Below are 72,089 nucleotides of genomic sequence, written 5' to 3'. Positions count from 1 at the left end.
TAACGGAAATTATGTCGGACTGGAGCTCAGGAGCAGGCACTTGAATATTGACCTCAAATTCATCCATCATTTTGCGAATGCCACTTCCTTTCTGCCCAGTGACGTAGCGATGAAGCTCAAAAGGCACTTCTCCTTCAATGCTCACATGTACCAGAACCTTCAGGGCTTCCACTGCAGCCTCACGTCTCCATGTAATATTTCTTGGCCAACTACCACAAACTTGGAACAGAGTACCCCTTCTGGGAAACTGCCGTTCCCGAGTTTGGACACACGAGGGCAGTCAAGCTCCATCCAGCACAACGCCGCCTGAAACAGAAGGTAGATTTGGGCTATTTTACACTGACGCAGCTCATCAGCGTTATTACTGTGCATTGTCTAGTTTTCACATATCAAGGACAATACACGGAGCTTCTGAACTGTTTAACAGCATCATCATTATGATTTAATTTTTAAAGAACGCACCCTCTTCTCTAGACATGGAAATGTTGGGGTTTTTTAAGTTTACATTGTCACACAGCAGCTGTACACATATCTGGATATATTATTTCAATGTCCATTCTTAAACACAGATGAACAAACAAAGAAACTAACCACATGAAAAGGTTAGATAGACCAATGATTAAATACTACTCCGTTCAAATGAATACAGACGCCTGCTCAGATACCACAAAGTTTAAAAACCTCGACATTCGCGGCGTCATAAAGGGAACAACCGTCAAGCATACCATCAGGAAACTTATAGAACTCTGAACGTGACGTCATAACAGATCTTATGGCTCGCTGCTCCGATTTGACTATACATGTCTGTGCACGCGCGCCGGGGAGACTGACCTAGACACGGTATAAGGACAGCACACAAACACATTTAAAACATATTAACACATTAACATTATATCATGTACATAGCAGTATAGTTATCGTAATAAAGTACACAAATTTACTGCTAATATTAACATTATTAATGTCTTTCTAATCTTATTAGTCATTTCATTCTCATCACTGCTCCTACATAACTTCATGTGTTCCCTAGGTGGCCTCGTCTATTTCACTCGAGAATATCCACAAATAGGGAAGAACATTACAGAGATAAAGGCTTAAAATTGCTTGGATGATAAAAAGTCAATAAATACGAAATCACTAAATAACTTTAAAGGGTTTATTTTCTACAGAACATGAATACAATCCTTTCACTCAAAATAGGACTCCCCGCTGCAGACGTTTTCAAAAAAGCTCCTAGCGTCATATCTAGCGACTTTTTAGCCAAACCTTAGCTACTTTCTGTAGAAGAGAATGGCCAGTACTGCCCGGTGAGTGTGAGGTCCTGCTTTCCCCCTGAGACACGCCTCTCTCTGCGGCTACTCTGTTCAGTGAGGGGTAGAGAGGAGCAGCACATTCATTCACTTCTAACTTTCTCTCTGAGAGATTATTTTCCATGGAAATATAGCACGAAATCACAGTGCACTCGTTGTCTTTAACTTATGTGTGTGGTGGTTTAGTCAGATGACATCACGGTTATAAAATCAGGATTTTAACAATGTAGATCAGCAGCTTGGAAAAGGTTTGAAAGTGACTGCTGGTGAACATGTAGTCTCTGATTGGGCCGTGGTTCAGTCACTATTTCATACTCGTCCTGTTGTCTGACAACAGAAACAGAAAAAATACGTAAATGAAAACAGCTTTATTGGGAATTTGGCTGTAAAGGGCTGACTTTAGGCAGAATGAAAATACGATGTAATGATGTAATGAATATGCTAATTAGTGCATGACATCATCTAGAAACGTGTAGACACAGTGCTCCTGTCACTCACTTGGAGTATTTTAACATTATAGTGAAGATGATTCAGTGCCTGGGAAATACAAATTTAGTCCATCACGGCTGGGAAAAGGAGCTTTATTAAAATTGGCTGTGTTTTTATTATTATTATTATTATTATTAATAATATTTTTTGGAATTTAAAAAGAAGAAATAAAGAATACGTTTGAATGACATCTCTTGTATAGTCCGTGAAAACAAAAGCATACACAGTATTTGAAAAGTGCTTGAAAGTCCTGGAATTTCATTATGAAGCATCTGTACAGACCCTGTTATATGTACTATGTGATTGATGTATTAAAGATGCCTCTTGATTTCTGGGTTTAGCATAGGTATACCTCTGTTTGAGTTTACAACAATAGCTAGATTTACTGGTAGAATAATGCTAGTTAAGTTTCTCTCACAAATATTATTGAGTAGATAAAGTATATTCAGTAGCTTTTCTGGGATAGTGAGAATTTAGGTTAATATAGTAGAAAACAAAACACTCAGATTATCCTGGTTGTAAGAACTGCTCATTCATCTGTACACCTTTACAGTTTTCACTGCAGATATATCATCAGCTTTATTGAACAATACTCAGAATCCTTGTCACCTCCCAGCCAATCAGTCATCAGTCATGATGAATTTTTGTAAGGTTGGAAGCATGTTTAAAACACAGAAAGTGCTGAGATCATGTAAGAATGAGGTTTTACTCACTGGCATATATGTGTTCACTTTAAACTTTGTTCCTTCCCTTAGACACTTACCTGCTTGAGAATTTCCAATGTTTGTAGAATGATGATTCTCAGTACAGCACATTACCAAATATTAATGGGCTTTTAATTAATTAATTTGTTTGTTTGTTTACTTTTGTGAAACAATTATGGGATTTTCTATTTAATACATGTTCTTTTTTTATGATTTTACATAATTTTTATCTTATTTGGCTCATCCTTGTTCATTCCCTTAAATCAACATTTCCCATTGTTAGTATCAGAATCTTATTTAAAATGCAACATATTCAATAATCTGTAACTAAGACTCAGTAAAGAAATTCTCATTACACAGAGTGTTCAGAATGTCTCTGAAACACTTCAGCCTATGATTAGCCATGGATTCCTTGGAGGACACTGTAGCAGTCTCTTAGGATTTCTTCTCATCACTCCACTGTAAAACCCAAACCACTAAATACTGGCTTCTTCTTCTTCTTCTTCTTCTTCTTCTTCTTCTTCTTCTTCTTCTTCTTCTTCTTTTAATTTGATTGTCAGTGCTCAACTCAAACCAACAGCAGTATTATTAATAATATCAGGAATGATCGTGTCTAAAATCAACCACTGATTATATCCCACTTGTTTGTTTCTAGATTGTATGATTTATTTAGCCAAATCTAAACTCACCTCTCCATCTGTGTAACTGGATACTCAGGATAATGAAATTTCACTCTGGTTTCTTTAATTATAAATAAAACTATCAAATAAAAATGTGACACACTTTTAGCACAATGCACTCTAAGATCAATAGTGGCTGACTGTATTCCCTTTCAAAGGGAACTTCATGTTGCATTAGCTTAACACTATGGGTAGCGCCCTTGTTCTGAAGCTTATATTTTTTTAAATTAGCATATGTCTACCAATATGTAAGCCAATCCAAATGTTTTACACTACAAATACAAAATGTCATGCACTATGAAATAATAATAATAACAATAACAACAACAACAACAACAACAACAATAATAATAATAATAATAATAATAATAATAATAATTATTATTATTATTATTATTATTATTATTATTATTATTATTATTATTATATGATATTATTATTATTATTGTCAAATAATCATTAGCATTGGTCAATCACTTCACTGGACAGAAATGTGATGTAAAAACATACTTAAATATAATTTAATCATTTAATACAGATCTACTGTAGTCTATTATACAAGTAGCGTTCACGTGTGTTTTCTTTTTCACGTTCTTTTCAGGGAAAAACATATTGGAGGTTATTTTGTTGATCTGGCACAAAAAATAAAAAATTTAATTACATTAAAAATAGGAAACCTTTTGGTACCAATGTTATAAGCACCAAGGGAACGTTTAGTGTGTGTGTGTGTGTGTGTGTGTGTGTGTGTGTGTGTGTGTGAGAGAGAGAGAGAGAGAGAGAGAGAGAGAGAGAGAGAGAGAAAGAGAGAGAAAAGGAAAATTGGTACGTGGTTAAAGAGTGTGTCATGTTTATACACTCTAGAGGGGAAATGTTGAATAGTTGGAGTGATCAGCAGCTGTAGTTGCACCTCTGTAGCCCAGCGGTTCTACAGTAAGTGCTGATGGTCAGACCTGAATATCAGGTTGCCAGATCGAGTAATTTCAACTGTAAATTACAGGAGGGAGCTGGGGGTACGGTTAACATTCGGGAAATACGTCTAGGTCAGTAGTTACTATAAGCTGTATTTAATAAAAATAGAACCAGTATGTTTATTAGAAACTACTGTCTACAATATATAAGTATATCATATCAAAGTCCATATAACATGGTTATCATACTTAAAGCGACATATTAACCCTAGAATGCATGAACCAAAAAACCTACACAAATGCATAAAGTGGGTCAAAATGAACCATAAGGGATTGGATGGTTTTCTTAATTAAATTGGTGTCCTATTTAAAATAATTATTTGATATAATGTATGATACACAAATGCCTGCAGTCCGGACCTTTCACCAATTGAAAACATTTGGTCTTTCATGAAATGAAAAATACGACAAAGAAGACAGAGGACTGTTGAGCAGCTAGGATTCTGTATCAGACACAAATGAGACAACCTTCCTCTCCCAAAACTCCAGCAACTGGTCTGCTCAGTTCCCAGACTTATACAGACTGTTGTTAAAAGAAGAGGGGATACCACAGTGGTAAACATGGTCCTGTCCCAACTTTTTTTTTAAACGTGTTGCTGCCATTATATTCAAAATTACCTTATTTTTCCCTTAAAATGGTACATTTCCTCAGTTTAAACATTTGATGTATTCTATGTTCTTTTGTGAATAAAATATGGATTTATGAGATTTGCAAATCATTGCATCATGTTTTTATTTACATTTTACACAGCGTCCAAATTTTTTTAGAATTAGGGTTGTAGAAAACAAGGCTTGGATGCTAGAAATGCACTATAAGATTTTACAAAGAAACAAAGAAACAGAGGGGTATACATAGACTAACTAAACAAGAGCTAAAGAGTGATAATCATATGACTTGCTCAGTATCTCTCTGTGTTGTTCTTTCCAGCTGTAGTGCTTTTGAATGCTGTTATGGTGGAAAGTATAAGGAAGGGATTTGATTATCCAGTGTGGCTTGGAGAGATTGACACTTGTATACAATCTTTTTAGAATCTGTCTCAGTCTGGCTCACATACAGAAAAAAATAAAATATTTGGTGATTTGATTCAAACAGAAGCAGATGTTTGTCTACTATAAGGAACTGAACTTTCAAAACAAAATGATAGGAAGCTTAACAACCCAAAGTTTAATCATTTATACTCTGCAACCTACAATTCCAAGCAAAGAATTTCATCGTACTGGATGTGTTATGCTATGTGTTTACAGTACTTTTCTGGAAGCCCAGGTCTAGAATGTGAAACATATTATCTGAAATATATCACATATTTTATAAAACATAATGTGTTACTTAACTCATTAAAATGTGGCAACCCCAAAAAATGGTGGGTGGTGATGAAGCCAAAAGGAATATTCTAAAATGTTTTTAGAGATCAGGTATGCAGATTTTGAGGAATGCAGAAAGTTTTTTAATGTGCAAGAATGTAAAGTGTAGAATTTTCACTGATTAAATTCTCAGAATTTGTTAGTGCTTCACTGACTAATGGACTCTTACCCAGTCACTGACTTCTGATGGTAGGCGTACTCTAGGTAGAATGCTTGTGCCATATTCTTTCTATTTTTGTCCTACTACAAACATTTTTAGGAAAAACACTTGTGGCAAGGTGGGTGTAGTCGGTGAAGGAGGGAAACAAACAAACAGCACATACACACACTCACTCTCACACACACACACACACACACACACAGAGGGTTCTATAGTTCCACAGGACATCATACCACCAGCAGCAGTCTGGACTGTTGACACAAGGCAGGTTCATGCTGCTGATGCCAATGTCTGACCCTATCATCTACATGTCACAACAGAAATCAAGATTCATCAAATCAGGCAATGTTTTTCCATTCTTCAACTGTCCCGTTCCAGTGAGTCCACGCCCACCCACGAACCAGTCTGTCCATTCTCCTCTGTCCTCTCTCATCAACAAGGTGTTTGTTTTTCTCCACCATTCTGTGTAAACTCAAGAGATTGAGACTGTGAAAATCCCAGATCAGCCTCTAAAATTCTCAAACCAGCTCGTCTGGCACCAACATTCATACCATGTGGCCTTAGGAGGAATAGCAATACAATCTTCTTTACACTAACAATTATCCTGCTTACTTTGCTATCGATGACAACAGAGCATCTAACATGAATTTCGACTCATGTACTGCTATAAATCCTCAGTATAACCCATGGTGGAGGGTGGATTGTTGGCGGCGTATGATATTAGCAGTGCAATCGTCACTAACAGAGGCGACTGCTGTTCAGAACAGATAAATGGTGCTGAGATTCACATTGGCAACTCCTTGGTTAACAACAACCCCAGGTGAAATATAAAACAAATAATTTATATAAAAATATTGGCCTAAATGAGTAAGAGTTTATTTATAGAATTTTATTGACATTTTAAAAAGCTTGCTGAATATAAGGCTTTGCAATTTGGTAACATATATTTGTATATATTTACAACTCTAATAAGGCATTACAACATTCCAGTAAAATTGTTCATTATGTAATATACATAATTATAAAGCACTTTAAGACTTAATAAATATATTGTGAAATATTTTAAATGGCATTAATTAATGCTTAAATAGTCACTCATGAGTTTACTGTAGTATTGCTCATTTAGTACTGTACACTTTATTTTACTGAAGTATAACTCAGCAACATTTAAACAAACTTATTACAGAAAATCTACGTAAAATATATTACTGCAGATCTTTATCTGATTGGCAAGGAGATTTTTAATTGTATAAATTGTGTAATTCTGACATGTAAATTGACAAGGAATGAATTACTACTTACTGAAAGTGTTACAGTGAGAGCAATCATTTAAACCTGCAATTTGGCATGTAGCCAGAACTTCATTCCTTGTCCTTCATTCTGTATATATTTCTCTATATGTATTTAACATTCTATGAGAAAATATCAGTTGTATAAAAAAAATGGAAAAGAAATTATATATATATTTTTAATCTATATATTGTGTTAAAAATGAATTCTGCCACTTTAAAAAAAATGATTTTTCATGAATCTCATGAAAATGAATCACATGAAAATATATCACTTGAATATGAATCTCATGAAAATGAATCATACGTAAATGAATCACATGTAAATGAACCATATGAAAATGAATAAATAAATTAAAGACTTTTTAAAAAATCTGCCCAAATGTAAGACGTTTTAGGTGAGGTTAACTATTGGGGGTTGGAGGATCAGTTTAGAGAACATATTATTTGTTTCTGATGGTTAAGTTCAGGGTTAGGGTTGGCCCCTAAGTTTCAACATTGGAAAAAGGAGTTTTTATTGGTTAAAAATTAGGTGATTAGAGTTTATAGATTTCAAGATAAAAAATGGTTGGAATAGAAGTTCTAATTGGGTTTAAGGGTACTGGATCTATGTTCCCCTATTGTCCAACTTGTACAGATGAAATTGAATCTGGCCCAAATTTAGGGCCGAACCAGGAAAAAGTTCCATTAATTTTGTCCATGTTCCCTCTCAGATCCTTCTTCCTATTGATTACTCCCCTCTCCCCTGAGAAGAAATGCCTTTCTCTCTATTAATATATACCCCCACACACATTTATATATAATATTATATTATATTTATATTTTTGTGTCACGATATGGAGATTGAGATGGATACAAGTGCAGATTTTTCAAGTTTAATAAAGAACTAAACAAAATACAAAAGACACTGACATTGGGGCAAATCACTGTGGCAAAGACTAAACATAAACCAAAGAGAAAAACACAGCACCAGGGACAAAGGTAAAGACAAACGTGAGACAAAGAGTGCAGTGAAAACTGTGGCTAAATACACAAGTGCTTACCAGGAATGTGATCCAGGTGCAGGTGGTCATGTGATTGTGATGCAGTGGCTGCTGGGAACTGTAGTTCAGATTTCCTTCTCTGATTACATGACATAATGGTGTATGGTGTAATATGTGGTAATGTACGGGTATTACTCTGTGCGTGTGTGTGTGTTTATACAGAGGCTGAATGTGTTGGCCACTCTGCTTCAGGGTAACTTACCCAAAATACATCAGAGCATCATCACAGCTCTCATTACTGTAGATGGCCAGCCAGAGACATCGTCACCGAGCTCATCAATGAAAGGGTACAGATGGCTACACACCTTCTCTTCAGAGCGAAGGGAATCATGGGTGTGGTCAGATCTGATTGGTCAGAAGCTGTTAATAAATCTTTTAAAAATAACTGCAGCTCTGACAGCAGTGCATATGCAAATCAGTTCCCAGGTTTATACAGTATGAACACACTCATTATAAACTATCCACGCTATATCGTCAGCGAGAATGCCCAATTCGTATACAATGAGATCGTATATACATCACGTCTTTGTGTATGTGTTCACGTAGGTGGACTCGAGCAGTAACTTTGAGTGGCAGAAGCAGCTGTGCTAATACTGGGACGTGGATCTGGATAAGTGTGTGGCCAGAATGGCTCTGTATCAGTACATCTACGGATATGAGTACCCGGGAGCCTGCCTGCGTCTGGTCATCATCCCGCTCACAGTAAAGACGTGTTAACAATACGTTAAGAATTCATAATGCATAATGTAGTGTAGTGCATGTTATTATAATAATATTTATTTAAATACTATGCGTAATGCATTAAGGAGGCTTTATAACATGCTTCGAATGCGTTTATCGCTCATTATAGGCGTGTGAAAGAGTGAAGTCTTAAAGATACGTTCGTGTGTGACCTTTCCATCAGGAACATGTTTAATGTAAAAAAAATCTTCTTGGAAATTACATGCTTGTGCTTGTTTGTGATGGTTTTTAGGACCGGTGCTATCTGTGTCTGATGGGTAACACCTCGAATAACATGTGTGTAGAAGGTGTGAGCTTGATCCTTTCACCGTTAGCCAGACAGAGTGTCTTATTGTTGTCCAACACGGCTGTAATTTTCTCAATCCACAGGCACGTCCACAGGTACGTCACTCACCACCCACTTGTGCGTGTTGGCGGTGTCACTGCCGAGGGACGTTTGATGGCACTCCGCTCCAGTGTGAGAGGGTCACCTTCACCATACAGCTCGTCCATGCTCACTGACTGCGGGTTGAGCACGTCGGTCTCAATGGGCTTGTAGAAGGGATTCACCTCGCAGCCCTCTGTCTCGTGGAGGGTGCGCAGTGCGTCAGCGAGGGCACGGTACGCCGTGGTCTAACCGCCTCTTATAGGGCCCACCAGCAAGACGCCCTGGTGCACCAGCATGGTCTCGTACAGCTGGATCACCTTGGCGGTCATGCTGGAGACGGGCTGCAGGGAGCGGGTGCATAGAGCTGCCTCGATGTTCGACTGAAGCGTGCCGTAGTCATGCTCGGGGACGCCCACACCAGGAAAGAGGTCCGACAGAATACCGTTAAACGCACACAAGAAAGATTGGATTGACTCGATTGACACTAGGTTCAAGATTTTCAGATTATGGATGTTCAGATGTTCCAGGATTCTTTACTTTTCATCTAGTATAACATTACAAGGTGCTAATGTTATATACTTTAAATGTTTTAAAAAAAAAGTTATATAGTATATGATTACAGCTTTTTAGTTGCAAAGAATTTGCAAATGTCAGTTAATTCTATTTCCTAATTTGTCCTGGAATTTCCTCCTAGTGCCTGATTCCAGGGATCCTGTGATAATGACCTTTGATAGTAAAGAAATATTTGGAGTAAATGTAAACTTTGGTGTTCTTTACTATTTATCAGTTTATTTTATTTTAAGTTCTGCGTCATCCTTGAGTAACTTGGATTAACCCCTGAATGTGCCTGTGCCACCTCCCACACCAAGTGGGAGGTGTTGGGTTGGGTTGAGTGTTGGGTTGAGTCATCCCCTAACCTAACCCTGCCTGAGCCTTTTTATTAAAGGTGTTTAATTTAGTTTGATGTGGTTTAGTTTGTTAGAATGTGAATTTATCCGTTATATGTAGGCTAGCTAACTGCGTAGTTAACTAACGTTAGTCAGCTGAGAAGAAATATATCAGACTTTTTCCTCATCCCCTGCCTGTCCAAACCCTGCCCCCTCTACATCAGATACCGACGATGTTGAGACCAATTCGACCAGTGAAAGTTCCCAAGTGACATTTGAGTCATCCCAGCCCGTTTCAATCGGTGTGCAATCTTTTATAGATGATGACAGCCAAGCGCAGCGAGTTGAGTCTTTTCCCGTCCCTGCGGCTCTCATCCCGACAAGACAGTTTAAATCAGCTTGGCTACAAGACTTCGCCTGGTTACGTTATGACAAAGGGAAAATGTACTGCACCTTTTGTGCTAAAGCAGGACAAGATATTGCTGGTAAAACAGAGTTCATTACCAGTTCGAGTCATTTTAAAAAAGAAACCGTAAAGAAGCATGGAGAGAGTACAAAACATGAGAACGCCAGGGATTGTGTCATTGCTAGGTCTGCCCCTCGTGCCACCCCAATCGTGAAAGCAGTGCAACGTGCTAGTGATAAAGTCACTGAAAAAGAGATGAGGGAATTGAAAATAAAATTCAATGCAGCCTACATGACTCTGAGCCTGAATAAGTAGGAATTGAATAAAAAAGTGGAAAAAAAGAAACAAATGACTGCACATTTAAGTATTTACGATAATATGATTCAAGATGGGGGCAGCACTGCTACTGTTGGGCCCTTGAGCAAGGCCCTTAACCCTCTCTACTCCAGGGGCGCTGTATCATGGCTGACCCTGTGCTCTGACCCCAACTTCCTAACAACCTGGGATATGCAAAGAAAAGAATTTAATTGTGCTGTAATGTATATGTGATCAATAAAGACTCATTATTATTATTATTATTATTATTATTATTATTATTATATTATTATGACGTACTGAACATTGCACATATTGCACACTGTGTCTACTACTTTTATCTACTGTCCACAGTCCAAAGGCTGTGGAGCTAGAAGGCTACGTGTGGGAATGACAAAAGATTTTTAAAAATAAAATAAAAAATGTATCAATACATGAAATTAGATTACACAATGTAGTTGAGGTTTACATGAATAAGCAGAAATGTAATCATGCTTATCTTTCCTATAGCACAAATGAAAAGCCCTCTCTAGAAGAGCAGATTTGTCAAATGAAACTTTTTCCTTCTTATCCACTGCTACGGTAAACTAAAGAGTAGATATTCAAATTACACTGCTAAATATGACTAGCGGTAGCTACGTGTAGTAGCGCAAAATAGTCCATCAAATGTATTAGCAGGTGTAGCCTATACACGAGTCCACTATCGGTCATATCACTATTGAGAACATGCCCCAAATTCATTGCTTTAGTAGAATTTAATGGTAAGTGAAATGATAATCACATTGTAATGTCCTTAGTATTTGTTCAGTCTACAGGTCCTCTAACACTGTTAAATGAATAAATGTAAATGTACTATGACGTAAATTTTGTTTTAAATCAATTAATTCAGAAATTACACACAATATTAAGTTGATGTAATTATCAACATTATTATGTCAACACCACTCATCAAAATAATGTGTACAACTTTAAATATTTAATGAATTCAATAAATTAGAATTTTTATCTTGCAACCACACATTAAATTTAGATTGTGGGGGTTTGTTTTGTATAGCTCCGCTTTTAGAAAATACACGATGGTTGAATGTGAACATAAATGAGCAGAATGTAAGCTTGTGAAATAAATTAAACTTTATTGATTGCACTTTTGAGAAATTGGCATGACTTTGAATAAAAATTTACTGAAATAAATACTCTAAAACATTGATATACCCGAAGAAATGTTAAAAAAAAAAAAAAAAGTTTTTACATACCTTCTAAATAGGTCCCTTTAGGAGGTAAATGTTTTAAAGACGGTGTTTTATAAGAAATGCGCGTATTACATGCCTTCTAAACCTAACCCTTTAGGATGTAAAATAAAAATTTCTACAGTCCTTCAAGGCTGTATGATGTCGTTGTTCTCTTTTACTGAAAGAAAGGTCAAAACCTTCAGTGTTATTTGTTGTGAAGACTGAAGTGACAATATGCCTGAAGAAAATGAAAATATGTATTACATATCCTACCTGCTAACCAGGTTATTTTAAGGGTGAAAAAACCTTTTTTAAAGACGGTGTTTTAAAAGAGTCGTGCATTTTGTTTAAACTATAAACAAGATTTCAGAAAATGGTTCACCAACGAGGATACTTACACAGAACTGTCGCTAAATACATAAGCTTTTGTCTATGCTTTGACATCCCATGTCCCAGCAGTACATTTATGACCTCTGATGACCATGTGGGTGTGCGGGGGTGGGTGTGTGAGAGAGAGACACACAGGTGTTCTTTTGGGGGTTTTGCTGACCAGAATTCTTACAAATGTGTTTGTTAACGAATTAAAGGGAGTCATTTGTCTCAGTGTTAAAATAATGGTTAAGACGTTGTGGTTAAAACACAGAAGAAACTCTGCAACTATCTGTTACTATGTCTGCTCCGAGAAATCCTAATACCCTTAGAAGATTGCTGTGTATTCACCAACAAGAGGACCTGTTGAAATGAGAGAGGACCTGACTTTTGCTCCAAAAAAAAAAAAAAAAAAAAACCCAAGAGGATAGATTGACAAATTATTAATGAAGGTAATGTAAAGACGTTGTTGTTTAACCCTGAGCAGGGCGTCAACAGCTCCAAAGATCATGTCTTAAGTCCGAGGGTTTAGTTAGGAGGTAGAAAAACATTTAAAGATGGTGTTTTAAAAGAAACAAGTGTTTCATCCTTAATGGTAAAAAAGAAAAATGGTTGTACTCCAATATGAAATAAAACGGTGGAGACACACTGAGTACACTTCTGTTCCACAGTCTATAAGGATCCCCAAACTTCATGTAGTGTGGAAAAATATATACACCCTCCGTGACTCTGTTACTTAAGGTTTAAACATTATTATTTTGTGATGGCAGCAAGACAAAATGGTTGTGCATTTTGTATGTGGTGATTTTAGAATTAGGCCCCAAATGTCAATTATGATTTGTGTATGGCTTCGTCAGGCAAAGATCACGACGGTATGGAAAGAGTATACAAGAGTAATTGGGGTGATCTAATGCTTAGGACTTGTACAGTACTTCAGCTCGGGAACGTCCCACCATGGCGTTCAGAGAGGCGTTATCTAAGGTACACGTGTATATAATATAGATCAGATCTATATTAGAAGGCGGTGTGGTATAACGTGAATCAGCAATAAAGTTCTCAGCTTGAGTTGTTTTGTTTGCGTGTAAAGTATACAGACAGAGTAGATATTTCACTGATTATGTTAATGAAAAGGCTGTGCCTATTGTACAGGATTGTTGTGATTGTCGTGCAGCTCTTGTAAGATGTGGTAAGGAAATTTGTGAAATACAAACACAAAGAAGTGGTGGTTGCTTCGGATTAAGAAGAAAAAAACCTGCCAAATTGATACGAGTGTAATATAAACAAATGTTTGTGATGCCTGTGAAAGTCTTTCAAAAGTGAATCTGTAGGTAGTTTCCCTTCTGAAGACTGGAGCGAGTAAACACTCCTCAGGCACTGCAGAGTTTTTGTGGAGTGTGTGTACATTTTTGGACCAAGTGTGGTCCTCTCTCAGATTGTTTGCAGTTCCTCCGGTGTAAACTATAACACGTATAGTTTATAACAAGTATAGTTTACACACGTTAAAGACTTAACGATCCTTGCTATTCAGTAGACGTGTGCCAATAATCAATTCCTCAACGTATCACACTGTTTAACACGCACAAAAAAAAAAAAAAAAAAAAAAAATCAATGAGTGTTCTTTTTGTACTCGGGAGCAGCAGGAGAGTCGTGGGTGGCAGGTGCGTTGTGCGTTAGCAGAGGGCTTGAGTGTGTAGATGGATCCAAAATGGTGGCTGAGTTTTATGTATTATTAAGGAGCTCATCATGGTCAGGTTGTCCGGATTGGACAGGAGCACATTTCAGCAGGTGAGGACGCTACGCTGAAGGTGATCCGTGTACAGGAGCAGTAAGGAGGGATAGATGTTGCAGAGGGATAGATTCCGCCAGTTTCTTATCGATGGAGGAATTCGAGGACGCTGCACGAGTCGCTCTGTAGAAGTGCTCGTCTCTTTGACCTGATTTTCCTGCATTGTAGGGAGCCGTGGTGGATGTGATGGTGTATTTGGAAGTACAAGATTGAGATTTTCCTGGTTCAGAAGCTGTATGTCCAATATCTGACTAGGTTTAGACTCGCCAGGTAGAGCGTAGGGGTTCGGAATGAGGGCTTGGTTTTTCTTCAGGCTCCCTCTCTTCTTCCTGAGGTTCGGCTCGGACTTCTCCTCAGGGACCGATGGGTACTGGACCATAATGGTGGGTTTCTGGCGGAGGTCTTGGTGTGTATGAGGCTCGGTGGCCATGATGGTGCGAGCACTGTGCATTCTCTGAGGGAGTTTGGGGCCGGGCTCGCCGTGCTTCTTCTTCCAGCGCTTCAGCTGCGTGCGTTGCTCACGTTCCACGTCCTGTGCCGATACCTGCAACTCCAGAACCTACAGCAAAAATCAGTCACAAAAATGAACTGGAATAGAATGTCATTCTACTGTACTTAATGTGTTAGAATGGGCTTCATTACAACGTCATGTAAAAGACGATGATAAATATTTATGAACTCTAATTTTGTAGAAATACGAAGGTGATGATGGATAAAACATGCTTGATCACCATGGCATGGACTCGCATAGTTACAGTAATGACAGGAAATGTTACAGTAGTGAAAGACCCATCATCATCATCCTCCTGGCAACCAAGATGGCGGCGCACACCGTTGCTGCGGCTCACGGCTCTCCTTTCCAGTGCTCTTTTTCATTGTTTTTGTATTATTTCTTTATTATTTGTTTGAGCATTATCGATTCCACGAACATCCGCTATACAAGTCAGAACCTTATGGATATTGGGGATCAACACCGCATACCTATTACGAGAATGTTTCATCACACGCACAACATCCCAGACGACATAGCGAGATTGCCGGGCTCTCCGTGGATTGTTGTCGGGTCCAGAAGGCGGCGCAGACGGCGGAGGGAGAGGAAGCAAAAGCGGGGATGCAGGTCCGGTATTATGCTAAGGCTAAGAAAACAACCACACAAGCCACCTTTACCGAGCCTGTTTCTCTCCAATGCCAGATCCCTAGTGAATAAAATCGACAACTTGGAATTACAACTAGCTGGAAATCGCTATGTTCGCGACTGCTGTGTTTTGATTATTACTGAAACCTGGCTTCATCCGAGGATACCCGATGCTAGCATGCAGCTAGCAGGTCGTACTATGCTTCGCTGGGACAGGACTGAGGACTCCGGTAAGAGCAGAGGGGGGGCTCTGTATGTATGTGCATGAGAATTGGTGTAACAACGGAACAATGATAGACAGACATTGTTCCCCTGACCTCGAGTACATGTCCGTAAGATGTCGGCCCTTTTTTCTACCGAGAGAGCTTACAGTGGTGATTATCACGGCTGTGTATATTCCACCTGATGCCAATGTGAACACGGCGCTCTCTCTCCTGTTGAACACCATAAACGAGCAGCAGAGGGCTTACCCAGACGGTGTTCACATAATTGCAGGAGACTTTAATAAGGCGAACTTGAAGACTGTACTCCCGAAATTCTATCAACATGTTAAGTGTTTTACTAGAGGGGCGAACACTTTGGATCATGTTTACTCCAACATCAAGCACGCGTATAGAGCCATACCTCTCCCCCACCTCGGCCAATCAGACCATCTCTCCCTCCTGCTCTCCCCTGCCTACACCCCCCTCAGACGCAGTGTCACGACCACTATAAAGACTGTTACCACCTGGCCTGATGATGCATTCTGCAAACTACAGGACTGCTTCGAACAGACAGACTGGGATTTGTTTGAACATCAAGAGCTAGAAACATTAACAGGAACGGTACTGGACTACATCAAGTTCTGTATCGGAAATGTGACTGTGGAAAAAAACATCCGGGTTTTCCAAAACCAGAAACCATGGATGACCAAACAGGTCTGCACACTACTCAAAGCCCGCGACGCTGCCTTCAGGTCTGGTAATAGAGCTCTGTACAGAGCTGCCCGTGCCAACCTGAAAGGCGGTATTAAGGAAGCTAAGGCGGCCTATAAGAGGAGCATAGAGTCCCACCTGTCCAGCAAAAATAAACGGGAGGTGTGGCAGGGTATACAGAACATCACAAACTACAGAGGCCGTGAGGCGACAACAGGAGTCCTGAGTGCGATTCTGGCAGAAGAGCTAAATTGCTTCTTCGCTCGCTTTGAAACATCACAACAACAGCACTCATCTGCTCCAGCCCCACCTCCAACCTCATCTGGCCCCCGTACCAGTCCAGCCCTGCCTCCATCCCCTTCTGGTTCCTGCACCACTCTACTTACTGTGAGGGAACACGATGTTAGACGGATGTTTCTGGCAGTGAACCCCAGGAAGGCTGCTGGCCCAGACGGTGTACCTGGTAACGTGCTCAGATCATGTGCCCACCAGCTTGCCCACATCTTTACCAGAATTTTCAATCTCTCCCTGGCCCAAGCAGTCATCCCGTCCTGCCTAAAATCAGCCACAATCATTCCAGTGCCAAAGAAATCGCCCACCACTAGCCTGAATGATTATCGTCCTGTAGCCCTCACTCCAGTTATCATGAAGTGCTTTGAGAGATTGGTTCTTCAGCACATCAAGGACTACCTCCCCCCAGATTTCGATCCTTTTCAATTTGCTTATCGTGCAAAAAGATCCACAGAGGATGCTATCGCCGTAGCTGTCCACTACGTGTTGAGACATCTTGAGCAGCAACAGAGCTACGTACGGATGCTTTTTGTGGATTACAGTTCGGCTTTTAATACAATAATTCCGGACATTCTCGTCACCAAATTGGTCACCCTTGGTCTCCCCCGCCTCACGTGTGCCTGGATAAAGGACTTTCTGACCAACCGGTTCCAGACAGTGAGACTCGGGCCCCACCTCTCCTCCACTCGCACGTTGAGCACAGGTTCTCCACAGGGCTGTGTGTTGAGCCCCCTCCTGTACTGTCTCTACACATATGACTGTAGACCAGTCTACAACAATAATATTATTATCAAGTTTGCTGACGACACCACAGTGGTCGGACTTATCTCAAAAGGAGAGGAGGCAGCCTACAGAGAGGAAGTCCTAAACTTGGCAGCCTGGTGTTCAAAGAACAACCTGACTCTAAACACCAAGAAAACCAAGGAACTTATTGTAGACTTCAGAAAACACAACACGGAGCTGGCCCCCCTCTTCATCAATGGGGAGTGTGTAGAGAAGGTCCACACCGTCCGGTTTCTTGGCGTCCTTATCTCTGCTAACATCTCCTGGACGGACAACATCACAGCGGTCATCAAGAAGGCTCAAACGCGGCTACACTTCCTGAGGGTTCTCAGGAAGTACAATCTGGACTCCAATCTGCTGCTGATCTTCTACCGCTCGTCCGTCGAGAGCTTGCTGACATACTGTATCACGGTGTGGTATGGTAGCTGCACCGCAGCAGACAGGGAGAGGCTTCAGAGAGTAGTAAGAGCAGCACAGAAGATCATTGGCTGCCCTCTCCCCTCCCTGATGGATATTTATACTTCCCATTGCCTCAGCAGAGGAAAAACTATCATTAAGGACAGTTCTCACCCTGGCTTTGATCTGTTCAATCTGTTGCCCTCAGGGAGACGTTACAGGTGCATCAAAACAAGGACTAGCAGATTTAAGAATAGTTTCTTCCCAAAAGCTATTACCATGATAAACAAACACATGTACTGAGTCCACAGCATATGTATTTAGTGTCTCAAAACTGTGCATCTCATAGTACCTCCGCCATCCACCCTAATATCTATCTATCGTGCATATATCTTGCATATACTGTATATCTTGTTTATTTATTTTGTTTATTTATCTTATTTATTTATCTGTGTATTATCTGTTTATTCTTCTTGTGTATTGAATGTATATGTTTGCACGGAACAAAAAGGAGTGGCTCTTAATTTCATTGTACATGTGTATAGTGACAATAAAAGGCATTCATTCATTCATTCATTCACTCCTCCTCCTCCTTCTCTCTGTTGTGTTACCTGGAGCACGAAGAAGCCCTCCTGCATGTATCTAGGCTCAATCGCTCTGAGGACCTCCATGGTCTCATACTGACCCGGACAGGCCTTGAGCTTATCCCGAGTACCCAGCATGGACGTCAACACCACCAAACCCACACAGAATATCATTTTCACTCCTACACAAAGAAAGAATGAGAGAGAGAATCAACACAGAAAGAAAAGAAGGACAAGTGTGTGTTTGTGTCTGACCGTCACACAGGAACATGTCCCACACTCTGAGGACCGAGGCCCAGGGCAGAGTTCTGGAGAAGGCGCACATGAACCACTCCATCATGTAGAGCACCGGCTCGATCTTGTGCTTGTCCAGGTGCCGATACGCCACAGAACACACTCGCTTCACAGCGCATGCAGGATCTCTCCGTCCAGCTGAACCGCCTCCTGCACACATAACGGTTCACAATAAGCGATATAACTTGCTGTTAATAACACAAAACAACTGTTCTCCTACACAGAGAAGCCCTGTTTCTAATAATACACTGTGCAGTGCAGAAATCTGGGAGGAAGAAATAAAACACGTAAAATTACAAAACAAAACTACAGCTCACACTAAAATACATAAACACACACTCACAATAATATAGAACATTAAACCTTAAAGAAAAAACTAAGCAAAACTGCCTCATGAACACAGCAACACATACACACAAACACAAGATGGCGGTGTTGAGTCGCCTCGTACAGCGGAGCAGGGTGGGGTTTGTAGCTCCGATATATAATTTCTAACAGACCTTATGATCTGTGTGGCGTTACAAAACTAAATTACCGAGTGCGAATGTTTCCTCTACAACTTCAGACTGAACTGAACTACATTCGCTTCAGTCAGATTTCAGTTTTTCACTTTTTCACGCCTGCAATCCACGGATACACAACTATAGCCGTTTTAAAAACGTGCATTCAGTCCGGTTTCTCGTTTCTACTGTACTTCTATATTCCAATTTATTTAACTAGGCCTGTAAAAAGAAAAAAAAACCCAAACACATGGCAAATGGTACTTCTCAGCTTAATTTGATTGGTGAACAAATACAGTGGTCTCAGTTGATCCTAAATGTTTCTTTCCCAACAAAATAGAAGGTTTAACAAATAAAAAAATGTAATTTCAATGTCACTCTTATTTCATTGGTCCATGAAACCTATAAGGAACGGTCTTCAGGTATTTCTTGGCCCAGTCATGATGCTTCAGCTTGTAAGTCTTATGCAGTGGCGGTTGTATTTCAGCCTTCCTTACTGTAGCCATGTCTCTGAGCACTTGCCACCTTGTATTTCTGGACACTCGTGGAAGGTTGCAGTTCTGAAACATGGTGGCAGTGCTGGCTAATGGGTTCTCTCACGTTTTATTCTTCTTAGTCTTTTGCAGTCAACTAGCGCCTTTTCTTCTCCGTGGTTTTTTGCCCCCTGTCGAGTATTCATCACAAAGCATTTTTCTTGGGAGGTCACACCTCAATAATTTTGCGATCGTCAGTGTGCTGCAGCCCCCTGATAGGCATTTTACAATTTCTGACTTTTTTTTTTTGACCCATTTTCCTGAATTGGAGAAGCTAATAATTATGCAAACCTTATATAGGATGTTAATCACTTTAAGGTGTAGTGTTTATATGTGGTGTTCTCCCAACAGGTTATTTTGTAGACCTTGAATTTGTTTGATAACGAGCTTTGCTTTCATTGGTTGGCTTAAAGGAGGGCGGGGTCACGAGTACTCTACTTTTTTCCCCTTCTTCGCACTCTTTTTGATTATACTGTTCTATCTGCTTTTCATGCACAAGTATGTCCCTGTACTATTAAGGGGAAAAAGTGCATGTGCAAGGAGATGTACTACAAATATAATCTATAATATAAACTTACACACATTTTTAACCAGACAACACCACAGGCTGTCAAAATGGCTGACATGGCCAGTTTTCTCCATGTTGGGCAGAAGGATAGACTGTTATCGTAACCATAGTGCAAAGTGTGAATGAGCGAGCAAAAAAACACTGATAAGACCGATTTGAAAACTTTCCAGGCTGATATTCTAATGAGCACGCTTGACCTTTGTTGATGTGAAACACTCAGCCTGCTATGGTACTTTTTGATGATATCTTTTCATGTGACAACACTGAAGAAATGACACTGTGCTACAATGTAAAGTAGTGAGTGTACAGCTTGTGGAACAGTGTAAATTTGCTGTCCCCTCAAAATAACTCAACACACAGCCATTAATGTCTAAACCGTTGGCAACAAAAGTGAGTACACCCCTAAGTGAAAATGTCATTTTACAGTTCAACAAACTCTCCTCCAGCCCCCCAGTGCTGAGCCGCCCACAGAAGACAACGTGGTGTAACCTGTGATACATCTCCCAGCCTGAAGAGGGAGCACTGCTCAATGCATACATGCTCTCAGTGGGGGGTGGGGGAGGGACATCTGCTTTGTGACTAAGTCAAACTTTCTGTGAATATTTAACCATTTGTCCTCATTCTCACTAATACGACTGTTTACAATATTATTCATATGAAGTTGGAAACTGTGCAGAGGTTTAATGTGTTTCTAACTGAAAGTACAAACTCTGAGACAAACTATTCATGCATTAGTGCTGCTCCAGCTTTTTAGTGTCCATCACACTTTTGTGTGAAAGCATCGCTGTGTGCACCGTTAATCCAGAGTCTGTGATTAGATTATCCACATCATGTTCAAATAAATATTTCTGTAGGAAACGCTTTAGAGCAGGGAAGCCTTACTGTGGTCCTGTAAGATTACAGTCCAGTACAGTTTGGGAATTTTCCTGAATCACACCCGATTTAAGTCCTCGGGTCATTAGGTAGGAGTGTTAGATGAGAAATCATCACACTGTGCATGATCACAGGAATTCAGGACCAGAGCCAGGCTCCCCTGATTTATAAATTAATTGTTGATGACCTTAAAGTAATTCCCAGTGAAGATTTATCATCTTTTTACAAGCATCCTTTTCACATGTAAGAAAAATAGAAATTGCAGTGATTTGTACATTTGTGCTCTGCATTTCTTTCAGAGACGTGGGACTGAATTGTTGTGTATATAGGCAGTTTTTTTGTGCTCTGAAATTGACCGGACTTTTGAGAAGATAGCTGCTCATGGTTTAATTCACTTTTAAAAAGGGACTGACAATATGAAGTGAGCGTACGTGTATAAAAAGGTGGTTGCGTTGAAGAAACCTTGTTGACCAATCTTTGCTAACTTGCTCTGTCTGTGTGTGTGTTTACTGGTACAACAGTGGTAGCAGATTTTCAGAGCTGAGCTTACAGTAACGAAGACGCTGAAGTGTACTTGTTTGGAAGATGTGGAAACTCAAGTCTTACATGTTAGCACAAACATGTCTTTTTCCTTTATTAGGGAATTTGTACTTTTGGACATTTTTGAAAGATATCATGCTTGTGAAATGTGCTTTTTGTGTTATTCATGTTCAACTGGTTGTACTGGGCTTAGATTTGTGTCTGTTTGAATCATTTACGCTCTATGGCACCTTTTTACGGTCCTGCTGTATGGGCTGTGTTCCAATTGATCTGTGTTTGATCATTTCCTCCCTTCGCTCAAACATTGTGTTTGAGAAGGCCTTCATAGTTGAACGGTTGTTTTCCTCAGCTCTGGATTTAGCTGTAGGGCCCAGAGGTTTTTGGAGTTTGAAGAGGAGGCGATAAAAGATTTGGAACACAGCCCTGTTTTCCTTTCCGAGGTTCCCCGGCTTTTTTCCGTCACCCGTCACCTCCTAACCGAGCTCAATTCTGCTGCAGTTTTTTAGCCACAAGCTGCTGGTGCTTGACTTCTGAGGCCTTATCCTGTTAAGCGGCCGCACTATGGCAAAAAGGAGAGTTCAGTATGCCGACTGTATGAGCTTCAGTTGAATGTGTATGTGGTCGAACTCTTGGTAGGACAGTCCAGTATATTACAGACGAACACAGACAAAAACATCCACAAGGCTTCTACTAAATATTGTTGAATGTCCGCTCGTATGCAACTCTCCAACAGTGTCACGTCCTATCGAGAGTTTCAGTCGATGTTTATAACCTAACCCAATGAGATTTTTTTACTCTGGTGTAATTTTCTTGACCACTTTAACGCAGCATCTCTGGTGTCACTTTCGTCAAAAATGTAGAACACCAGAGATGAGGCAATGACGACGTGATCTCGTTCCTTCGTGTGTTTTTGCCTCAGATTCTGGCGACTGTTCAGACTCGGTTTGTAGCGAAATTTCAAATCCACAAATGCCTTGAACAACGTACATTTTCAACAATCCGTTTAAATCGACTGGTCCATTTCCGCTGCACGGTGGATTTGAAGGATGCACTGTGATCAGTGTGGCGACGTCTGGGAATCGAGTTTCTGAAAAGGCCACGAGTTGGAGGTTACATTTAGTTTCTAAGGACATCTGGGCTCTTGGTGTCTTTTGGATAGGAACTGCTAAACTTTTTCTATAAGGGTGAAAACAGATGCATGCTTAGATTCTTTATCTGTAGACAGTTTATCTTGCTTACTACATTGACATATGAAGTTTGGACGGGTTCTGTAGAAAGAGATTAACATTAAGGGGGAAAAAAACAATGTAAAAATAAAATACTGAAAGTGAATTTGTCCTGGATTGTTTTATTTATTATTTTCCATTGGGATGTCAAAAGCTTCTTCAACTTGGCCACAAATCTAACAAAGTCAGGTACATTGTCAAGTATTGCCCCAAAATACCTCTATGGTAGATAGATGTGCTCACTGATCACTTGTACATGTGCTCATTCATACAATTATCCAATCAGCCAATCATATGGCAACACCACAGTGTACAACATCAAGCAGGATCAGATGAAGAGCTTCAGTCAATATTCACATCAAACACCAGAATGTAATCCAGTGATTTTATCCGTGGCATGGTTGTAGATTCTAAATGGTCTGGTTTGAGTATTCCAGAAACTTCGGCTCTCCTAGGATTTCCACACACACACACACTTGTGTGAAAAACATCCGGTAAGTGGCAGTTCTCGGGGTGGAAACACGTTGTTGGCGAAAGGAGAATGGCCAGACTGGGTCAAGTTAATAGGACGGCCATGGTAACATCAAATAAGCTCTCTTTACATACATGGTGAGCAGAAAAGCATCTCAGGATGCACAGCATGCCAAACCTTGAGAACAGTAGAAAACCTCATTGATCCAAGATCCATTTTTAAGTATTAAAGATTTATAAAATGTGACACTAGGTTACTTCTCTATAGTTAAAAAAATTGCAAACAGGAATGTGTGTGTGTGTGTGTGCGCCCGCTTCATACTCATGCACTCCCTACTTGTGCCTGAGTGTATTCATTGAGTAAAGACAGTGTGTGCTCTTAAATGTATGTATGTGTGTGTGTGCGCGCGTGTGTATTTAGACGGCAGTGTGAAGTGGTGTACCACTATGTGAGGAGGGAGAAGTATGCTCTGAGGATGAGGAGATGGAGCAGGATGACGTGGCCTCTCTCTGGAGCTCCTCCACGTTCTTCACGCAAAAACAATAACTCAGATTCTGATGGAGCGGCATCTACATAATCAACAAAGCACACAAACATCAGTTTCGTTCTGGGACACCGATTTTCTAAATCATTCCATTCGCTTTCTATTTATTTATGTAGCATTATTAAAAGATCAATCATCAAGCCGGTGTAACCTTAATCTTTATCGCTAGCTGCTCCTGAAGTGTTTTGGAAATCGTTTCAGCCACGTCATGTTCACTCACCGTCCACTTTATTAGGAACACCTGTACGTTCATGTAGTTTTCTAACCAGCCAATCATGAAATATACAGGAATATAGAGGAATCACAAGAAAACTACATTTCAACACACTTAAAAAAAAATAATCTCACAATGTTGGATTTGAGTTTGTAATGCAGTGAGCACAACCAAGGAGTGCATTTTAAAAAGAAAACTACAATGTTGTTGAAGACTGAAACCTGTACCTACAAACTAGAACTGAAAATGGAACCACTGAAGAGTCAACAGTGTCAGAGATCCTCGTGTGTCCAGTTCCACTGTGTACGGCACTTTTTATGCTTACCGACCCATTACTCCAGCTTTTGTGTTTTTTTTAGCTTTGTGCTGATAGAAATGGTTTTGTTTTTTTAAAGCAAACTTGGTGTTAAAACCCAGAAACATCTAGAAATAAAAAGAGACATTCATCATGTGTCTGAAGTAACACTGTTCAGTTATACAAGTAACTGGGTATTTTGGTATATATTGGAAACACTATTTTTGAGCATTTCCCCAGAATTTCATAGAGTGTGGTTTGCAGTATAAGCACCTGTGGTCTCATGCGTGGGTTCCAACGCACATAATAACCCACCCAGAGCTCCAGATGTGTGAGACTGGCCAGTGGATACATCACCTGGTTTTTACAGTCCACATAGAACGGGTTAGTGAAGTCCTCCGGCTGACTGTTAACGTAGGACCACAGTGACCGTTTTACCCTGTACTTCCTAAAAACAAAAGAGAGAGAGAGACAGAGAGAGGTCATAAGACACTTATACAAATTCATTTCCATTCAGAAAAATCAGACAGGCTGGAAAGCCTCCGCCCATTAGTGGAGAAACGTGGAGCGTACCTTTTCCATTCTCTCCTGCTCACTGCTGTAGAGGAATGTACCAAACAGGCAGCTGTAGGGGCGATCCAGGATGGGGATGAGAAAAAGCTCTTTGAACTCAGTGTATAGTAAGATGCTTAAATGTGGATCTGCACAATAGTGCCTGAACAGATAATCAGTCTTTTGTTCAGTACGGAAATTATATTTAATTCTTACAATTAGAGTCCTCTTCAAAAGTATTGGAACATCAAGGCCAATTCACTTGCTTTTGCTGTATACTGAAGACATTTCGGTTTGAGATAAAAGACGAATATGAGACGATAGATCAGAATTTCAGCTTTCATTTCCTCATATTTACATCTAGACGTGTTACACAGCTTAAAATATGGCAGCTTTTTTGAAGCCATCCTATTCATTAACTGTTCAAAAATACTGGAACGAGTGACTGATGTTTTTTTCTTGCTGGCCAGGTGTACCTCGTTAAATGGACTTTAAAGAATGAATAGCTCTGAATGTCTTCTCTTGGTTTGAGCCCTGGGTTTCACCTGTGGAGACAGCATTTGTTGTTAAAAAGAATAAACCGACATGAAGACCAGAGAGCTGTCTATGGGAGAAAAGCAAGCCATTTTGAAGCTGCGAAAAGAGGAAAAACCGGTCTGAACCATTGCACAAACATGGGGCATAGCCAAAGAACAATTTGGAATGTCCTGGAAAAGAGAGTTAGTTCTCATTATGATCTCTTACTTTATAACATTAAAATAAAACAATAGTTCCCTCACAAGCCTCTCTTTTTTCCCCCTAACTCTTGAAATGAATAAGACTTGCAATGTTACTGAGAAACTGGAAAGTGCAATGTCCTCTCTGCCGTGACACTGGAGACTACTTCCATAAAACTTCCATAAATAGATAACTTATAAATCTTAACTAGATCACAATGATCATACGTCTTTTTCTTTAAGTGACATGTTTATAATATGTTTACGATTAAGCTTAGAATATGTATTGCGTACGCCATACTAGACCCTGTCAATGAGCTGTTACTATAGGAACGAGAACGAGCACATCACTATAAAGCTGTAATTTCCCTTGCAGCTGGAATCAGAATCTTGCTGTTCCAGAAATGTCTCCAACGCCTTCTGACCAATCAGATTGGAGAATTCAACAGTGTTGTGGTGTAAAGCATCAGTAGCTGACCTGTCTCATCATCTGCCACACACAGTCGATGAACTGCACAAAGAGAGGGGATCGTTCCGAGTTGGCGTGATTCTCATCTCCAAGGCCGACACGCTGAGAAACACACAGAGAGAGAAAGATGGGGTTAAATATACATGCGTTCACGCACCCACACACAGCCACGCCCTCACTGCTCATACACACCGAGGCCAACTTGTGTCCGAAGCTGATCCACTCCTTCTCGATCAGTACCTGGAACTTGTGTCCGAAGCTGAATCTAACTGATATCTGATATTAAATTATTGTGAATTATCTATATTTTACACTTTATTACCCCATGTCTATCTTATATATATATATATATATATGGTAAATCGTGCACATCGGAGCAACTTCATCCCGACCATTGCCTGCCTTCAGGGGTGCTAAGGAGCTCCTCGACCATGCCCATGCCCAATGCAAGTTACATTTTCACTGGTGCTGGCGCGTCTACCGAGTTTTGGGAGTTTTCAGCCATGTTTAGGCCCTTAAAAACGACAAGAATGCATGAAATAAACAATAAACACCAGAAAATCAATAGGGCCCTGCACCTCCGGTGCATGCGCCCTCCGGTGGTCACCGGAAGCGCTGCACCTTCGGTGCTCTGCCCCAATAATAAACAGCAGATCCAATAGGGCTTTGCAGCAGCGGTGCTCGGGCCCTAAAAAGCAGAATAAAGCACCAACAGAAGACACAGAAGCACAAAAGCAGGTAAGGATAATTACAGAAATGGTTACATTACAGAGATCCCCACAATGTGATCCATGACCACAGTAACATGACAAGAAGCTTCACCTCAGACCAGTCACCAATTGTTGTAGGAAGGTGAAAGTGGCTGCCTTAAAATATTTTTACCTCAAAGTGATTTGTAGCGCGCGTGCACATACACACACACACGGTGGAAAGGGTGTAGCAAAAATCATGCAACTATTGTGGGAAAAAGAGGGGGAAAAACCCTGATACTTTGTACCTGATGCATCATCTTTTATAATTGTGATTAATGGTCCGTTAGAGAAGAAAAAATTCAGTTCCATTCTTTGATTACTTATTTGGCGTACAGTGAATATTCACACTTTAAGGCCATGTGGAACAATTTCCAAAATGCATTTAAATGGGGTAAATTGTGTACATTGAACCGAGAGTACTAGACATGTTTGCTAAAAGCAACACAAAGGCTTTATTCACACTGCAGGAATTTTATATTGTGTGTTTAGATTTTTTCTTTTAGACAGACTGTTCAACTGCAAATTTGTTCTGGTGAATGACAGGCATTCAAAATCTTTCTGCAGAACTCTGTTGAATATTCTGTACATCAGAGATTCATCTGAACTTCAACAAAACATTTCACATTTATAGAGTTCTGTCTACGGTCATCAAGTAATCACATTTATAAGTTTATTTATTACCTCTCCCCTCTGTTGGCTCAAATATAGCCTATTACCCAAAAACACTTAAAATTCAACATAGAAGCCAACACTCACATCTACCTCTGAGCCCAGTTGGAGATAGAAAAAAAAGACACCAGCCGTGAGTGAGAAGAAGCAAGGGTCCAGATTTATTGTTCCGTTCCACCACACGAGATCCACACCGATGAGAATTCTCAGAAGTGATGAGCTTAAGCTCCTGCATATCCTCCATACTGTCCTGCATATCCTACTATTCTGTTTTTTTTATAGAGAGTTTCTCTATTACTATAAGATTATTAAAGTTATTCATGTGTGTATGTTGTGTCTACTTGCCCGCCCTTGACTGTACGAGCGTGTGTGTGTGTGTGTGTGTGTATTAGCACTCCTCAGCTCAGCTCGTATACCTCTTTTTGACTTTTTTGACTACTACTGCTCTTAAAGATCTTTAAAGTGTAATTCCAATTTGTCAATGTCCGCCTAAACCCGCTTCTATGTGTCTAGGTGCCCATCTTTTCTTCTTCTCCCCTTTGCTGGATGCTAGGTCTCCCTTATGTTTATTTTATGACATTTTTTATCCACAACACCTCCCTGATGGATATTTACACCCCCCGTTGCCTCAGCAGAGGAAAAACCATCATTGAGGACAGCTCTCACCCTGGCTCTGATCTGTTGCCCTCAGGGAGACGTTACAGGTGCATCAGAACAAGGACTAATAGATTCAAGAATAGTTTTTTCCCCAAAAGCTATAATCATTCTAAACACACACATGTACTGATTTCACAGTATAGGTATATAGTGTCTCAGAACTGTGCATTTTATAGTACCCCCCACTTAACCATAGTTAAGAGCCAAATCTCCACCATTCTGAAAGCATAAAGTACGTATTCATGTGTAAACAAACGTGTTTTATCTATGGAAAATAAATGAACATTAGAACAGATTTACTTGTCTCTGACTGAACAAAGCAGGCCATATTAAACTGGGTTAAATATACAAATCCACACAGTTCACCAGTCCAATAGAATCTGTACAACACGTTAGCAATACTTCTGCTCTGTTTAGACCCAGAAAATATAAAATACTTACTTTAGTATGAAATTTCTGTCGAGTGTCTACCATGGGGTCGGGATTTACGGTCTGTGAACACGTGCTGATTACACGTGCAGGAAAAGCAACCCACACGTGCAACCCTGACCGAGTGAGAACGACTCAAACGATTCAAGAAGAGGATTCTGAATCGGTTCATTTAAAGAATCATTACCAAAGCCGCTTATCTTACTTCGATGGTTTGATAACAACAGCCCGTCTTACAGAGTGCTGCAGGAATGGAGTCGTGAAACCCAGAAACGAGTCAGCGTATTAGCACTTCCGTCAATGGGGTTTTGGGTTAAATGCCGGAAATAAGGTCTGTGGTGAACACAAGCTCAAGATGTTTTCACGTTTATCTCGACACACAGCCTAGTGAGAGACTTTTTATTATTTTAAGGTACATTTCCTGAAGAAAATGTGAGTGGTGCTTGCCGTGGCAAAATTCAGATCGGGTGCCAATACTTTTGAGAACTGCCCGTGAAGGGCGCCAATAGTTTTGAGAGCCGGACGCATAGGGCGCCAATAGATTTGACAGCCGGATGCATAGGGCGCCAACAGATTTGAGAGCTGGCCGCCAATACTTTTGAGAGGCGGAGATCTAAAAATAGTAGTGCTACACAAGCTTGGTTGCAGTCGTGTTGATTAAGGAAAGCTACAAGGTTACAGATGTGAGGTTCTGACCTTTACGGTACAGTGAGGATGAGCAGAACATCTACACAGCATGGAACTGTGAATAGACTCAGTGTCTGTGGACTCGTGTACACACAGTTTGGTGAGATTATGCTACAGGAACAGTCAAAATACACCATGGCCTTGAATGTTTTGGCAACGTGGTAAACACTGAACAATCACAACTACTCTGTTGAGAGCGAGAAATGACCTCACAGAGTGCTGCGTGTTGACGTCCATTTTATATAGTTACTGTTTCTGATAGAAAATCGATCTCCCTTGCGCTCTCAATTCTGCACTGTAACAGTGTGGGACAGAGACCCAAACAGCAAGGTGAAAATGATCTCTCTACAAAACATGCGTAAAAGTCGTTTAAAGAGATTACACAGGGTCTCTTTCTCCTGCAAGGGGTATGTCAACTTCAGACCAGAACTATATACCCACCCAGCTACCAACGCACACACACGCGCGCACACACACTAATTCAGCCACTTAAAAACAGCAAGGACTTTTATAAACAATTAAAAATAGACTATAATATGAACATTTTAACAAATTAATAATAGCGCCAAAAACACACCAGTTAAAACACTGTAAATACCCTCCTTTATCAAAAGTCTGCTCTTGCGCCCACACTCTCGATCTGATGCCAGCTGGAGCCACCTCTTCATGGTCCCCTCGACCTCCATCTCTGCAGCTTTAGCCGTGAAGAGGTTTCTATGAACTGCAGCTTTGGAATAAAGCAACACATATCGTACAGTCATTATGAATCTTAAGCATTAATTACACTTATACCACGGTCAGTGTGAATACTGGATTCTGATTGGCTGGAAGGTGTGCATTATACAGTGAGGGAAAAAAGTATTTGATCCCCTGCTGATTTTGTACGTTTGCCCACTGACAAAGAAATGATCAGTCTATAATTTTAATGGTAGTTGTATTTGAACAGTGAGAGACAGAATAACAAAAGAAATCCAGAAAAATGCATGTCAAAAATTAAAAAATAAAAGACACCTGGGAGCCAGAAATCTTTCTGATTGAGAGGGGGTCAAATACTTTTACCTCATTAAAATGCAAATTAATTTATAACATTTTTGACGTGCGTTTTTCTGGATTTTTTTGTTGTTATTCTGTCTCTCACTGTTCAAATAAATCTACCATTAAAGTTATAGACGGATCATTTCTTTGTCAGTGGGCAAACGTACAAAATCAGCAGGGGATCAGATACTTTTTTCCCCTCACTGTAACTGTTTATTGCACAGGTAATTCCAGCCAGTTTGATCACCGTGATCATTCCTAAATCTTATCACACTACTTTATCTCTGTGTCTGATTTACTTCAGACAAAATTCCAGATCTGACCACCTAACTTATGGAAATTAAAGTTTATTTTAAACTACTTTTTTCTTTCCAGTTTCATTTTTATTGAACATTTCTCCTGAACACGTCTACATGTCAACTGAACATCACCTTTTCTCTTCTCTCCTCCCCTCCCTTTCCCAAGGAAAACAAATTGAGCAACACACAGCAGTAAACATTCACAGGTTTTTCTTCTTTTTTCACTAACAAAGGAAAACAAAATTAAAAATGCAGAAAACCCGCCCCCCGCCTCATCATGGATACCCAATAACTGTCGCTGGTTATAAAGAGATTGTAAAATCCAACAACAGGCACAAAAATTTAAGTGGGAAGTGTCTAACTCCATAAAGTATACAATAAAGGGATGCCCTTTATAAAAAAAACTTGTCCGTACAACCGTTCATCCTATATGTTATTTTCTCGAGTTTCAGAAAAAACATCACGCCCTTTAGCCGCTGGGAGATAGATGGGTATTTAGCAGACTTCCACTGCAACAGTAGGGAACGTCTTGCTATAAGGGATGTGAAAGCAAAAACATCCTTTTGTATCAAGCTCAATGGAACTGAGGCATCAGGAATCCCAAATACAGCAATCAATGGACAAGGATTTAAATCTACCCTGAGAATAGTGGACATGATGGTAAAAAAACAGTCCAAAAACCATGGAGATCAGGGCAGAAGAAAAACCTATGGCCAAGATGACAGGGAGAGCCATGGCATTTATCACACTTGTCCTCTACGTCTGGATACATCACAGAAAGTCTCGACTTGGACAGATGGACTCTGTGTAAAACTTTGAACTGGATGAGTCCAAGACGAGCACAGGAAGTGGTAGACTGTACCCTCCCTATAGCACGTTCCCAACACCCCTCACTTATCTGTACTCCTAACTCCGTTTCCCACGCATTCCTAACTTTGTTACACGACTCACTACCTAACGCCAGAATGAAATCATAAATCCTACAAATCATTCCTCTCTGATGTGGATTGTTTGAAAACAAGCTTTCCCAAGCCTGTTCAGGAGGCGCAGAGGGGAAATCAGGAAAACATCTAGAAACGAAATTCCGAATTTGAAAATACCGAAAAAAAATGAGTCACAGGGAGGTCATAAGTGTATGCCAGATTGGCAAAGCTATCGAACACACCTTCGTGATACAGATTTCTAACTTGTTCAATACCCTTGTCATCCCACACTGAGAATGTGGAGTCCAAACACGATGGAGGAAATAGGTGGTTGTTGACTAAAGGACACAAAGAGGATGCACCTACAAATTTAAAGCGCCGTCTAAATTGATACTAAGTCCTAAGTCCTAAGTGTTGAGGACAACTAGATTACCAGTATATAGGGAGAGTTTTGTAGGTAGAGAGGAATAAAGTAAAGCAGGTAAAGAGGATTCCCTACACGACAATAGTTCCAATTTAGACCAAGAAGATCCAGGAGATTTAACCCAGTAGCAGAGTTTATGGATGTGCGCAGCCCAGTAATAGAATTGAAAATTGGGTAATGCAAGTCCTCCACTAAGTCTACATTTCTGCAATAATTTACTAACCCTTGGTGGCTTCCCTCCCCAAATAAAAGTACTAATTATCTTAGCCAATGAATCGAAGAATGATTTTGGCAGAGAAAGAGGCACTTGCTGGAACAAGAAAAGAAACTTCGGTAATATATTCATTTTGACGACATTGATCCTGACAATTAGAGAAAGGGGTAAGTTACCCAAATCTGAATGTTAGATTTAACCTTTGAGATAAGGGGAGTGAAGTTAGCTGATGAAAGATTAGATAGAGAACGTGTCACGTTGATACCTAGGTATTTAAACCCTTACTGACTAAATCGAAACGGTAAATCTGACTGTTGGAGAGAAAATTCTGCAGTATTGACAGGAAAACAGTCGCTTTTATCCAAATTTAATCTATAACCAGAGACAACACCGAAGGATTCCAGAACAGCCAAGACAGCTGGCATAGAGGCAACAGGATCGGTTACATACAATAACAAATCATCAGCATATAGCGACAATTTGTATTCTACACCGTATAGAACTATTCCTTTAAACAAGGGAGAAGATCTTAATGCGATAGACAGAGGTTCGATAGCGACAGCAAAAAGCAGAGGGGATAAAGGACAACCTTGACGAGATCGTTTGTCTGAACCCTGGCATTAGGGGTTGAGTAAAGGAGGCTAATCCAAGAAATAAACTCATCCCCAAATCCGAACTTCCTCAAGACTGCAAACAAATACTCCCACTCAACCCTATCAAATGCTTTTTTCAGCATCTAATGAAATCACAATCTCAGGAAGCACTGCCGAATGCTTTGAATAAATTATATTAAAGAGCGTACGGGTATTGAAAAACATCTGACGTCCCTTTATAAAACCCTTCTGCTCTTCACATATAATATAAGGGATAATGTCCTCTAAACGAGATGCCATTACTTTCACCAACACCTTTACATCTGCATTAAGCAGAGACAGCGGCCTATAAGAACCACAGGAGGTTGGATCCTTACCCTCCTTAAGAAGCAGAGCTATCGTGGCTTGTGTCAGAGTCAGAGGCAAAGACACATTCCAAGGATTCGTTGAACACAGATAAAAGCAATGGAGCTAATTTTCCAATAAACATTTTAAAAAATTCAACTGGAAACCCGTCCGGGCCAGGAGCTTTGTTAGATTGCATAGTTTTAACTGAATTCAAATTTCTTGAAGAGAGTGGGGAGTCCAGTTGCATGGCAGTATTCGAATCAATAACAGCGTTAAAAAGGTCTTGAAGAAATGCATTCACTTTAGTATCGTCTGCAGGAAATTCAGATTTATAAGGTGAAGAGTAAAACCATTTAAAAGTAGCATTAATTTCCATGGGCTCTGTAGTGACGATATTATGAGTGTTTTTAACACTAGGTATGAGACGGGAAGCGGCCTGTCGCCGTAGCTGACGTGCCAGTAAACGACTCGGCTCGTCGCCATGTTCATAATATGAACCAGGAGTACGTAACAACAAGCGCTCCGCCTCTTTAGTCGAAATAAGATTGAATTCTGCCTGTAAGTCGATTCGCTGTTTAAGAAGTTCTGGAGAGGGGTTCAACGCACATCTTTGATCGAGACTACTGATCGCAGATGTAAGTTCATTAACCCTAGCAGTGCGCTTTTATTTACAGAGAGTGGAGTAAGAAATAATCTGCCCTCTGATATAGGATTTAAGTGTCTCCCATAACAATGAATAAGAGGTGGAGTCATTCTGACTGAAGAAAAGAAAGTCATCCATAGAAGTAGAAATGAACTCACAGAATTCACTGTCTGCTAAAAGAAGAAAATTAAATCTCCAAGGCGGTCGGCTACGTTTATAAATAGAAAGATGAATATCTAATTCATGATCGCATGGTCAGAAATTACAATACCCAAATAGTCAGAAGAAACTACACAAGAATCAAGAGTGCTGTCTATAAAAAATAATCAATCCTCGAATAGGATTTCAATAGGATAGCACCTGGGAGAAGAAAGAAAACTTTTTAAGAGCAGAGTTACGGGATCTCCAGGGATCAACGAGACCGTTCTGACCCATAAAATCGGAAAATGTTTTAGACATAGCAGATTGATTCAGAGTACGGGGATTAGACCGATCAAAGTTTTGGTGAATTACACAGTTTAAATCTCCACCGAAAATCTACAGGTGAGTATTTAAAAAGGGAGATTGCTCAACAATCTATTAGCAAATTCCACATCATCAAAGTTTGGAGCGTGTACATTTACCAACAACACCTGTCTTTGCATCAGAGTACCAGCAACTATAATATATCTACCGTTCACATCAGCAACAACGTTAGTGGAGGAAAACTGTGACCTTTTGTCAATTAAAATAGCGACCCCTCTTGCTTTCGAATTAAAGTTCGAGTGGAAGACTTGACTCACTTTAATACTTTAAGACGTAGGTGCGTCTCCTGTAAAAATACTATATTGAAGTTTAAATGTTTCAAATGTATAAAATCCTTAGATGTCTTGACAGGATTACCCATACCTCTGACGTTCCAACTAATAAATCTTAAAGGCGTGCCTGTCCCAGCTATGCTGGGATCCATATGACTACTAACCATTTAAATAAAGTAAACCAGAGAAATATAAATAGCCAATTAGAGCCGAAGTGGGACCACCCAAAGTTTATTTTAAACTTCTAATCAAAGTTTGCATTTCTAAACCAATGACAGCTTTAACGTTATTAATTGTGGAAAGACCATGGTATAGGCGGGGTAATCCATGGCTAGGTGTGCATTAAACGATTTGAACGAGTGGTTCTTTTCCTCCACATCATGCATTAAAATCGTTTAATGCACATCTAGCCGTGGATTACCCCTTACATATCATCTTAGAGAGACAGCTAATTCTGTATGTAAACAGATATACTTGCCAATCACGACCTCTCCGAGTTGGAGAGCGGACAGTGAAGTCTTTCCATTGACTCCCCTCCAATTGAGATTCTTTGCCAGGGAGTTAGCAATCACCCTCTTCAATATGCGCCAGGTGCAGTCACGCACATACACCCCGTCAATAAGCGCCAACCAGTTTACCTGAAACCGATTTAAAAAATAATATACACTAGTATAAAAACAAATAATTAATAAGCATGTATTGCCTCGTCAACTGTGTCAGTGCTTCTCACTACTCCTGCAGTTACCCTGCCCTGTGTGTTTTCCATCTCTACTAAAGAGTAGGTCATAACTGTTCCCTCATATCAAAGTGGTGTTCAGTGTTGTGCTTTGAGTACGAGTGTGTCACCTTGAGAAAACAGAAATGCTCTCAGTAGCTGTGTAATTGTGCAAGTAGTTGTTAACAAAAAGGAAAAAAACTCACCAGATTTTGCTTGTAATCTGGGCTCTGTTGCATCCTTTGCTCCAGACTACGCAGTTGAGGAAGGTCTTGCAGGGGCAGTAAATCTTCATCAATATCCAAAGGCTGCACCTGGACCTCCTGTTAGTGCGCACACACACACACACACACACACACACACACACACACACACACACACACACACACAGGAGCCACAGCTTCTTTTTTATTTGTGCACTGAAAGTGAAAGAGGCGGAACAGACACCTCGGTGATATTGACGATAAAGACAGGGTTAGACGGAAGATTCTCCAACTCAACGGAGCTGCTCAGAACCCCGACAGGGCTCACTGACTGATTCTGAAAATCCACATTCACCCTGAGAGAGACACACACACACAGTGAGTGAGAGAGACACAGAGAGAGAGACCTGTAACAGAACAGCACTAATGTACAGAACATCATCTAAACATCACACTGTCTAGGGGATGTGGTCACATGACTACTCTCACTTAAAATGTAACCATGACTCATCTGATGATGCTCGCTGCAGAGTGTGTGTGTACCGTGTATATCTGAGGTGTAAGATACACTACCCCCCTGCCCAAGTCTCCACCTCTCCAGCGGGTTAAACGTTGAGATGGAGAGGAAGTCTCTTCTGCGTGAGGAGGAGAGACAGAGAGACCTCTGGGAGAACGCCAGAACCTCTCATTGACGAGCGGTAGAACTCTACATAGGCCCTGATACACACAGACCCACAATACATGTTTATAGAAAATCACAATTAAACACACACACACACACACACACACACAGTGGTGTCACACACAGCTGGAGCTGTCAAAGGAGATGGATTTGATTTAACCACAGTGTCTGAAGAGAGACTGGAGCTGTTTATAGTAGAGGAATGCAAATGGAGGGAGATTACACACCTGAGAGAGAGAGGGAGGGAGAGAGAGAAATATTATTAATAATAATAATAATAATAATAATAATAATAATCCCCTAGTTAAATGGAAGCTGACTGAATACCACTATGGTGGTCCTGGGGTCGTTTCCATAGAGTTCCCTGGAGGAAGCAGTTCGGATAAAATGTGCCTGCAATTGCCACCTGAACAACGGAAACATCACTGATACTTAATAATAATTATTATTTATTTTCTGCAGGAGTAAGTTACACTTCTTGGACTTTGTCGTCATGGTGACAATTTTAAACTCTGCATTTGCAATTTTACTTTGGATGCTTGTGCTTCTAAGGCTGTGAATTATGACTAATATTTATATTTACTGTATATCAGGGGCACCCACACTTTTTTGACTTGCGAGCTACTTTTAACATGACCAGTCAAAGAGATCTACCTACACTAAAAATGCTAAACATATTTATTTATATACTGCGTATACTTATATATATATATATATATATATATATACATACACACACACACATACACACACACACACATACAATATATGTTCATGTATCTTGCATAACTGCATGAACCCTTATGGCGCGATACAATTCAGTACATTTTTGGTCATTACCTTACTCTGATGACTTGCACTGAATAGAATCAGCCAGGGTTGCATAGTCCGGACAGTAGCTGCTGGTAGCCAGCCTCAAGCAGGCCTCCAAATGATGATCAGTCATTGTGGAACGGTATTTGGAATTAATGATCTTCATGAGGGAAAAGGCTGACTCACATAAATAAGTAGAGCCAAATAATGCAGTCAAGGAGGTGGCACATTTCCTCATGTTTGGGTACTTTTCCCCTGTGAGTAAGTTCCAGAACTGTCCATGAGCCCTGGACTTCAGCTGAATGTCAGTCTGTAGTTTCAAAATCTCATCCTCCACTTCAGACGAGTTCAGGTGAAACAGCGCTGCAATTTTCGATGCGAGTGAATCAACCTCAACATTGTCCCTAAACGGGTAGCACATGAATGTGGCGAATGCCTCCAATAAAGCAAAGTCTTGAAAGCATCTGTCAAACTCTGACCGACAGCTGTCAATCTGCTCCGTGTAGCGTGTAATGTTAAACTGCGCACAAGCCTTCCGCTGCGTCTCCAGATCTGACGCGAGGTTTTGGAAGTTCCCAAAAACATGGTGCTGCAGCTTTGAAAACAGAAGTTGCATTTTCCGTTTAAAGGCATTAACTGCCTTTAATTTTTGTCTTTTCCTTGCAGCTCCAAATTAAGTTGGTCAGATCGGTTAAAAATGCTCGGTTAAAAAAAGTCCAGCAACCACTGATCATCATTGACCTGGGTGTATTCTGCATGTTTAACAGCAAAAAGAAACTCGCTTATCTCCGGACAGAGCTTTCGAAATCTCTGCAGGAATTTACCCCTACTAAGCCGTCTCACGTCAGTGTGTAGCAGGAGCTGATTGGTCGTAGTCTGCCTTCTCCAGATGCGCACGGAACAGCCGTCTTTGAAGTGAACTAGCACGTATAGAACAGGCGATCTTTGTTTCAACATCCATGATCTCTTTCACGTTTAGCATTCTTGTGCATAAGGCTTGTTGGTGTATTATGCAGTTGTTGGCTCAAATTTAGCCTATTACCCAAAAACATTTAAAACTCAACTTAAAAGCCAATAAATACTCACATCTACCTCTGAGACCAGTTGGAGATGGAAAAAATACACCAGCCGTGAGTGAGAAGAAGCAAGGGTCCAGCTTTATTGTTCCATTCCACCACACGAGATCCACACCGATGAGAATTCTCAGAAGTGATCCCCCTACCCTGAGCTTAAGCTCCAGTATTTATACTGTATTTACACACTAGATAACCCATATGTTTCCAGAAAAGGCCTATTTCACTTACACATAGAATCAGAACCCAGGCATTTCTAATAACCCAGAAAATAAAAACCCAGCGTTTTGAATTACATAGAGAATCAGAAACCAGGATTCTCATTTACCTAGGTGGTCAGAAACCAGGATTCTCAATTACCTAGGTAAATAAAATGACGTAGACAAGACGACTAAACAACCGGGAGGGACCTTGGTCTTATCGTTATCTCGGGGGGGGGGCCGGTTTGACCCAGCCACCCTTATAACTGGCTCCTCATGGTTCTTTCTTAAAATTAAGGCCTTCCTTGCGAGCCAAGAACCCTCACCATTTGAGTCATGAGTAAGTTTACATTTTCCTGTATTTCTAGTTTATAATTTATTTTCATATTTGCACTATATTTCTTATTTTATATATATTTATACTACTTGAAAAGCGGTTTACTGTACTTCCAACTTCTTAATATCATTACAGTTCTACTGTCCTGCATATCCTACTATTCTGTCTTTTTATAGTTTCTCTATTACTATAAGATATTATTAAAGTTATTCATGTGTGTGTATGAGAGCGAGAGAGTGTGTGTGTATGTTGTGTCTACTTGCCCGCCCTTGACTGTACGAGCGTGTGTGTGTGTGTGTATTAGCACTCCTCAGCTCAGCTCGTATACCTCTTTTTGGCTTTTTTTGACTACTACTGCTCTTAAAGATCTTTAAAGTGTAATTCCATTCCGTCAATGTCCGCCTAATCCCGCTTCTATGTGTCTAGGTGCCCGTTTTTTTCTTCTTTTTGCTGGATGCTAGGTCTCCCTTATGTTTATTTTATGACATTTTTTATCCACAACACAGTGGTAGTTAAAGAAGTCAGGGAAAGCATCGTCTTCCCTGCACTTGGCAATGAATCCATTTGCACTGCTCAACCATTGACTGATATCAATTTGCACACTGGAGCTGGGTTTTGTCAATGAAGTCTTTAAAAGACTGAAAAATGTCCTCTCCCCACGATTTCGCTTGCTAGCCTTTAGCACTGGCGCGCTTGATAGCACACGTGTGGTGAGAGAAAAGACGAGATCTCAGACTGGCTGCCCTGTACGTCAACTAACTACGTCAACTAGCGATCTACCTGCACTTCCTTTGCGATCGACCAGTCGATCGTGATTGACATATTGGGCACCCCTGCTGTATATATTTTGACCTGAAGAAAAAAGCCTCTTTATACATATATGCTGTTAAACTACACCTGCTCTACTCGTGTGTGTGTGTGTGTGTGTGTTACCTGCACTATGAATTTCTGTGCGTGCGTGCTGGTGTAGTCAGAGGGAAAAGTTTCGCTGATGTGCATGTTGAATTGTGACACTCAATTCTTTAGATCCTCAAACAACTCGGCCACCTCTAATACACACACACCAGAAATGATAGTTAGGGATCTGTGTCGAGAAGTGTGTGTATAGATGTGTGCGAGTGAGTGAGTGAGTGAGAGAGAGTCATAACCTCTTGTATCCGTTTGATCTGAATGCAGTTCTCTTTGCCCCACTCCAGTTCATCCTAAAACACACACACACACACACACACACACACACACACACACACACACACACATCAGTACCACTTTATTTATTTCTATAATCCAACACGTTATAACTCAACATAACTGTCACGATCTCCTGCCTCCCATACGCCGTGTACCGGTTTAATCTATTTCCTTATTTGGTCAGTGCTTTCTGTTCTTATTTCGATGTCCTCTCTCTGACTGGTTCCTATTTCTTAAATTGTGCACTCTATCTGTACACTACACACTTGACCATCTAACACCTGGATATTTGAAGAGCACGCACACGCGCGCGCGCGCACACACACACACACACACACACACCCTGCGTGAAGTTGGACCCCCCACCAACACAAAACATCGGCAGAATAGTTTGTGCTGGTTTGTGCCGTAAAAATTTTCGTTTGTGCTGCTTCAGTTCTGGAGATATTAAAAGAATATTTATAGGTCATTCTGGGGTCACTCGAACCCCCACATGCTCCAAATTCACCCCAAATGGTCTCAATAATAATAATAATAATAATAATAATAATAATAATAATTCAAAAGAAGAGAACTATAGCGCCTTAACCCACACTGCGCATGCGCGAAGCCGGATGACTCAGCCATTAAACTAGTAAAAGAGCTCTAATTAGCCAGTGAAGCTAAATGTCGTTCTGCCACGTCCACTTATAAAAGTAAATCATGCAGTATTCTCAGACTGGGCAGTTATTGACAGAGTGAATTCATCGTTTTAAATAGAATCAAAAATAACATCGACCTATTTGCTAATCACATTTCGAATAGCTTGCTCATTAATTACACTGCGCATGCGTGGACTGGACTGCCTCCTCAAAAGCTAGCACCGCTAGTATATTTGTATAATATTAACATTAATACTGAACCAGAGTGAATAAAAACAGTTTTAAAATGTTATTTCTCACTTCTCCTCCTCTTGTTCTTCTTCTCCGTGCGGGTGTGAGTTATATTTGGTCGGTTCCTCGGTGATTCGGTCATTAGTGAACCGAGCTCCGAGAGTGAATCAGTGCGCCGTCACCGCCTGCTTCATACTGATACACCTGAAACACAGGTGTTAACACTGTTAACTACACACATACACACAATACAGCAAAAAACAGAACGGGTTCGGTTACACAGAACCAAATAAACTCACTTTAGTTTGGGTCCAAACGGGCCAGAACTAACACTAACACCGCTTTCTGCTCCTACCTTCGACTTCTCGCGCTCGTGGTGACGTCACCAACGTAACGGACGTTGACGTAAATTTGAATCTTTGAGGAGAAAATAAAATAAAATAAACCCAAATATTATTTCATAAAAAGCTTCATTATTCTCTTCTTCTTAAACACGATAGAGGATAAGATATACAAATACATAAAAAAAACAGCTTTATCATTATTTTAAATCAAATCCACTTTAAAAGTGCTCCTAATTACATTTTAATTAAAAATATACTTCATCTTACTCTTATTTAATTACATTTTTTAAATTAATATTGAATTCATCGATGATTGTAGACGTTTTGAGGTTTCACGTTCTTTGTGCTTTATTATCATAAATATACACTTTGTTTAAACTTTTGAGTTTGGACACAAAATGTAAACATTCCTCATGAATCCAGAACATTCATTTGTTTATTATTTAGAAAGTAATAATTAAACAGCTGAATAAAATGATCAGATTAATCACTTGCAACATTTAGGATATGAATTTCTTGTATTGAGAGAGGTTTTTAATTATACACAGATATAAATAGATGTTGTTTATTTGTAGTTTTTATATTTGACTCAGTACATTACACCACATTTATTTAATCAACTATTTATCAAGTTTTTTCAATATTGAACTGAATGATTGTTCAATATCAATAAAAATCTTCAAATAATCTATCAACACCATCAATACATCTCATCAGTAAATAAAAATCTACATTTATCCAGCTGATCTATTGACTGGTTTATTGAAAGTTTTACAGCTTCGGCAGGTAAAGAAGCCATGGCTTTAATCTGATCTTCTGATTTCTAATGATAATTAAATGACAAAATACAGAATTAAAGAATATCTTTATTTAAATTCAAAATCACGAATCATTTAAAAATATGGACTACAAGTCATTTCTACAAGTGTTCATACAGACAGAAAGACCAGAGATGAAACGGATTTAACAGATACAGGACAATTAGGACAAGGAAAGTGAGAGAACTAGAATTATCATTTTTTTATTATTTTTAAAAAAAAATTACAACTGTGTTCAAGATCACAGCAAAAAGACAGTAGAGGAAACAAAGGGAAAAAATATTTCACATTTCCTGTTTAAATTCAACAGTAAAATCTCATGAACTGAAGACATCGTGACTTTTTGAAACCGGTCGTTACATTTTTGAGTCAAACGGAGCAGGTAGTGATGAAGAAGCTGCCTCGAAAGATCATTTCTGTTCCTCGAAGAGTAAAAAAAAAAAAAAACATTAATTCCTAAATGCATGAAAAATAAACTATGTACATTTTATGTCTAATTACAGTGAACCCTACGGAGAGTGAAGCTCACAGAGGCGAAGTGTTCACGCTACAGCAAATTTCACCGGTTGACGCTAAACTCGCTCACTTAGAAGGTGCGTTTCTCTGTCCCGGGATATTCCTAGCACTGTGTGAAAGCTCCTGAGATGTCCAGCATGGAGACGTGTGTGTATGTTGATGTGTACACAGTACCAATGGTCAGGATGTACTGTTGTGTCCGAGTTTCTCGTTCTCCTGAAAAACACACGTGCGCGCGCACGCACACACATACACACACACACACACACACACACACACACACACACAATGGAATTGTAAAGCAAAACATTGGAATATATATCTTAATCACATCTCATAGTCCTTTTATAGAGTCTGAATCAGTTTGACTGATTCATTTCGAGTTTATTCAGAGTCGAATCACTTTCTAGTGAGAATCAAATACTCATCTCAGTCTAGTTCGTTTGGAAGTGTGCGACTCTCACTAGAAAATTATTCGACTCCGAATCGTCTCGAAACGAATCAAAACCGATTCAGACTGGACAAATGGACTAATAGAAGAGAAAGAGCAACAGGAAAGAGGACAGCCTTCCTGCTGAAAGCAAACCGGATCAGAATCTTACATTAGATTATTTTCTATATTTTTATTTTAAATCAGTTGTGTTGTTTTTCTTCTTTCTGCACTCGATTGAGGAAACACAGCAATGATAAATAAATAAATAAATTTATCTGTCCAGCTTCCTCCTCTTCGTCCCTCAGAATGACGTGTGGGTGACGGATTGACGGATTTAAAAAAAGATGTCTGGGCAAACTGTGACCTCCTAGAGTTAAAAGTGAGCATCCAAGGAAATTTAATGTGTTAACTGCACTACATTCTGCAGTCACAGCACCAGAAAAAATATGTCCATCTACTGTACATGTTAACACACAAAAAAAGCTTTTGAGTATTAGTTACCCTGTCTTACTGTACAAGGCACCTGCAAATAATAAAGCAAGTAAATAAAAGTTCATCTATCATTTCACTTCCACTAATCAGTCTTTTGACCAGTCTAAAAATAAAAAGACTAAAAAGAAACAGACTTAGCAAGAAGAACTGAAGATATGTGGATGATGATGTCTCAGTTCCACCGCAGCTTCAACAGCCCTGGATCTTCTCCTTTAAAGCTTGGAGAAGGGCACGTCTTTCGGACTCTTCTTTTCCAGGGCTGCCTGCGCTGACTTCATAAGATCCTGTGTCTGCAACATGTTCATGTTCCAAGTAGCCTGGAGACGCAGAGGAGATATCTCAGATTTCAACCGCTCTACTTTGTGTTTGTGGCCATACTGTGTGTGCATGGGTCTACCTTGAGGCTAAAAATGCTTTTCATGTCTTAAGCAGGTTCTTACCATGTAGTCTAGGCTCTCAGTCACACTGTGGTCTCAGGAGTAGAGGAGGTTGATTTTGGTTCCTTGGACAGCGACGCGACTCCGGCCTGCAATCTCACCTGCTATTTCCAGAGCTCCAGCAATCATGGACTATCAGGGAACACACGACTGCAGAGATGAAGAACAGAACACACACTTGCCTTCATTTATACTAAATAATAAAGCTACATGAAAAAAATACATGGTACAACCCAAAGTCACATTCTTCTGTTATCATTCCATATCTTCCATGTGTCAGTCCAGAATTTCACCTTTTTGTGATCACAGAAATTAACGCAAAATCAAGAAACTCCACAATATTCAGAGGAGCTTCCACTTTTTCAAAGTCACTGCAAATTTGGGCCAAAACATGTCATGACACGTCATCACCACAACAGGCCTTCAGCACAGGTTACTCTACTTCCTGAAAAAGTGCAGACCCGGATACAAGTTACGTTCACATTCATGGGACAATTCACATTCACAGTTCCATTGTAACTGAACTCGGACCACCTTCTACAGGTAGTCTCGGGTTCGGTACCGCAGTGCACTTCCCAGTCCACATTACGACGGTCACATTACCAACTTTTCATGCAAACTGCTCTGTGTTGGACTAAACATCCAGTGGGAAAGCCCACTAGAAGAGCTACACTGCAGAATTTTTCTGTCTAAAAATGAACAAATTTCAGGTTTTGTAGCTCTTCTTTGATAAATGACAAGATGGTAATATCATAAAATAGTTCATCATAAAACTTTGTATTAAAACCAGACATCTGATGCTCACAGTGGTTTATTTAATCTTCAACAAACTGCAAATGTAAATAATTGTTCAGAGTGTGCCCCCTTGTGGTCAACTCTTTCATAGGGGCTTGTACGAGTCAGAACAATCAGCCCATTCTTATCTTCTCATCACTTACTATCTCTATATATGATCATATGGACAAAAATAGCTTGTTTACAGATCTTGGTGTAAACATGTAAGCAAGCAATGTATGGCAAGTTAATGTTCCTCATACCTTCACCTGAAACCAGGCATCCTGTGTGCACAGACGAATATCACAGGCTGTGATTAGATCCACTCCTGCGAAAGAAGAAATCAGATCCACAAAAAAAAAAACTTAGTAATTCAGTCTCCTGCAGCTAAAAGCCCCAGTAAAAGATAACTCTCTGATGGTTAAAGCGTTGCAGGAAAAGTGACAGCAAACAATATGGATGGAACTTCCCAGAGTTGTGGTGAGTGTATGAGATGATGGTACTTAACACTCCCAACAGACCTGCTTCCACACAAACGCCATGCACTGCCACCACCACGGGCTTTGGGCACTGCAGACACATCAAACACAAAGTTCAGTTTATATACCACAATGTATTACTCTAATAGGTTATTGATTGTACAAATACTACATGCATGTAGAACCCCTACATGCTTTGTGTTTAATTTATGTAAGGAATAAACATACGGTTATAGGAAAACAGTCAACGATCCAATGAAGTGGAGTGACCGTTATCACCCTAAGGTAGAACTGCACATTCTGAAGTGTTTTATTCCCCTTACACCACAGCAAGTTGTCAACAAGCGCATTTCGTTATTAATTAAAGAAGATCATGTCATACACATTAATCTATTTTAAAGGCTGATCGACAGTGGATCTTACAGATGCCGATAACCAAGTCGGGTAGCACCTACTAATAACCGATTACTACTGAATGAAAATATAACACTCAGTGGAAAAATTAAGTTCACTTTATTACAAAAATAAACAGTACTGACCGTACCATGAAAATGTACTGCACTTTTTCTAATGATATATATATATATATATATATATATATATATATATATAGCATCAGACTTCAGGTTCAAGTCCCTGTTTGGGTGTTGTAGTACCCTCCATATCTTCTGAGAGGACCAGTGAAACCATCTAAGGTGCCTCTTTCCAGCATGTTTTGTTCAGCAAGCAAAATGGGCAAACTAAGGGTAAACATTCAGCAGGTTGTCAAGTTACTAATGGTTACTAGCTGAGAGTGTTGCTACCTAAGCTTTGTTACCTTTTAGCATGAAGTTGACAAAGACATGGGTGGTCATCATAGAGATTGGAGTCCATATAACAGCATCCTTATTAGACTGCGCAGAAAATCATGGGTCTGTGTGAAAAAGAGCACATTGAATGACCCCGACATGATTTGAACCTTCTGATCTGGAATCAGACACACTTCCGTTGCGCCACGAGGTCCCAGCTCGAAGCCTATAGCGCACCATGGTGTAACGCATACTTGTTCATCTTTGTGGCGCTCAAGACGCATTGGAACTCGGAGACAGGTGGTGGGCTGTGACTGTTGCGACTAGTGTCTGACATCTGGGCAAGAGCTCTTTCAGAGGACAAGGCACGAGCCCTTTAAAGGGATAACCTGCCTGGTTTCCCTTCCCTGGACATTAAGGGAGATTTTCAAGATCAAATGGTAGATCTCACCCCAGTGCGTGAGAGTGAAGCGCGGACAACTTATACCTGAAGCGCAACTCAGGGACTCAACTGCCTATGCGATAGAACCATGGTTCAGCCTTCTTCTGGGTAACTTCACACATTTACCATTCGTACGAGGCCTTTGTGTCATTATACGTGTCAGACGATGGGCAATCAGTGGCAAAGGTGGCGTAAACCTGCTTTTTGCGAGGCATACAGAGCCAAGATTACACGTCAGTTTGTGGTGTGGAATTAACGTGTTTGTTAGAAATTTTGGTCTCCTTGTGCAGAAAAGCCAAGTTTAATTAAAAATGCTGATGCTATTCTACTTGTTCTCATACCATGACACGAAGGCATTCCTTGAACCAAGACAAGCCTCCAGAGTGAGCCTTACGAATAAGAGTTATGCTGGTAACGATTTCCAAGCGACATGCTGGTCAAAAGTGTGCTAGTTGTAAACAAAAATACGAACAAGGTCGTTAAACAGAAAGCACTGGGGTTAAGTTGATCTCAACTTAGAAACTGGCCAACATAATAGATGGGACCAAAGTTCAACATTCTCTTGGTTAACGTCACCATTTTACAGGTTTCACAAGAACCTTGTCTCTTTGTATGTCTCAGACTGCAGGCAGTCAGTGGGTAAAGAAGTATGAAGGACAGAGCTGTGGTTGAACCCTGTTGGTTTGTATCCTTGAATAGTGGTGCTGATCTGTGTTAATAGTTTGTAGAAAGCCATGAGAACCAGCTGGGATGGGCCCTTTCCAAGCCAAGGGCTGAGCACCATTTATGTCTGTGAGAACCGTTGAACTAGAGCGTCCACAGGCCTGACCTACAAGCTCGAGGGTAAAGTGCTCTCTCTCCCCTCGAGCCCAGATAGCTCAGTCGGTAGAGCATCAGACTTTTAATCTGAGGGTCCAGGGTTCACACAGTCAAACAGTCCCTGTTTGGGTGTTGTAGTACCCTCCAGATCCTCTGAGAGGTCCAGTGAAACCATCTAAGGTGCCTCTTTCCAGCATGTTTTGTTCAGCAAGCAAAATGGGCAAACTAAGGGTAAACATTCAGCAGGTTGTCAAGTTACTAATGGTTACTAGGTGAGAGTGTTGCTACCTAAGCTTTGTTACCTTTTAGCATGAAGTTGACAAAGACATGGGTGGTCATCATAGAGATTGGAGTCCATATAACAGCATCCTTATTAGACTGCGCAGAAAATCATGGGTCTGTGTGAAAAAGAGCACATTGAATGACCCCGACGTGATTTGAACCTCCTGATCTGGAGTCAGACGCACTTCCGTTGCGCCACGAGGTCCCAGCTCGAAGCCTACAGCGCATCATGGTGCAAGGCATACTTGTCCATCGGCGTGGCGATCAAGACGCATTGGAACTCGGAGACAGGTGGTGGGCTGTGACTGTTGCGACTAGTGTCTGACATCTGGGCAAGAGCTCTTTCAGAGGACAAGGCACGAGCCCTTTAAAGGGATAACCTGCCTGGTTTCCCTTCCCTGGACATTAAGGGAGATTTTCAAGATCAAATGGTAGATCTCACCCCAGTGCGTGAGAGTGAAGTGTGGACAACTTATACCTGAAGCGCAACTCAGGGACTCAACTGCCTATGCGATAGAACCATGGTTCAGCCTTCTTCTGGGTAACTTCACACATTTACCATTTGTACGAGGCCTTTGTGTCATTATACGTGTCAGACGATGGGCAATCAGTGGCAAAGGTGGCGTGAACCTGCTTTTTGCGAGGCATACAGAGCCAAGATTACACGTCAGTCTGTGGTGTGGAATTAACGTGTTTGTTAGAAATTTTGGTCTCCTTGTGCAGAAAAGCCAAGTTTAATTAAAAATGCTGATGCTATTCTACTTGTTCTCATACCATGACACGAAGGCATTCCTTGAACCAAGACAAGCCTCCAGAGTGAGCCTTACGAACAAGAGTTATGCTGGTAACGATTTCCAAGCGACATGCTGGTCAAAAGTGTGCTAGTTGTAAACAAAAATACGAACAAGGTCGTTAAACAGAAAGCACTGGGGTTAAGTTGATCTCAACTTAGAAACTGGCCAACATAATGGAGGGGAGCAAAGTTCAACATTCTCTTGGTTAACGTCACCATTTTACAGGTTTCACAAGAACCTTGTCTCTTTGTATGTCTCAGACTGCAGGCAGTCAGTGGGTAAAGAAGTATGAAGGACAGAGCTGTGGTTGAACCCTGTTGGTTTGTATCCTTGAATAGTGGTGCTGAGCTGTGTTAATAGTTTGTAGAAAGCCATGAGAACCAGCTGGGATGGGCCCTTTCCAAGCCAAGGGCTGAGCACCATTTATGTCTGTGAGAACCGTTGAACTAGAGCGTCCACAGGCCTGACCTACAAGCTCGAGGGTAAAGTGCGCTCTCTCCCCTCGAGCCCAGATAGCTCAGTCGGTAGAGCGTCAGACTTTTAATCTGAGGGTCCAGGGTTCAAGTCCCTGTTTGGGTGTTGTAGCACACTCCAGATCCTCTGAGAGGTCCAGTGAAACCATCTAAGGTGCCTCTTTCCAGCATGTTTTGTTCAGCAAGCAAAATGGGCAAACTAAGGGTAAACATTCAGCAGGTAGTCAAGTTACTAATGGTTACTAGGTGAGAGTGTTGCTACCTAAGCTTTGTTACCTTTTAGCATGAAGTTGACAAAGACATGGGTGGTCATCATAGAGATTGGAGTCCATATAACAGCATCCTTATTAGACTGCGAAGAAAATCATGGGTCTGTGTGAAAAAGAGCACATTGAATGACCCCGACATGATTTGAACCTTCTGATCTGCAGTCAGACGCACTACCGTTGCGCCATGAGGTCCCAGCTCGAAGCCTATAGCGCATCTTGGTGCAAGGCATACTTGTTCATCGGCGTGGCGATCAAGACGCATTGGAACTCGGAGACAGGTGGTAGGCTGTGACTGTTGCGACTAGTGTCTGACATCTGGGCAAGAGCTCTTACAGAGGACAAGGCACGAGACCTTTAAAGGCATAACCTGGCTGGTTTCCCTTCCCTGGACATTAAGGGAGATTTTCAAGATCAAATGGAAGATCTCACCCCAGTGCGTGAGAGTGAAGCGTGGACAACTTATACCTGAAGCGCAACTCAGGGACTCAACTGCCTATACGATAGAACCATGGTTCAGCCTTCTTCTGGGTAACTTCACACATTTACCATTTGTACGAGGCCTTTGTGTCATTATACGTGTCAGACGATGGGCAATCAGTGGCAAAGGTGGCGTAAACCTGCTTTTTGCGAGGCATACAGAGCCAAGATTACACGTCAGTTTGTGGTGTGGAATTAACGTGTTTGTTAGAAATTTTGGTCTCCTTGTGCAGAAAAGCCAAGTTTAATTAAAAATGCTGATGCTATTCTACTTGTTCTCATACCATGACACGAAGGCATTCCTTGAACCAAGACAAGCCTCCAGAGTGAGCCTTACGAATAAGAGTTATGCTGGTAACGATTTCTAACCCTAACCCTAACCCTAAACATTCAGCAGGTAGTCAAGTTACTAATGGTTACTAGGTGAGAGTGTTGCTACCTAAGCTTTGTTACCTTTTAGCATGAAGTTGACAAAGACATGGGTGGTCATCATAGAGATTGGAGTCCATATAACAGCATCCTTATTAGACTGCGAATAAAATCATGGGTCTGTGTGAAAAAGAGCACATTGAATGACCCCGACATGATTTGAACCTTCTGATCTGCAGTCAGACGCACTACCGTTGCGCCATGAGGTCCCAGCTTGAAGCCTATAGCGCATCTTGGTGCAAGGCATACTTGTTCATCGGCGTGGCGATCAAGACGCATTGGAACTCGGAGACAGGTGGTGGGCTGTGACTGTTGCGACTAGTGTCTGACATCTGGGCAAGAGCTCTTTCAGAGGACAAGGCACGAGCCCTTTAAAGGCATAACCTGGCTGGTTTCCCTTCCCTGGACATTAAGGGAGATTTTCAAGATCAAATGGAAGATCTCACCCCAGTGCGTGAGAGTGAAGCGTGGACAACTTATACCTGAAGCGCAACTCAGGGACTCAACTGCCTATGCGATAGAACCATGGTTCAGCCTTCTTCTGGGTAACTTCACACATTTACCATTTGTACGAGGCCTTTGTGTCATTATACGTGTCAGACGATGGGCAATCAGTGGCAAAGGTGGCGTAAACCTGCTTTTGGCGAGGCATACAGAGCCAAGATTACACGTCAGTTTGTGGTGTGGAATTAACGTGTTTGTTAGAAATTTTGGTCTCCTTGTGCAGAAAAGCCAAGTTTAATTAAAAATGCTGATGCTATTCTACTTGTTCTCATACCATGACACGAAGGCATTCCTTGAACCAAGACAAGCCTCCAGAGTGAGCCTTACGAATAAGAGTTATGCTGGTAACGATTTCTAACCCTAACCCTAAACATTCAGCAGGTAATCAAGTTACTAATGGTTACTAGGTGAGAGTGTTGCTACCTAAGCTTTGTTACCTTTTAGCATGAAGTTGACAAAGACATGGGTGGTCATCATAGAGATTGGAGTCCGTATAAGAGCATCCTTATTAGACTGCGCAGAAAATCATGGGTCTGTGTGAAAAAGAGCACATTGAATGACCCCGACATGATTTGAACCTTCTGATCTGCAGTCAGACGCACTACCGTTGCGCCACGAGGTCCCAGCTCGAAGCCTATAGCGCATCATGGTGCAAGGCATACTTGTTCATCTTTGTGGCGCTCAAGACGCATTGGATCTCGGAGACAGGTGGTGGGCTGTGACTGTTGCGACTAGTGTCTGACATCTGGGCAAGAGCTCTTTCAGAGGACAAGGCACGAGCCCTTTAAAGGGATAACCTGCCTGGTTTCCCTTCCCTGGACTTTAAGGGAGATTTTCAAGATAAAATGGTAGATCTCACCCCAGTGCGTGAGAGTGAAGCGTGGACAACTTATACCTGAAGTGCAACTCAGGGACTCAACTGCCTATGCGATAGAACCATGGTTCAACCTTCTTCTGGGTAACTTCACACATTTACCATTTGTACGAGGCCTTTGTGTCATTATACGTGTCAGACGATGGGCAATCAGTGGCAAAGGTGGCGTAAACCTGCTTTTTGCGAGGCATACAGAGCCAAGATTACACGTCAGTTTGTGGTGTGGAATTAACGTGTTTGTTAGAAATTTTGGTCTCCTTGTGCAGAAAAGCCAAGTTTAATTAAAAATGCTGATGCTATTCTACTTGTTCTCATACCATGACACGAAGGCATTCCTTGAACCAAGACAAGCCTCCAGAGTGAGCCTTACGAATAAGAGTTATGCTGGTAACGATTTCCAAGCGACATGCTGGTCAAAAGTGTGCTAGTTGTAAACAAAAATACGAACAAGGTCGTTAAACAGAAAGCACTGGGGTTAAGTTGATCTCAACTTAGAAACTGGCCAACATAATGGAGGGGACCAAAGTTCAACATTCTCTTGGTTAACGTCACCATTTTACAGGTTTCACAAGAACCTTGTCTCTTTGTATGTCTCAGACTGCAGGCAGTCAGTGGGTAAAGAAGTATGAAGGACAGAGCTGTGGTTGAACCCTGTTGGTTTGTATCCTTGAATAGTGGTGCTGAGCTGTGTTAATAGTTTGTAGAAAGCCATGAGAACCAGCTGGGATGGGCCCTTTCCAAGCCAAGGGCTGAGCACCATTTATGTCTGTGAGAACCGTTGAACTAGAGCGTCCACAGGCCTGACCTACAAGCTCGAGGGTAAAGTGCGCTCTCTCTCTCTCCTCGAGCCCAGGTAGCTCAGTCGGTAGAGCATCAGACTTTTAATCTGAGGGTCCAGGGTTCACACAGTCAAACAGTCCTTGTTTGGGTGTTGTAGTACCCTCCAGATCCTCTGAGAGGTCCAGTGAAACCATCTAAGGTGCCTCTTTCCAGCATGTTTTGTTCAGCAAGCAAAATGGGCAAACTAAGGGTAAACATTCAGCAGGTAGTCAAGTTACTAATGGTTGCTAGGTGAGAGTGTTGCTACCTAAGCTTTGTCACCTTTTAGCATGAAGTTGACAAAGACATGGGTGGTCATCATAGAGATTGGAGTCCATATAACAGCATCCTTATTAGACTGCGCAGAAAATCATGGGTCTGTGTGAAAAAGAGCACATTGAATGACCCCGACGTGATTTGAACCTCCTGATCTGGAGTCAGACGCACTTCCGTTGCGCCACGAGGTCCCAGCTCGAAGCCTACAGCGCATCATGGTGCAAGGCATACTTGTCCATCGGCGTGGCGATCAAGACGCATTGGAACTCGGAGACAGGTGGTGGGCTGTGACTGTTGCGACTAGTGTCTGACATCTGGGCAAGAGCTCTTTCAGAGGACAAGGCACGAGCCCTTTAAAGGGATAACCTGCCTGGTTTCCCTTCCCTGGACATTAAGGGAGATTTTCAAGATCAAATGGTAGATCTCACCCCAGTGCGTGAGAGTGAAGCGTGGACAACTTATACCTGAAGCGCAACTCAGGGACTCAACTGCCTATGCGATAGAACCATGGTTCAGCCTTCTTCTGGGTAACTTCACACATTTACCATTTGTACGAGGCCTTTGTGTCATTATACGTGTCAGACGATGGGCAATCAGTGGCAAAGGTGGCGTGAACCTGCTTTTTGCGAGGCATACAGAGCCAAGATTACACGTCAGTCTGTGGTGTGGAATTAACGTGTTTGTTAGAAATTTTGGTCTCCTTGTGCAGAAAAGCCAAGTTTAATTAAAAATACTGATGCTATTCTACTTGTTCTCATACCATGACACGAAGGCATTCCTTGAACCAAGACAAGCCTCCAGAGTGAGCCTTACGAACAAGAGTTATGCTGGTAACGATTTCCAAGCGACATGCTGGTCAAAAGTGTGCTAGTTGTAAACAAAAATACGAACAAGGTCGTTAAACAGAAAGCACTGGGGTTAAGTTGATCTCAACTTAGAAACTGGCCAACATAATAGATAGGACCAAAGTTCAACATTCTCTTGGATAACGTCACCATTTTACAGGTTTCACAAGAACCTTGTCTCTTTGTATGTCTCAGACTGCAGGCAGTCAGTGGGTAAAGAAGTATGAAGGACAGAGCCGTGGTTGAACCCTGTTGGTTTGTATCCTTGAATAGTGGTGCTGAGCTGTGTTAACAGTTTGTAGAAAGCCATGAGAACCAGATGGGATGCGCCCTTTCCAAGCCAAGGGCTGAGCACCATTTATGTCTGTGAGAACCGTTGAACTAGAGCGTCCACAGGCCTGACCTACAAGCTCGAGGGTAAAGTGCGCTCTCTCTCTCTCCTCGAGCCCAGGTAGCTCAGTCGGTAGAGCATCAGACTTTTAATCTGAGGGTCCAGGGTTCACACAGTCAAACAGTCCCTGTTTGGGTGTTGTAGTACCCTCCAGATCCTCTGAGAGGTCCAGTGAAACCATCTAAGGTGCCTCTTTCCAGCATGTTTTGTTCAGCAAGCAAAATGGGCAAACTAAGGGTAAACATTCAGCAGGTTGTCAAGTTACTAATGGTTACTAGGTGAGAGTGTTGCTACCTAAGCTTTGTTACCTTTTAGCATGAAGTTGACAAAGACATGGGTGGTCATCATAGAGATTGGAGTCCATATAACAGCATCCTTATTAGACTGCGCAGAAAATCATGGGTCTGTGTGAAAAAGAGCACATTGAATGACCCCGACGTGATTTGAACCTCCTGATCTGGAGTCAGACGCACTTCCGTTGCGCCACGAGGTCCCAGCTCGAAGCCTACAGCGCATCATGGTGCAAGGCATACTTGTCCATCGGCGTGGCGATCAAGACGCATTGGAACTCGGAGACAGGTGGTGGGCTGTGACTGTTGCGACTAGTGTCTGACATCTGGGCAAGAGCTCTTTCAGAGGACAAGGCACGAGCCCTTTAAAGGGATAACCTGCCTGGTTTCCCTTCCCTGGACATTAAGGGAGATTTTCAAGATCAAATGGTAGATCTCACCCCAGTGCGTGAGAGTGAAGCGTGGACAACTTATACCTGAAGCGCAACTCAGGGACTCAACTGCCTATGCGATAGAACCATGGTTCAGCCTTCTTCTGGGTAACTTCACACATTTACCATTTGTACGAGGCCTTTGTGTCATTATACGTGTCAGACGATGGGCAATCAGTGGCAAAGGTGGCGTGAACCTGCTTTTTGCGAGGCATACAGAGCCAAGATTACACGTCAGTCTGTGGTGTGGAATTAACGTGTTTGTTAGAAATTTTGGTCTCCTTGTGCAGAAAAGCCAAGTTTAATTAAAAATGCTGATGCTATTCTACTTGTTCTCATACCATGACACGAAGGCATTCCTTGAACCAAGACAAGCCTCCAGAGTGAGCCTTACGAACAAGAGTTATGCTGGTAACGATTTCCAAGCGACATGCTGGTCAAAAGTGTGCTAGTTGTAAACAAAAATACGAACAAGGTCGTTAAACAGAAAGCACTGGGGTTAAGTTGATCTCAACTTAGAAACTGGCCAACATAATGGAGGGGAGCAAAGTTCAACATTCTCTTGGTTAACGTCACCATTTTACAGGTTTCACAAGAACCTTGTCTCTTTGTATGTCTCAGACTGCAGGCAGTCAGTGGGTAAAGAAGTATGAAGGACAGAGCTGTGGTTGAACCCTGTTGGTTTGTATCCTTGAATAGTGGTGCTGAGCTGTGTTAATAGTTTGTAGAAAGCCATGAGAACCAGCTGGGATGGGCCCTTTCCAAGCCAAGGGCTGAGCACCATTTATGTCTGTGAGAACCGTTGAACTAGAGCGTCCACAGGCCTGACCTACAAGCTCGAGGGTAAAGTGCGCTCTCTCCCCTCGAGCCCAGATAGCTCAGTCGGTAGAGCGTCAGACTTTTAATCTGAGGGTCCAGGGTTCAAGTCCCTGTTTGGGTGTTGTAGCACACTCCAGATCCTCTGAGAGGTCCAGTGAAACCATCTAAGGTGCCTCTTTCCAGCATGTTTTGTTCAGCAAGCAAAATGGGCAAACTAAGGGTAAACATTCAGCAGGTTGTCAAGTTACTAATGGTTACTAGGTGAGAGTGTTGCTACCTAAGCTTTGTTACCTTTTAGCATGAAGTTGACAAAGACATGGGTGGTCATCATAGAGATTGGAGTCCATATAACAGCATCCTTATTAGACTGCGCAGAAAATCATGGGTCTGTGTGAAAAAGAGCACATTGAATGACCCCGACGTGATTTGAACCTCCTGATCTGGAGTCAGACGCACTTCCGTTGCGCCACGAGGTCCCAGCTCGAAGCCTACAGCGCATCATGGTGCAAGGCATACTTGTCCATCGGCGTGGCGATCAAGACGCATTGGAACTCGGAGACAGGTGGTGGGCTGTGACTGTTGCGACTAGTGTCTGACATCTGGGCAAGAGCTCTTTCAGAGGACAAGGCACGAGCCCTTTAAAGGGATAACCTGCCTGGTTTCCCTTCCCTGGACATTAAGGGAGATTTTCAAGATCAAATGGTAGATCTCACCCCAGTGCGTGAGAGTGAAGCGTGGACAACTTATACCTGAAGCGCAACTCAGGGACTCAACTGCCTATGCGATAGAACCATGGTTCAGCCTTCTTCTGGGTAACTTCACACATTTACCATTTGTACGAGGCCTTTGTGTCATTATACGTGTCAGACGATGGGCAATCAGTGGCAAAGGTGGCGTGAACCTGCTTTTTGCGAGGCATACAGAGCCAAGATTACACGTCAGTCTGTGGTGTGGAATTAACGTGTTTGTTAGAAATTTTGGTCTCCTTGTGCAGAAAAGCCAAGTTTAATTAAAAATGCTGATGCTATTCTACTTGTTCTCATACCATGACACGAAGGCATTCCTTGAACCAAGACAAGCCTCCAGAGTGAGCCTTACGAACAAGAGTTATGCTGGTAACGATTTCCAAGCGACATGCTGGTCAAAAGTGTGCTAGTTGTAAACAAAAATACGAACAAGGTCGTTAAACAGAAAGCACTGGGGTTAAGTTGATCTCAACTTAGAAACTGGCCAACATAATAGATAGGACCAAAGTTCAACATTCTCTTGGATAACGTCACCATTTTACAGGTTTCACAAGAACCTTGTCTCTTTGTATGTCTCAGACTGCAGGCAGTCAGTGGGTAAAGAAGTATGAAGGACAGAGCCGTGGTTGAACCCTGTTGGTTTGTATCCTTGAATAGTGGTGCTGAGCTGTGTTAACAGTTTGTAGAAAGCCATGAGAACCAGATGGGATGCGCCCTTTCCAAGCCAAGGGCTGAGCACCATTTATGTCTGTGAGAACCGTTGAACTAGAGCGTCCACAGGCCTGACCTACAAGCTCGAGGGTAAAGTGCGCTCTCTCTCTCTCCTCGAGCCCAGGTAGCTCAGTCGGTAGAGCATCAGACTTTTAATCTGAGGGTCCAGGGTTCACACAGTCAAACAGTCCCTGTTTGGGTGTTGTAGTACCCTCCAGATCCTCTGAGAGGTCCAGTGAAACCATCTAAGGTGCCTCTTTCCAGCATGTTTTGTTCAGCAAGCAAAATGGGCAAACTAAGGGTAAACATTCAGCAGGTTGTCAAGTTACTAATGGTTACTAGGTGAGAGTGTTGCTACCTAAGCTTTGTTACCTTTTAGCATGAAGTTGACAAAGACATGGGTGGTCATCATAGAGATTGGAGTCCATATAACAGCATCCTTATTAGACTGCGCAGAAAATCATGGGTCTGTGTGAAAAAGAGCACATTGAATGACCCCGACGTGATTTGAACCTCCTGATCTGGAGTCAGACGCACTTCCGTTGCGCCACGAGGTCCCAGCTCGAAGCCTACAGCGCATCATGGTGCAAGGCATACTTGTCCATCGGCGTGGCGATCAAGACGCATTGGAACTCGGAGACAGGTGGTGGGCTGTGACTGTTGCGACTAGTGTCTGACATCTGGGCAAGAGCTCTTTCAGAGGACAAGGCACGAGCCCTTTAAAGGGATAACCTGCCTGGTTTCCCTTCCCTGGACATTAAGGGAGATTTTCAAGATCAAATGGTAGATCTCACCCCAGTGCGTGAGAGTGAAGTGTGGACAACTTATACCTGAAGCGCAACTCAGGGACTCAACTGCCTATGCGATAGAACCATGGTTCAGCCTTCTTCTGGGTAACTTCACACATTTACCATTTGTACGAGGCCTTTGTGTCATTATACGTGTCAGACGATGGGCAATCAGTGGCAAAGGTGGCGTGAACCTGCTTTTTGCGAGGCATACAGAGCCAAGATTACACGTCAGTCTGTGGTGTGGAATTAACGTGTTTGTTAGAAATTTTGGTCTCCTTGTGCAGAAAAGCCAAGTTTAATTAAAAATGCTGATGCTATTCTACTTGTTCTCATACCATGACACGAAGGCATTCCTTGAACCAAGACAAGCCTCCAGAGTGAGCCTTACGAACAAGAGTTATGCTGGTAACGATTTCCAAGCGACATGCTGGTCAAAAGTGTGCTAGTTGTAAACAAAAATACGAACAAGGTCGTTAAACAGAAAGCACTGGGGTTAAGTTGATCTCAACTTAGAAACTGGCCAACATAATGGAGGGGAGCAAAGTTCAACATTCTCTTGGTTAACGTCACCATTTTACAGGTTTCACAAGAACCTTGTCTCTTTGTATGTCTCAGACTGCAGGCAGTCAGTGGGTAAAGAAGTATGAAGGACAGAGCTGTGGTTGAACCCTGTTGGTTTGTATCCTTGAATAGTGGTGCTGAGCTGTGTTAATAGTTTGTAGAAAGCCATGAGAACCAGCTGGGATGGGCCCTTTCCAAGCCAAGGGCTGAGCACCATTTATGTCTGTGAGAACCGTTGAACTAGAGCGTCCACAGGCCTGACCTACAAGCTCGAGGGTAAAGTGCGCTCTCTCCCCTCGAGCCCAGATAGCTCAGTCGGTAGAGCGTCAGACTTTTAATCTGAGGGTCCAGGGTTCAAGTCCCTGTTTGGGTGTTGTAGCACACTCCAGATCCTCTGAGAGGTCCAGTGAAACCATCTAAGGTGCCTCTTTCCAGCATGTTTTGTTCAGCAAGCAAAATGGGCAAACTAAGGGTAAACATTCAGCAGGTAGTCAAGTTACTAATGGTTACTAGGTGAGAGTGTTGCTACCTAAGCTTTGTTACCTTTTAGCATGAAGTTGACAAAGACATGGGTGGTCATCATAGAGATTGGAGTCCATATAACAGCATCCTTATTAGACTGCGAATAAAATCATGGGTCTGTGTGAAAAAGAGCACATTGAATGACCCCGACATGATTTGAACCTTCTGATCTGCAGTCAGACGCACTACCGTTGCGCCATGAGGTCCCAGCTTGAAGCCTATAGCGCATCTTGGTGCAAGGCATACTTGTTCATCGGCGTGGCGATCAAGACGCATTGGAACTCGGAGACAGGTGGTGGGCTGTGACTGTTGCGACTAGTGTCTGACATCTGGGCAAGAGCTCTTTCAGAGGACAAGGCACGAGCCCTTTAAAGGCATAACCTGGCTGGTTTCCCTTCCCTGGACATTAAGGGAGATTTTCAAGATCAAATGGAAGATCTCACCCCAGTGCGTGAGAGTGAAGCGTGGACAACTTATACCTGAAGCGCAACTCAGGGACTCAACTGCCTATGCGATAGAACCATGGTTCAGCCTTCTTCTGGGTAACTTCACACATTTACCATTTGTACGAGGCCTTTGTGTCATTATACGTGTCAGACGATGGGCAATCAGTGGCAAAGGTGGCGTAAACCTGCTTTTGGCGAGGCATACAGAGCCAAGATTACACGTCAGTTTGTGGTGTGGAATTAACGTGTTTGTTAGAAATTTTGGTCTCCTTGTGCAGAAAAGCCAAGTTTAATTAAAAATGCTGATGCTATTCTACTTGTTCTCATACCATGACACGAAGGCATTCCTTGAACCAAGACAAGCCTCCAGAGTGAGCCTTACGAATAAGAGTTATGCTGGTAACGATTTCTAACCCTAACCCTAAACATTCAGCAGGTAATCAAGTTACTAATGGTTACTAGGTGAGAGTGTTGCTACCTAAGCTTTGTTACCTTTTAGCATGAAGTTGACAAAGACATGGGTGGTCATCATAGAGATTGGAGTCCGTATAAGAGCATCCTTATTAGACTGCGCAGAAAATCATGGGTCTGTGTGAAAAAGAGCACATTGAATGACCCCGACATGATTTGAACCTTCTGATCTGCAGTCAGACGCACTACCGTTGCGCCACGAGGTCCCAGCTCGAAGCCTATAGCGCATCATGGTGCAAGGCATACTTGTTCATCTTTGTGGCGCTCAAGACGCATTGGATCTCGGAGACAGGTGGTGGGCTGTGACTGTTGCGACTAGTGTCTGACATCTGGGCAAGAGCTCTTTCAGAGGACAAGGCACGAGCCCTTTAAAGGGATAACCTGCCTGGTTTCCCTTCCCTGGACTTTAAGGGAGATTTTCAAGATAAAATGGTAGATCTCACCCCAGTGCGTGAGAGTGAAGCGTGGACAACTTATACCTGAAGTGCAACTCAGGGACTCAACTGCCTATGCGATAGAACCATGGTTCAACCTTCTTCTGGGTAACTTCACACATTTACCATTTGTACGAGGCCTTTGTGTCATTATACGTGTCAGACGATGGGCAATCAGTGGCAAAGGTGGCGTAAACCTGCTTTTTGCGAGGCATACAGAGCCAAGATTACACGTCAGTTTGTGGTGTGGAATTAACGTGTTTGTTAGAAATTTTGGTCTCCTTGTGCAGAAAAGCCAAGTTTAATTAAAAATGCTGATGCTATTCTACTTGTTCTCATACCATGACACGAAGGCATTCCTTGAACCAAGACAAGCCTCCAGAGTGAGCCTTACGAATAAGAGTTATGCTGGTAACGATTTCCAAGCGACATGCTGGTCAAAAGTGTGCTAGTTGTAAACAAAAATACGAACAAGGTCGTTAAACAGAAAGCACTGGGGTTAAGTTGATCTCAACTTAGAAACTGGCCAACATAATGGAGGGGAGCAAAGTTCAACATTCTCTTGGTTAACGTCACCATTTTACAGGTTTCACAAGAACCTTGTCTCTTTGTATGTCTCAGACTGCAGGCAGTCAGTGGGTAAAGAAGTATGAAGGACAGAGCTGTGGTTGAACCCTGTTGGTTTGTATCCTTGAATAGTGGTGCTGAGCTGTGTTAATAGTTTGTAGAAAGCCATGAGAACCAGCTGGGATGGGCCCTTTCCAAGCCAAGGGCTGAGCACCATTTATGTCTGTGAGAACCGTTGAACTAGAGCGTCCACAGGCCTGACCTACAAGCTCGAGGGTAAAGTGCGCTCTCTCTCTCTCCTCGAGCCCAGGTAGCTCAGTCGGTAGAGCATCAGACTTTTAATCTGAGGGTCCAGGGTTCACACAGTCAAACAGTCCTTGTTTGGGTGTTGTAGTACCCTCCAGATCCTCTGAGAGGTCCAGTGAAACCATCTAAGGTGCCTCTTTCCAGCATGTTTTGTTCAGCAAGCAAAATGGGCAAACTAAGGGTAAACATTCAGCAGGTAGTCAAGTTACTAATGGTTGCTAGGTGAGAGTGTTGCTACCTAAGCTTTGTCACCTTTTAGCATGAAGTTGACAAAGACATGGGTGGTCATCATAGAGATTGGAGTCCATATAACAGCATCCTTATTAGACTGCGCAGAAAATCATGGGTCTGTGTGAAAAAGAGCACATTGAATGACCCCGACGTGATTTGAACCTCCTGATCTGGAGTCAGACGCACTTCCGTTGCGCCACGAGGTCCCAGCTCGAAGCCTACAGCGCATCATGGTGCAAGGCATACTTGTCCATCGGCGTGGCGATCAAGACGCATTGGAACTCGGAGACAGGTGGTGGGCTGTGACTGTTGCGACTAGTGTCTGACATCTGGGCAAGAGCTCTTTCAGAGGACAAGGCACGAGCCCTTTAAAGGGATAACCTGCCTGGTTTCCCTTCCCTGGACATTAAGGGAGATTTTCAAGATCAAATGGTAGATCTCACCCCAGTGCGTGAGAGTGAAGCGTGGACAACTTATACCTGAAGCGCAACTCAGGGACTCAACTGCCTATGCGATAGAACCATGGTTCAGCCTTCTTCTGGGTAACTTCACACATTTACCATTTGTACGAGGCCTTTGTGTCATTATACGTGTCAGACGATGGGCAATCAGTGGCAAAGGTGGCGTGAACCTGCTTTTTGCGAGGCATACAGAGCCAAGATTACACGTCAGTCTGTGGTGTGGAATTAACGTGTTTGTTAGAAATTTTGGTCTCCTTGTGCAGAAAAGCCAAGTTTAATTAAAAATGCTGATGCTATTCTACTTGTTCTCATACCATGACACGAAGGCATTCCTTGAACCAAGACAAGCCTCCAGAGTGAGCCTTACGAACAAGAGTTATGCTGGTAACGATTTCCAAGCGACATGCTGGTCAAAAGTGTGCTAGTTGTAAACAAAAATACGAACAAGGTCGTTAAACAGAAAGCACTGGGGTTAAGTTGATCTCAACTTAGAAACTGGCCAACATAATAGATAGGACCAAAGTTCAACATTCTCTTGGATAACGTCACCATTTTACAGGTTTCACAAGAACCTTGTCTCTTTGTATGTCTCAGACTGCAGGCAGTCAGTGGGTAAAGAAGTATGAAGGACAGAGCCGTGGTTGAACCCTGTTGGTTTGTATCCTTGAATAGTGGTGCTGAGCTGTGTTAACAGTTTGTAGAAAGCCATGAGAACCAGATGGGATGCGCCCTTTCCAAGCCAAGGGCTGAGCACCATTTATGTCTGTGAGAACCGTTGAACTAGAGCGTCCACAGGCCTGACCTACAAGCTCGAGGGTAAAGTGCGCTCTCTCTCTCTCCTCGAGCCCAGGTAGCTCAGTCGGTAGAGCATCAGACTTTTAATCTGAGGGTCCAGGGTTCACACAGTCAAACAGTCCCTGTTTGGGTGTTGTAGTACCCTCCAGATCCTCTGAGAGGTCCAGTGAAACCATCTAAGGTGCCTCTTTCCAGCATGTTTTGTTCAGCAAGCAAAATGGGCAAACTAAGGGTAAACATTCAGCAGGTTGTCAAGTTACTAATGGTTACTAGGTGAGAGTGTTGCTACCTAAGCTTTGTTACCTTTTAGCATGAAGTTGACAAAGACATGGGTGGTCATCATAGAGATTGGAGTCCATATAACAGCATCCTTATTAGACTGCGCAGAAAATCATGGGTCTGTGTGAAAAAGAGCACATTGAATGACCCCGACGTGATTTGAACCTCCTGATCTGGAGTCAGACGCACTTCCGTTGCGCCACGAGGTCCCAGCTCGAAGCCTACAGCGCATCATGGTGCAAGGCATACTTGTCCATCGGCGTGGCGATCAAGACGCATTGGAACTCGGAGACAGGTGGTGGGCTGTGACTGTTGCGACTAGTGTCTGACATCTGGGCAAGAGCTCTTTCAGAGGACAAGGCACGAGCCCTTTAAAGGGATAACCTGCCTGGTTTCCCTTCCCTGGACATTAAGGGAGATTTTCAAGATCAAATGGTAGATCTCACCCCAGTGCGTGAGAGTGAAGTGTGGACAACTTATACCTGAAGCGCAACTCAGGGACTCAACTGCCTATGCGATAGAACCATGGTTCAGCCTTCTTCTGGGTAACTTCACACATTTACCATTTGTACGAGGCCTTTGTGTCATTATACGTGTCAGACGATGGGCAATCAGTGGCAAAGGTGGCGTGAACCTGCTTTTTGCGAGGCATACAGAGCCAAGATTACACGTCAGTCTGTGGTGTGGAATTAACGTGTTTGTTAGAAATTTTGGTCTCCTTGTGCAGAAAAGCCAAGTTTAATTAAAAATGCTGATGCTATTCTACTTGTTCTCATACCATGACACGAAGGCATTCCTTGAACCAAGACAAGCCTCCAGAGTGAGCCTTACGAACAAGAGTTATGCTGGTAACGATTTCCAAGCGACATGCTGGTCAAAAGTGTGCTAGTTGTAAACAAAAATACGAACAAGGTCGTTAAACAGAAAGCACTGGGGTTAAGTTGATCTCAACTTAGAAACTGGCCAACATAATGGAGGGGAGCAAAGTTCAACATTCTCTTGGTTAACGTCACCATTTTACAGGTTTCACAAGAACCTTGTCTCTTTGTATGTCTCAGACTGCAGGCAGTCAGTGGGTAAAGAAGTATGAAGGACAGAGCTGTGGTTGAACCCTGTTGGTTTGTATCCTTGAATAGTGGTGCTGAGCTGTGTTAATAGTTTGTAGAAAGCCATGAGAACCAGCTGGGATGGGCCCTTTCCAAGCCAAGGGCTGAGCACCATTTATGTCTGTGAGAACCGTTGAACTAGAGCGTCCACAGGCCTGACCTACAAGCTCGAGGGTAAAGTGCGCTCTCTCCCCTCGAGCCCAGATAGCTCAGTCGGTAGAGCGTCAGACTTTTAATCTGAGGGTCCAGGGTTCAAGTCCCTGTTTGGGTGTTGTAGCACACTCCAGATCCTCTGAGAGGTCCAGTGAAACCATCTAAGGTGCCTCTTTCCAGCATGTTTTGTTCAGCAAGCAAAATGGGCAAACTAAGGGTAAACATTCAGCAGGTAGTCAAGTTACTAATGGTTACTAGGTGAGAGTGTTGCTACCTAAGCTTTGTTACCTTTTAGCATGAAGTTGACAAAGACATGGGTGGTCATCATAGAGATTGGAGTCCATATAACAGCATCCTTATTAGACTGCGAAGAAAATCATGGGTCTGTGTGAAAAAGAGCACATTGAATGACCCCGACATGATTTGAACCTTCTGATCTGCAGTCAGACGCACTACCGTTGCGCCATGAGGTCCCAGCTTGAAGCCTATAGCGCATCTTGGTGCAAGGCATACTTGTTCATCGGCGTGGCGATCAAGACGCATTGGAACTCGGAGACAGGTGGTGGGCTGTGACTGTTGCGACTAGTGTCTGACATCTGGGCAAGAGCTCTTTCAGAGGACAAGGCACGAGCCCTTTAAAGGCATAACCTGGCTGGTTTCCCTTCCCTGGACATTAAGGGAGATTTTCAAGATCAAATGGAAGATCTCACCCCAGTGCGTGAGAGTGAAGCGTGGACAACTTATACCTGAAGCGCAACTCAGGGACTCAACTGCCTATGCGATAGAACCATGGTTCAGCCTTCTTCTGGGTAACTTCACACATTTACCATTTGTACGAGGCCTTTGTGTCATTATACGTGTCAGACGATGGGCAATCAGTGGCAAAGGTGGCGTAAACCTGCTTTTGGCGAGGCATACAGAGCCAAGATTACACGTCAGTTTGTGGTGTGGAATTAACGTGTTTGTTAGAAATTTTGGTCTCCTTGTGCAGAAAAGCCAAGTTTAATTAAAAATGCTGATGCTATTCTACTTGTTCTCATACCATGACACGAAGGCATTCCTTGAACCAAGACAAGCCTCCAGAGTGAGCCTTACGAATAAGAGTTATGCTGGTAACGATTTCTAACCCTAACCCTAAACATTCAGCAGGTAATCAAGTTACTAATGGTTACTAGGTGAGAGTGTTGCTACCTAAGCTTTGTTACCTTTTAGCATGAAGTTGACAAAGACATGGGTGGTCATCATAGAGATTGGAGTCCGTATAAGAGCATCCTTATTAGACTGCGCAGAAAATCATGGGTCTGTGTGAAAAAGAGCACATTGAATGACCCCGACATGATTTGAACCTTCTGATCTGCAGTCAGACGCACTACCGTTGCGCCACGAGGTCCCAGCTCGAAGCCTATAGCGCATCATGGTGCAAGGCATACTTGTTCATCTTTGTGGCGCTCAAGACGCATTGGATCTCGGAGACAGGTGGTGGGCTGTGACTGTTGCGACTAGTGTCTGACATCTGGGCAAGAGCTCTTTCAGAGGACAAGGCACGAGCCCTTTAAAGGGATAACCTGCCTGGTTTCCCTTCCCTGGACTTTAAGGGAGATTTTCAAGATAAAATGGTAGATCTCACCCCAGTGCGTGAGAGTGAAGCGTGGACAACTTATACCTGAAGTGCAACTCAGGGACTCAACTGCCTATGCGATAGAACCATGGTTCAACCTTCTTCTGGGTAACTTCACACATTTACCATTTGTACGAGGCCTTTGTGTCATTATACGTGTCAGACGATGGGCAATCAGTGGCAAAGGTGGCGTAAACCTGCTTTTTGCGAGGCATACAGAGCCAAGATTACACGTCAGTTTGTGGTGTGGAATTAACGTGTTTGTTAGAAATTTTGGTCTCCTTGTGCAGAAAAGCCAAGTTTAATTAAAAATGCTGATGCTATTCTACTTGTTCTCATACCATGACACGAAGGCATTCCTTGAACCAAGACAAGCCTCCAGAGTGAGCCTTACGAATAAGAGTTATGCTGGTAACGATTTCCAAGCGACATGCTGGTCAAAAGTGTGCTAGTTGTAAACAAAAATACGAACAAGGTCGTTAAACAGAAAGCACTGGGGTTAAGTTGATCTCAACTTAGAAACTGGCCAACATAATGGAGGGGACCAAAGTTCAACATTCTCTTGGTTAACGTCACCATTTTACAGGTTTCACAAGAACCTTGTCTCTTTGTATGTCTCAGACTGCAGGCAGTCAGTGGGTAAAGAAGTATGAAGGACAGAGCTGTGGTTGAACCCTGTTGGTTTGTATCCTTGAATAGTGGTGCTGAGCTGTGTTAATAGTTTGTAGAAAGCCATGAGAACCAGCTGGGATGGGCCCTTTCCAAGCCAAGGGCTGAGCACCATTTATGTCTGTGAGAACCGTTGAACTAGAGCGTCCACAGGCCTGACCTACAAGCTCGAGGGTAAAGTGCGCTCTCTCTCTCTCCTCGAGCCCAGGTAGCTCAGTCGGTAGAGCATCAGACTTTTAATCTGAGGGTCCAGGGTTCACACAGTCAAACAGTCCTTGTTTGGGTGTTGTAGTACCCTCCAGATCCTCTGAGAGGTCCAGTGAAACCATCTAAGGTGCCTCTTTCCAGCATGTTTTGTTCAGCAAGCAAAATGGGCAAACTAAGGGTAAACATTCAGCAGGTAGTCAAGTTACTAATGGTTGCTAGGTGAGAGTGTTGCTACCTAAGCTTTGTCACCTTTTAGCATGAAGTTGACAAAGACATGGGTGGTCATCATAGAGATTGGAGTCCATATAACAGCATCCTTATTAGACTGCGCAGAAAATCATGGGTCTGTGTGAAAAAGAGCACATTGAATGACCCCGACGTGATTTGAACCTCCTGATCTGGAGTCAGACGCACTTCCGTTGCGCCACGAGGTCCCAGCTCGAAGCCTACAGCGCATCATGGTGCAAGGCATACTTGTCCATCGGCGTGGCGATCAAGACGCATTGGAACTCGGAGACAGGTGGTGGGCTGTGACTGTTGCGACTAGTGTCTGACATCTGGGCAAGAGCTCTTTCAGAGGACAAGGCACGAGCCCTTTAAAGGGATAACCTGCCTGGTTTCCCTTCCCTGGACATTAAGGGAGATTTTCAAGATCAAATGGTAGATCTCACCCCAGTGCGTGAGAGTGAAGCGTGGACAACTTATACCTGAAGCGCAACTCAGGGACTCAACTGCCTATGCGATAGAACCATGGTTCAGCCTTCTTCTGGGTAACTTCACACATTTACCATTTGTACGAGGCCTTTGTGTCATTATACGTGTCAGACGATGGGCAATCAGTGGCAAAGGTGGCGTGAACCTGCTTTTTGCGAGGCATACAGAGCCAAGATTACACGTCAGTCTGTGGTGTGGAATTAACGTGTTTGTTAGAAATTTTGGTCTCCTTGTGCAGAAAAGCCAAGTTTAATTAAAAATGCTGATGCTATTCTACTTGTTCTCATACCATGACACGAAGGCATTCCTTGAACCAAGACAAGCCTCCAGAGTGAGCCTTACGAACAAGAGTTATGCTGGTAACGATTTCCAAGCGACATGCTGGTCAAAAGTGTGCTAGTTGTAAACAAAAATACGAACAAGGTCGTTAAACAGAAAGCACTGGGGTTAAGTTGATCTCAACTTAGAAACTGGCCAACATAATAGATAGGACCAAAGTTCAACATTCTCTTGGATAACGTCACCATTTTACAGGTTTCACAAGAACCTTGTCTCTTTGTATGTCTCAGACTGCAGGCAGTCAGTGGGTAAAGAAGTATGAAGGACAGAGCCGTGGTTGAACCCTGTTGGTTTGTATCCTTGAATAGTGGTGCTGAGCTGTGTTAACAGTTTGTAGAAAGCCATGAGAACCAGATGGGATGCGCCCTTTCCAAGCCAAGGGCTGAGCACCATTTATGTCTGTGAGAACCGTTGAACTAGAGCGTCCACAGGCCTGACCTACAAGCTCGAGGGTAAAGTGCGCTCTCTCTCTCTCCTCGAGCCCAGGTAGCTCAGTCGGTAGAGCATCAGACTTTTAATCTGAGGGTCCAGGGTTCACACAGTCAAACAGTCCCTGTTTGGGTGTTGTAGTACCCTCCAGATCCTCTGAGAGGTCCAGTGAAACCATCTAAGGTGCCTCTTTCCAGCATGTTTTGTTCAGCAAGCAAAATGGGCAAACTAAGGGTAAACATTCAGCAGGTTGTCAAGTTACTAATGGTTACTAGGTGAGAGTGTTGCTACCTAAGCTTTGTTACCTTTTAGCATGAAGTTGACAAAGACATGGGTGGTCATCATAGAGATTGGAGTCCATATAACAGCATCCTTATTAGACTGCGCAGAAAATCATGGGTCTGTGTGAAAAAGAGCACATTGAATGACCCCGACGTGATTTGAACCTCCTGATCTGGAGTCAGACGCACTTCCGTTGCGCCACGAGGTCCCAGCTCGAAGCCTACAGCGCATCATGGTGCAAGGCATACTTGTCCATCGGCGTGGCGATCAAGACGCATTGGAACTCGGAGACAGGTGGTGGGCTGTGACTGTTGCGACTAGTGTCTGACATCTGGGCAAGAGCTCTTTCAGAGGACAAGGCACGAGCCCTTTAAAGGGATAACCTGCCTGGTTTCCCTTCCCTGGACATTAAGGGAGATTTTCAAGATCAAATGGTAGATCTCACCCCAGTGCGTGAGAGTGAAGTGTGGACAACTTATACCTGAAGCGCAACTCAGGGACTCAACTGCCTATGCGATAGAACCATGGTTCAGCCTTCTTCTGGGTAACTTCACACATTTACCATTTGTACGAGGCCTTTGTGTCATTATACGTGTCAGACGATGGGCAATCAGTGGCAAAGGTGGCGTGAACCTGCTTTTTGCGAGGCATACAGAGCCAAGATTACACGTCAGTCTGTGGTGTGGAATTAACGTGTTTGTTAGAAATTTTGGTCTCCTTGTGCAGAAAAGCCAAGTTTAATTAAAAATGCTGATGCTATTCTACTTGTTCTCATACCATGACACGAAGGCATTCCTTGAACCAAGACAAGCCTCCAGAGTGAGCCTTACGAACAAGAGTTATGCTGGTAACGATTTCCAAGCGACATGCTGGTCAAAAGTGTGCTAGTTGTAAACAAAAATACGAACAAGGTCGTTAAACAGAAAGCACTGGGGTTAAGTTGATCTCAACTTAGAAACTGGCCAACATAATGGAGGGGAGCAAAGTTCAACATTCTCTTGGTTAACGTCACCATTTTACAGGTTTCACAAGAACCTTGTCTCTTTGTATGTCTCAGACTGCAGGCAGTCAGTGGGTAAAGAAGTATGAAGGACAGAGCTGTGGTTGAACCCTGTTGGTTTGTATCCTTGAATAGTGGTGCTGAGCTGTGTTAATAGTTTGTAGAAAGCCATGAGAACCAGCTGGGATGGGCCCTTTCCAAGCCAAGGGCTGAGCACCATTTATGTCTGTGAGAACCGTTGAACTAGAGCGTCCACAGGCCTGACCTACAAGCTCGAGGGTAAAGTGCGCTCTCTCCCCTCGAGCCCAGATAGCTCAGTCGGTAGAGCGTCAGACTTTTAATCTGAGGGTCCAGGGTTCAAGTCCCTGTTTGGGTGTTGTAGCACACTCCAGATCCTCTGAGAGGTCCAGTGAAACCATCTAAGGTGCCTCTTTCCAGCATGTTTTGTTCAGCAAGCAAAATGGGCAAACTAAGGGTAAACATTCAGCAGGTAGTCAAGTTACTAATGGTTACTAGGTGAGAGTGTTGCTACCTAAGCTTTGTTACCTTTTAGCATGAAGTTGACAAAGACATGGGTGGTCATCATAGAGATTGGAGTCCATATAACAGCATCCTTATTAGACTGCGAATAAAATCATGGGTCTGTGTGAAAAAGAGCACATTGAATGACCCCGACATGATTTGAACCTTCTGATCTGCAGTCAGACGCACTACCGTTGCGCCATGAGGTCCCAGCTTGAAGCCTATAGCGCATCTTGGTGCAAGGCATACTTGTTCATCGGCGTGGCGATCAAGACGCATTGGAACTCGGAGACAGGTGGTGGGCTGTGACTGTTGCGACTAGTGTCTGACATCTGGGCAAGAGCTCTTTCAGAGGACAAGGCACGAGCCCTTTAAAGGCATAACCTGGCTGGTTTCCCTTCCCTGGACATTAAGGGAGATTTTCAAGATCAAATGGAAGATCTCACCCCAGTGCGTGAGAGTGAAGCGTGGACAACTTATACCTGAAGCGCAACTCAGGGACTCAACTGCCTATGCGATAGAACCATGGTTCAGCCTTCTTCTGGGTAACTTCACACATTTACCATTTGTACGAGGCCTTTGTGTCATTATACGTGTCAGACGATGGGCAATCAGTGGCAAAGGTGGCGTAAACCTGCTTTTGGCGAGGCATACAGAGCCAAGATTACACGTCAGTTTGTGGTGTGGAATTAACGTGTTTGTTAGAAATTTTGGTCTCCTTGTGCAGAAAAGCCAAGTTTAATTAAAAATGCTGATGCTATTCTACTTGTTCTCATACCATGACACGAAGGCATTCCTTGAACCAAGACAAGCCTCCAGAGTGAGCCTTACGAATAAGAGTTATGCTGGTAACGATTTCTAACCCTAACCCTAAACATTCAGCAGGTAATCAAGTTACTAATGGTTACTAGGTGAGAGTGTTGCTACCTAAGCTTTGTTACCTTTTAGCATGAAGTTGACAAAGACATGGGTGGTCATCATAGAGATTGGAGTCCGTATAAGAGCATCCTTATTAGACTGCGCAGAAAATCATGGGTCTGTGTGAAAAAGAGCACATTGAATGACCCCGACATGATTTGAACCTTCTGATCTGCAGTCAGACGCACTACCGTTGCGCCACGAGGTCCCAGCTCGAAGCCTATAGCGCATCATGGTGCAAGGCATACTTGTTCATCTTTGTGGCGCTCAAGACGCATTGGATCTCGGAGACAGGTGGTGGGCTGTGACTGTTGCGACTAGTGTCTGACATCTGGGCAAGAGCTCTTTCAGAGGACAAGGCACGAGCCCTTTAAAGGGATAACCTGCCTGGTTTCCCTTCCCTGGACTTTAAGGGAGATTTTCAAGATAAAATGGTAGATCTCACCCCAGTGCGTGAGAGTGAAGCGTGGACAACTTATACCTGAAGTGCAACTCAGGGACTCAACTGCCTATGCGATAGAACCATGGTTCAACCTTCTTCTGGGTAACTTCACACATTTACCATTTGTACGAGGCCTTTGTGTCATTATACGTGTCAGACGATGGGCAATCAGTGGCAAAGGTGGCGTAAACCTGCTTTTTGCGAGGCATACAGAGCCAAGATTACACGTCAGTTTGTGGTGTGGAATTAACGTGTTTGTTAGAAATTTTGGTCTCCTTGTGCAGAAAAGCCAAGTTTAATTAAAAATGCTGATGCTATTCTACTTGTTCTCATACCATGACACGAAGGCATTCCTTGAACCAAGACAAGCCTCCAGAGTGAGCCTTACGAATAAGAGTTATGCTGGTAACGATTTCCAAGCGACATGCTGGTCAAAAGTGTGCTAGTTGTAAACAAAAATACGAACAAGGTCGTTAAACAGAAAGCACTGGGGTTAAGTTGATCTCAACTTAGAAACTGGCCAACATAATGGAGGGGACCAAAGTTCAACATTCTCTTGGTTAACGTCACCATTTTACAGGTTTCACAAGAACCTTGTCTCTTTGTATGTCTCAGACTGCAGGCAGTCAGTGGGTAAAGAAGTATGAAGGACAGAGCTGTGGTTGAACCCTGTTGGTTTGTATCCTTGAATAGTGGTGCTGAGCTGTGTTAATAGTTTGTAGAAAGCCATGAGAACCAGCTGGGATGGGCCCTTTCCAAGCCAAGGGCTGAGCACCATTTATGTCTGTGAGAACCGTTGAACTAGAGCGTCCACAGGCCTGACCTACAAGCTCGAGGGTAAAGTGCGCTCTCTCTCTCTCCTCGAGCCCAGGTAGCTCAGTCGGTAGAGCATCAGACTTTTAATCTGAGGGTCCAGGGTTCACACAGTCAAACAGTCCTTGTTTGGGTGTTGTAGTACCCTCCAGATCCTCTGAGAGGTCCAGTGAAACCATCTAAGGTGCCTCTTTCCAGCATGTTTTGTTCAGCAAGCAAAATGGGCAAACTAAGGGTAAACATTCAGCAGGTAGTCAAGTTACTAATGGTTGCTAGGTGAGAGTGTTGCTACCTAAGCTTTGTCACCTTTTAGCATGAAGTTGACAAAGACATGGGTGGTCATCATAGAGATTGGAGTCCATATAACAGCATCCTTATTAGACTGCGCAGAAAATCATGGGTCTGTGTGAAAAAGAGCACATTGAATGACCCCGACGTGATTTGAACCTCCTGATCTGGAGTCAGACGCACTTCCGTTGCGCCACGAGGTCCCAGCTCGAAGCCTACAGCGCATCATGGTGCAAGGCATACTTGTCCATCGGCGTGGCGATCAAGACGCATTGGAACTCGGAGACAGGTGGTGGGCTGTGACTGTTGCGACTAGTGTCTGACATCTGGGCAAGAGCTCTTTCAGAGGACAAGGCACGAGCCCTTTAAAGGGATAACCTGCCTGGTTTCCCTTCC

At 42.4% G+C, this 72,089-nt stretch overlaps 1 protein-coding gene, 2 long non-coding RNA genes and 5 other non-coding genes across 15 annotated transcripts; 5 read left to right on the top strand and 3 right to left on the bottom strand.

The window, feature by feature from the left end:
• Positions 1-11,741: 11,741 nt before the first annotated feature.
• Positions 11,742-26,190, bottom strand: LOC128631148 (TBC1 domain family member 10A). Its single transcript, XM_053679264.1, has 5 exons — positions 26,014-26,190; positions 23,657-23,783; positions 18,464-18,652; positions 18,236-18,390; positions 11,742-14,664 (listed from the first exon to the last, which is right to left on the bottom strand). The coding sequence occupies exons 1-5, from the start codon at positions 26,188-26,190 to the stop codon at positions 14,098-14,100; spliced, it is 1,215 nt and encodes a 404-aa protein (XP_053535239.1). The 3' UTR covers positions 11,742-14,097.
• Positions 26,191-34,728: 8,538 nt separating this feature from the next.
• LOC128631151 (uncharacterized) lies at positions 34,729-40,955 on the bottom strand. Of its 6 annotated transcripts, XR_008395355.1 has the most exons (9): positions 40,857-40,955; positions 40,627-40,761; positions 39,646-39,699; positions 39,431-39,546; positions 36,402-36,480; positions 36,184-36,301; positions 35,966-36,109; positions 35,396-35,748; positions 34,933-35,112 (listed from the first exon to the last, which is right to left on the bottom strand). It is a non-coding gene; the product is annotated as an uncharacterized LOC128631151 (long non-coding RNA). The 6 variants fall into 6 exon arrangements; XR_008395357.1 differs by having other exon boundaries at positions 34,729-35,112; positions 35,396-36,109; positions 36,395-36,480; XR_008395353.1 differs by having other exon boundaries at positions 34,730-35,112; positions 35,396-36,109.
• A 799-nt stretch (positions 40,956-41,754) lies between these two features.
• LOC128631150 (uncharacterized) lies at positions 41,755-45,416 on the bottom strand. 3 transcript variants are annotated; one of them, XR_008395352.1, is made up of 3 exons: positions 44,635-45,416; positions 43,601-43,747; positions 41,755-43,477 (listed from the first exon to the last, which is right to left on the bottom strand). It is a non-coding gene; the product is annotated as an uncharacterized LOC128631150 (long non-coding RNA). The 3 variants fall into 3 exon arrangements; XR_008395351.1 differs by having other exon boundaries at positions 43,601-44,699; positions 44,893-45,416; XR_008395350.1 differs by having other exon boundaries at positions 43,601-45,416.
• A 3,065-nt stretch (positions 45,417-48,481) lies between these two features.
• trnak-uuu (transfer RNA lysine (anticodon UUU)) lies at positions 48,482-48,554 on the top strand. Its single transcript has one exon. It is a non-coding gene; the product is annotated as a tRNA-Lys (tRNA).
• A 6,366-nt stretch (positions 48,555-54,920) lies between these two features.
• On the top strand, positions 54,921-54,993 carry trnak-uuu (transfer RNA lysine (anticodon UUU)). The gene has a single exon. It is a non-coding gene; the product is annotated as a tRNA-Lys (tRNA).
• A 2,988-nt stretch (positions 54,994-57,981) lies between these two features.
• Positions 57,982-58,054, top strand: trnak-uuu (transfer RNA lysine (anticodon UUU)). Its single transcript has one exon. It is a non-coding gene; the product is annotated as a tRNA-Lys (tRNA).
• A 5,443-nt stretch (positions 58,055-63,497) lies between these two features.
• Positions 63,498-63,570, top strand: trnak-uuu (transfer RNA lysine (anticodon UUU)). Its single transcript has one exon. It is a non-coding gene; the product is annotated as a tRNA-Lys (tRNA).
• A 5,443-nt stretch (positions 63,571-69,013) lies between these two features.
• trnak-uuu (transfer RNA lysine (anticodon UUU)) lies at positions 69,014-69,086 on the top strand. Its single transcript has one exon. It is a non-coding gene; the product is annotated as a tRNA-Lys (tRNA).
• The last annotated feature ends 3,003 nt before the right edge of the window (positions 69,087-72,089 follow it).

The sequence above is a fragment of the Ictalurus punctatus genome, unplaced genomic scaffold (genome assembly GCF_001660625.3).
Source record: "Ictalurus punctatus breed USDA103 unplaced genomic scaffold, Coco_2.0 tig00005203, whole genome shotgun sequence".
In the NCBI taxonomy this organism is placed as follows: domain Eukaryota; kingdom Metazoa; phylum Chordata; class Actinopteri; order Siluriformes; family Ictaluridae; genus Ictalurus; species Ictalurus punctatus.
The sequence above is the reverse complement of the archived record's forward strand: the minus strand, read 5'-3'. Positions and strand labels throughout refer to the sequence as shown.

Excerpts from the sequence above, each read along its gene's own strand:
- LOC128631148 (XM_053679264.1), bottom strand. The coding sequence starts at position 26,190 with ATGAGCAGTGAGGGCGTGGCTGTGTGTGGGTGCGTGAACGCATGTATA. Across the intron at positions 23,784-26,013 it reads TGTGGCAGATGATGAGACAG|ATGCCGCTCCATCAGAATCT; the intron begins GTCAGCTACTGA and ends TTGATTATGTAG. Across the intron at positions 14,665-18,235 it reads AGGGCTTCTTCGTGCTCCAG|GTTCTGGAGTTGCAGGTATC; the intron begins GTAACACAACAG and ends TTTTTGCTGTAG.